This window comes from Chiloscyllium plagiosum, unplaced genomic scaffold (genome assembly GCF_037043375.1).
Source record: "Chiloscyllium plagiosum isolate Xiang-an unplaced genomic scaffold, Cpla_swu_hap1 HiC_scaffold_14, whole genome shotgun sequence".
Taxonomy (NCBI): Eukaryota; Metazoa; Chordata; class Chondrichthyes; order Orectolobiformes; family Hemiscylliidae; genus Chiloscyllium; species Chiloscyllium plagiosum.
In genome coordinates, this window is record NW_028270152.1 from 6699052 (window position 1) to 6769609 (window position 70558).

The following is a 70558-nucleotide window of genomic DNA, read 5'->3' on the forward strand; positions in this document are numbered from 1 at the left end:
GTGGTGTGTGGAGGTGATGTGTGGAGGTGGTGTGTGGAGGTGATGTGTGGGGGTGGTGTGTGGAGGCGGTGTGTGGAGGTGGTGTGTAGAGGCGGTTTGTGGAGGCGATGTGTGGAGGTGGTGTGTTGGGGTGGTGTGTGGAGGCGGTGTGTGGAGGTGCTGTGTGGAGGTGGTGTGTGGAGGTGATGTGTGGAGGTGCTGTGTGGAGGTGGTGTGTGGAGCTGCTGTGTGGAGGTACTGTGTGGAGGTGCTGTGTGGAGCTGGTGTGTGGAGGCAGTGTGTGCAGGTGCTGTGTGGATTTGGTGTGTAGAGCGGAGGCGGTTGTGGAGGCGGTGTGTGGAGGTGGTGGGTGGAGGTTCTGTGTGGAGGTTGTGTGTGGAGGTGGTGTGTGGAGGTTCTGTGTGGAGGTTGTGTGTGGAGGTGGTGTGTGGAGGTGGTGTGTGGAGGCAGTGTGTGGAGGCGCTGTGTGGAGGTGCTGTGTGGAGTTGGTATGTGGAGGTGCTGTGTGGAGGCGCTGTGTGGAGGTGGTGTGTGGAGGTGCTGTGTGGAGGCGCTGTGTGGAGGTGGTGTGTGGAGGTGCTGTGTGGAGTTGGTATGTGGAGGTGCTGTGTGGAGGCGCTGTGTGGAGGTGGTGTGTGGAGGTGCTGTGTGGAGTTGGTATGTGGAGGTGCTCTGTGGAGTTGCTGTGGGAGGTGCTGTATGGAGGCGCTTTGTGGAGGTGCTGTGTGTGGGGGTGGTGTGTGGGGGTGGTGTGTGGAGGTGGTATGTGGAGGTGCTGTGTGGAGGTGGTGTGTGGAGGTGGTGTGTGGAGGCGGTTTGTGGAGGCGGTGTGTGGAGGTGGTGTGTGGAGGCGGTTTGTGGAGGCGGTGTGTGGAGGTGGTGTGTGGAGGCGGTTTGTGGAGGCGGTGTGTGGAGGTGGTGTGTGGAGGTGGTGTGTGGAGGTGGTGTGTGGAGGTGGTGTGTGAGGTGGTGTGTGGAGGCGGTTTGTGGAGGCGGTGTGTGGAGGTGGTGTGTGGAGGTGGTGTGTGGGGGTGCTGTGTGGAGGTGCTGTGTGGAGGTGGCGTGTGGAGGTGCTGTGTGGAGGTGGTGTGTGGAGGTGGTGTGTGGAGGTGGTGTGTGGTGGTGGCGTGTGGAGGTGCTGTGTGGAGGTGGTGTGTGGAGGTGGTGTGTGGAGGCGGTGTGTGAGGCGGTTTGTGGAGGCGGTTTGTGGAGGCGGTGTGTGGAGGCGGTGTGTGGAGGTGGTGTGTGGGGGTGCTGTGTGGAGGTGCTGTGTGGAGGTGGCGTGTGGAGGTGCTGTGTGGAGGTGGTGTGTGGAGGTGGTGTGTGGAGGTGGTGTGTGGAGGCGGTGTGTGGAGGTGGTGTGTGGAGGTGGTGTGTGGAGGTGGTGTGTGGAAGTGCTGTCTGGAGGTGCTGTGTGGAGGTTGTGTGTGGAGGTGCTGTGTGGAGGTGGTGTGTGGGGGTGCTGTGTGGAGGTGCTGTGTGGAGGTGCTGTGTGGAGGTGCTGTGTGGAGGTGGTGTGTGGAGGTCGTGTGTGGAGGCGGTGTGTGGAGGTGGTGTGTGGAGGCGGTGTGTGGAGGTTGTGTGTGGAGGTGGTGTGTGGAAGTGCTGTCTGGAGGTGCTGTGTGGAGGTTGTGTGTGGAGGTGCTGTGTGGACGGGCTGTGTGGAGGTGCCGTGTGGAGGTGGTGTGTGGAGGTTCTGTGTGGAGGAGGTGTGTCGAGGTGGTGTGTGGAGGTGCTGTTTGGAGGTGGTGTGTAGAGGCGCTGTGTGGAAGTGCGGTGTAGAGGTGCTGTGTGGAGGTGGTGTATGGAGGTGGTGTGTGCAGGTGTAGCGTGGAGGTGGTGTGTGGAGGTAGTGTGGAGGTGCTGTCTGGACGTGGTGTCTAGAGGCGCTGCGTGGAGGCGGTGTGTAGAGGCGGTGTGTGCAGGTGCTGTATGGAGGTGGTGTCTGGAGGTGGTGTGTGGAGGTGCTGTGTGGAGGTGGTTTGTGGTGGTTGTGTGTATAGGCAGCGTGTGGAGGCTGTGTGTGGAGGTGCTGTGTGGAGGTGCTGTGTGGAGGCGGTGTGTGGAGGTGCTGTGTGGAGGTGCTGTGTGGTAGTCTTGTGTGGAGATGGTGTGTGGAGGTGTGTGTGGAGGAGGTGTGTGGAGGTGGTGTGTGGAGGTGTGTGTGGAGGAGGTGTGTGGAGGTGGTGTATGGAGGGGGTGTGTGGAGGTGCTGTCTGGAGGTGGTGTGTATAGGCAGCGTGTGGAGGCTGTGTGTGGAGGTGCTGAGTGGAGGTGGTGTGTGTAGGTGCTGTGTGGAGGTGCTGTGTGGAGGCGGTGTGTGGAGGTGCTGTGTGGAGGTGCTGTGTAGAGACGCTGTGTGGAGGTGGTGTGTGGAGGTGGTGTGTGGAGGTGATGTGTGGAGGTGCTGTGTGGAGGTGGTGTGTGGAGCTGCTGTGTGGAGGTGATGTGTGGGGGTGGTGTGTGGAGGTGGTGTGTGGAGGTGGTGTGTGGAGGTGGTGTGTGGAGGTGGTGTGTGGAGGTGGTGTGTGGAGGTGGTGGGTGGAGGTGGTGTGTGGAGATGGTGTGTGGAGGTTCTGTGTGGAGGTTGTGTGTGGAGGTGGTGTGTGGAGGTGGTGGGTGGAGGTGGTGTGTGGCGGTGTTGTGTCGAGGCGCTGTGTGGAGGTGTTGTGTCGAGGCGCTGTGTGGAGGTGGTGTGTGGAGGTGGTGTGTGGAGGTGGTATGTGGAGGTGCTGTGTGGAGATGGTGTGTGGAGGTTCTGTGTGGAGGTTGTGTGTGGAGGTGGTGTGTGGAGGTGGTGTGTGGAGGTGGTGTGTGGAGGCGGTGTGTGCAGGTGGTGTGTGGAGCTGATGTCTGGAGTTGGTATGTGGAGGTGCTCTGTGGAGTTGCTGTGGGAGGTGCTGTATGGAGGCGCTTTGTGGAGGTGCTGTGTGTGGGGGTGGTGTGTGGGGGTGGTGTGTGGAGGTGGTATGTGGAGGTGCTGTGTGGAGGTGGTGTGTGGAGGTGGTGTGTGGAGGTGGTGTGTAGAGGCGGTTTGTGGAGGCGGTGTGTGGAGGTGGTGTGTGGAGGCGGTTTGTGGAGGCGGTGTGTGGAGGTGGTGTGTGGAGGCGGTTTGTGGAGGCGGTGTGTGGAGGTGGTGTGTGGAGGTGGTGTGTGGAGGTGGTGTGTGAGGTGGTGTGTGGAGGCGGTTTGTGGAGGCGGTGTGTGGAGGTGGTGTGTGGAGGTGGTGTGTGGGGGTGCTGTGTGGAGGTGCTGTGTGGAGGTGGCGTGTGGAGGTGCTGTGTGGAGGTGGTGTGTGGAGGTAGTGTGTGGGGGTGCTGTGTGGAGGTGCTGAGTGGAGCTAGTGTGTGGAGGTGCTGTGTAGAGGTGGTGTGTGGAGGTGGTGTGTGGTGGTTGTGTGTGGAGGTGGTGTGTGGAGGAGGTGTGTGGAGGTGTTGTCTGGAGTGGTGTGTGGAGGTGCTGTGTGGAGGTGCTGTGTGGAGGTGCTGTGTGGAGGCCGTGTGTGGAGGTGCTGTGTGGAGGCGGTGTGTGGAGGTGGTGTGTGGAGGTGCTGTGTGGAGGTGGTGTGTGGGGGTGCTGTGTGGAGGTGCTGTGTGGAGGTGCTGTGTGGAGGTGGTGTGTGGAGGTCGTGTGTGGAGGTGCTGTGTGGAGGCGGTGTGTGGAGGTGGTGTGTGGAGGCGGTGTGTGGAGGTGGTGTGTGGAGGTGGTGTGTGGAAGTGCTGTCTGGAGGTGCTGTGTGGAGGTTGTGTGTGGAGGTGCTGTGTGGAGGGGCTGTGTGGAGGTGCCGTGTGGAGGTGGTGTGTGGAGGTTCTGTGTGGAGGAGGTGTTTCGAGGTGGTGTGTGGAGGTGCTGTTTGGAGGTGGTGTGTAGAGGTGGTGTGTGGAGGTAGTGTGGAGGTGCTGTCTGGACGTGGTGTGTGGAGGTGGTGTGTGGAGGTGGTGTGTGGAGGTGGTGTGTGGTGGTGGTGTGTGGAGGTGTGTGTGGAGGAGGTGTGTGGAGGTGGTGTATGGAGGGGGTGTGTGGAGGTGCTGTCTGGAGGTGGTGTGTATAGGCAGCGTGTGGAGGCTGTGTGTGGAGGTGCTGTGTGGAGGTGGTTTGTGTAGGTGCTGTGTGGAGGTGCTGTGTGGAGGCGGTGTGTGGAGGTGCTGTGTGGAGGTGCTGTATGGAGGTGGTGTGTGGAGGTGGTGTGTGGAGGTGCTGTGTGGAGGTACTGTGTGGAGGTGGTGTGTGGAGGTGGTGTGTGGAGGTGCTGTGTGAGGTGGTGTGTGGAGGCGGTTTGTGGAGGCGGTGTGTGGAGGTGGTGTGTGGAGGTGGTGTGTGGGGGTGCTGTGTGGAGGTGCTGTGTGGAGGTGGCGTGTGGAGGTGCTGTGTGGAGGTGGTGTGTGGAGGTAGTGTGTGGGGGTGCTGTGTGGAGGTGCTGAGTGGAGCTAGTGTGTGGAGGTGCTGTGTAGAGGTGCTGTGTGGAGGTGGTGTGTGGAGGTGTAGCGTGGAGGTGGTGTGTGGAGGTAGTGTGGAGGTGCTGTCTGGACGTGGTGTGTGGAGGTGGTGTGTGGAGGTGGTGTGTGGAGGTGGTGTGTGGAGTTGGTGTGTGGAGGTGGTGTGTGGAGGTGTGTGTGGAGGAGGTGTGTGGAGGTGGTGTATGGAGGGGGTGTGTGGAGGTGCTGTCTGGAGGTGGTGTGTATAGGCAGCGTGTGGAGGCTGTGTGTGGAGGTGCTGAGTGGAGGTGGTGTGTGTAGGTGCTGTGTGGAGGTGGTGTGTGGAGGCGGTGTGTGGAGGTGCTGTGTGGAGGTGCTGTGTGGAGGTGGTGTGTGGAGGTGCTGTGTGGAGGTACTGTGTGGAGGTGCTGTGTGGAGGTGGTGTGTGGAGGTGGTGTGTGGAGGTGCTGTGTGGAGGTACTGTGTGGAGGTGCTGTGTGGAGGTGGTGTGTGGAGGTGCTGTGTGGAGGTACTGTGTGGAGGTGCTGTGTGGAGGTGGTGTGTGGAGGCGGTGTGTGCAGGTGCTGTGTGGAGTTGGTATGTAGAGGTGCTATGTGGAGGTGGTTTGTGAAGGTGGTGTTTGGGGGTGCTATGTGGAGGTGGTATGTGGAGGTCCTGTGTGGAGATGGTGTGTGGAGGTTCTGTGTGGAGGTGGTGTGTGGAGGTGCTGAGTGGAGCTAGTGTGTGGAGGTGCTGTGTAGAGATGTTGTGTGGAGGTGCTGCGTGGAGGTGGTATGTGGAGGTGGTGTGTGGAGGAGGTGTGTGGAGGTGCTGTGTGGAGGTGGTGTGTGGAGGTGGTGTGTGGAGGTGGTGTGTGGAGGTGCCGTGTGGAGGTGGTGTGTGGAGGTGCTGTGTGGAGGTGGTGTGTGGAGGTGCTGTGTGGAGGCGGTGTGTGGAGGTGCTGTGTGGAGGTGGTGTGTGGAGGTGCTGTGTGGAGGTGGTGTGTGGTGGTTGTGTGTGGAGGTGCTGTCTGGAGTGGTGTGTGGGGGTGCTGTGTGGAGGTGGTGTGTGGAGCTGGTGTGTGGAGGTGGCGTGTGGAGGTGCTGTGTGGAGGTGATGTGTGGAGGTGGTGTGTGGAGGTGGTGTGTGGAGGTGCTGTGTGGAGGTGGTGTGTGGAGGTGCTGTGTGGAGGTGCTGTGTGGAGGTGGTGTGTGGAGGTGGTGTGTGGAGGTGCTGTGTGGAGGTGGTGTGTGGAGGTGGTGTGTGGGGGTGTTGTGTGGAGGTGCTGTGTGGAGGTGGCGTGTGGAGGTGCTGTGTGGAGGTGCTGTGAGGAGGCGGTGTGTGAAGGTGGTGTGTGGAGGTGCTGTGTGAAGGCGGTGTGTGGAGGTGGTGTGTGGAGGTGTTGTGTGAAGGCGGTGTGTGGAGGAGGTGTGTGGAGGTGCTGTGTGTAGGTGGTGTGTGGAGGTGGTGTGTGGAGGCGGTGTGTGGAGGTGCTGTGTGGAGGTGGTGTGTGGAGGTGGTGTGTGGAGGCGGTGTGTGGATGTGGTGTGTGGAGGTGGTGTGTGGAGGTGGTGTGTGGAGGTGGTGTGTGGAGGTGGTGTGTTGAGGCGCTGTGTGGAGGTGGTGTGTGGAGGTGCCGTGTGGAGGTGCTGTGTGGAGGTGGTGTGTGGAGGCGGTGTGTGGAGGTGCTGTGTAGAGGTGGTGTGTGGTGTTTGTGTGTCTGGGTGGTGTGTGGAGGTTGTGTGTGGAGGCTGTGTGTGGAGGTGCTGTGTGGAGGCGGGGTGTAGAGGTGGTGTTTGGATGTGTTCTGTGGAGGTGCTGTGTGGAGGAGGTGTGTGGAGGCAGTTTGTGGAGGAGGTGTGTGGAGGTGCTGTGTGGATGTGCGGTGTGTGGAGGCGGTGTGTGGAGGTGGTGTGTGGGCGTGGTGTGTGGAGGTGGTGTGTGGAGGTGGTGTGTGGGCGTGGTGTGTGGAGGTGGTGTGTGGATGTGCGGTGTGGAGATGGTGTGTGGGCGTGGTGTGTGGAGGTGGTGTGTGGAGGTGGTGTGTGGAGGTGGTGTGTGGAGGTGGTGTGTGGGCGTGTTGTGTGGAGGTGGTGTGTGGAGGTGGTGTGTGGAGGTGGTGTGTGGAGGTGGTGTGTGGAGGTGTTGTGTGGAGGCGTGTGTGGAGGTGGTGTGTGGAGGTGGTGTGTGGAGGTGGTGTGTGGAGGTGGTGTGTGGAGGCGGTGTGTGGAGGTGGTGTGTGGAGGTGGTATGTGGAGGTGCTGTGTGGAGGTGGTGTATGGAGGTTGTGTGTGGAGGTGGTGTGTGGAGGTGGTGTGTGGGGGTGGTGTGTGGAGGTTGTGTGTGGAGGTGCTGTGTGGAGGTGCTGTATGGAGGTTGTGTGTGGAGGTGGTGTGTGGAGGTGGTGTGTGGGGGTGGTGTGTGGAGTTGCTGTGTGGAGGTGGTGTGTGGAGGTGGTGTGTAGAGGCGGTGTGTGGATGTGTGGTGTGGTGGTTGTGTGTGGAGGTGCTGTGTGGAGGTGGTGTGTGGAGGTGGTGTGTGGAGTTGCTGTGTGGAGGTGGTATGTGGAGGTGGTGTGTGGAGGTGGTGTGTGGAGGTGGTGTGTTGAGGCGCTGTGTGGAGGTGTTGTGTGGTGGTTGTGTGTGGAGGTGCTGTGTGGAGGTGGTGTGTGGAGTTGCTGTGTGGAGGTGGTGTGTGGAGGTGTTGTGTAGAGGCGCTGTGTGGAGGTGTTGTGTGGTGGTTGTGTGTGGAGGTGCTGTGTGGAGGTGGTGTGTGGAGTTGCTGTGTGGAGGTGGTGTGTGGAGGTGGTGTGTAGAGGCGCTGTGTGGAGGTGGTGTGTGGAGGTGGTGTGTAGAGGTGCTGTGTGGAGGTGGTGTGTGGAGGCGGTGTGTGGAGGTGGTCTGTGGTGGTTGTGTGTGGAGGTGCTGTGTGGAAGCGCTGTGTGGAGGCAGTGTGTGGTGGTTGTGTGTGGAGGTGGTGTGTGGAGGTGGTCTGTGGAGGCGGTGTGTGGAAGTGCTGTGTGGAGGCGCTGTGTGGAGGTGGTGTGTGGTGGGTGTGTGGAGGGTGTGGAGGTGGTGTGTGGAGGCGGTGTGTGGAGGTGGTGTGTGGAGGTGGTGTGTGGAGGTGGTGTGTGGAGGTGGTGTTTGGGGTTGCTGTGTGGAGGTGGTGTGTGGAGGTGATGTGTGGAGGCGCTGGTTGGAGTTGCTGTGTGGAGGTGGTGTGTAGAGGCGCTGTGTGGAGGTGGTATGTGGAGGTGGTGTGTGGAGGTGGTGTGTGGAGGTGGTGTGTGGAGGTGGTGTGTGGAGGTGCTGTGTGGAGGTGGTGTGTGGAGGTGGTGTGTGGAGGTGGTATGTGGAGGTGGTATGTGGAGGTGGTGTGTGGAGGTGGTGTGTGGAGGTGGTGTGTGGAGGTGGTGTGTGGAGGTGCTGTGTAGAGATGCTGTGTGGCGGTGCTGTGTGGAGGTGGTATGTGGAGGTGGTATGTGGAGGTGGTGTGTGGAGGTGGTGTGTGGAGGTGGTGTGTGGAGGTGGTGTGTGGAGGTGCTGTGTAGAGATGCTGTGTGGCGGTGCTGTGTGGAGGTGGTATGTGGAGGTGCTGTGTGGCGGTGCTGTGTGGAGGTGGTGTGTGGAAGTGCTGTGACGAGGCGGTTTGTGGAGGTGCTGTGTGGAGGTGGTGTGTGGTGGTTGTGTGTGGAGGTGCTGCGTGGACGTGCTGTGTGGAGGTGGTGTGTGGAGGTGCTGTGTGGAGGTTCTGTCTGGAGGTGGTGTGTGGAGGCGGTGTGTGGGGGTGCTGTGTGCAGGTGCTGTGTGAAGGTGCTGTGTGGAGGTCGTGTGTGGAGGTGCAGTGTGAAGATGGTGTGTGGAGGCAATGTGTGGTGGGTGTGTGGAGGCGCTGTGTGGAGGCGGTGTGTGGAGGCGTTGTGTGAAGGTGCTGTGTGGAGGTCGTGTGTGGAGGTGCAGTGTGAAGATGGTGTGTGGAGGCAATGTGTGGTGGGTGTGTGGAGGCGGTGTGTGGAGGCGTTGTGTGGAGGCGCTGTGTGGAGGCGCTGTGTGGAGGCGCTGTGTGGAGGCGGTGCGTGGAGGCGGTGTGTGGAGGCGGTGTGTGGAGGTGGTGTGTGGAGGCGGTGTGTGGAGGTGGTGTGTGGAGGTGGTGTGTGGAGGTGGTGTGTGGAGGTGGTGTGTGGAGGTGGTGTGTGGAGGTGGTGTGATTTGAAATAAATCTGCTGGTCTGTAACCTGTTGGACAGTGTTGTTTGACTTCTGTTTTAAATATGCAATCTTTGATTTTTAAATAGTGACCCCCAATTCTAGATTCTCCCATAATAGGAAATGACCTCTCCACATCTAGTCTGCCATGACCCCTCAATATTTTATAAAGTTAAAAATCACACAACACCAGGTTATAGTCCAACAGGTTTTATTGGAAGCACTAGCTTTCAGAGCACTGCTCCTTCATCGGGTGGTTGAAGGAGCGTCGCTCCGAAAGCTAGTGCTTCCAATTAAACCAGCTGGACTATAACCTGGTGTTGTGTGATTTTTAACTTTGTACACCCCAGTCCAACACCGGCATCTCCAAATTAATATTTTATATGTTTCAAATTGAGTCAACTTTTACTATCCTAAACTCCAATAGATACAAACATTGCCTGTCCAACTTTGCCTAATAAGACAATCCACTAATTCCATATATTAGTCTACAAAACCTCCTCTGAATTGCCTCAAATGGATTTATATCCTTTCTTCAGTTTGGTGACCAATGGTCTTCACAGCACTCTAAATGTGATCTCACCAGTTTGCTGTATAACTGAAGCATAACCCTCCTAGATTTATATTAAATTCCTCTTGCACCATATGATAACATTCTGTCAGTTTTCTTAATTACTTGCTGTACCAACATTTTACAATTCAGGAACAGAGACATTCTGATCTTGCCTCTCTCGCTGTTTTGTCAACTATGTCCTATCATTATTGAACTTCTCAAACTAAAGCAATTTCTCCTTATTTATTCTCTCAAAACCCACATCATTTTCTACCAAATCTCCCCGGAATGCCATTGCCCCTTGGCTGCAGATTCTCCAAGCAGGGCACAGAGTCTCAGGATAAGGCGTAGGCCGTTTCAGACTGAGATGAGGAGGCATCTCTTCACTCAGAGTGTGGTGAATATGAGGAACTCTCTCTGGGAGTTGTGAGTGCTCACTCATGGACTATAATCAAAGTGATGTGGAGTTTATTGGGGAATCAAGGGATACAGAGAGCAGGTAGGAACAAGAAGTTGGGGTAGATGGCTAGCGATGACTGTATTGATGGGAGATGTTACATATTCAGTACTCTGCTGATTTGGTGTCTGATTTATCCAGAGTAATGCAGAAGGTGTAATTGTTCTACAAGGAGTTTATAATACAAGTACTTTAAAGTATCTCAGAACTCACTGGATTTCAATAATGAGCAGCATAAAGGAGCGCCAATGTTATGGACCAGACCAGAGCAGACCAGATCCCCTCAAAATATTCTAAGTAGGTTGGCTCGACCCTAACTTTTTCTTATTTTGAACATAGATGTGAGGTGCTGTGTTCCAGATGAGATGTGACTGGTCAAACCACTTGACATTAAGCCAAACACAATTTATTTAAACACTATCATTAAAATATAAACAAAAGAAAGAGGAATTTCGAATAATTTAACTCTTTTGGAAAACTTAACTGAATATTAGGTACAGCACCTATTACTGATCAACTCTTCCAAGAGAGTAACATCCCATAAACACAGCCCTTGGCACAAAGGCAAATACAGACATAGATTCTCACGTGCAATGCAGGAAGAAAAACATCGAGAGAAAATTCAGAGAGAGTAGCAGCCAGGAGACATTCACTGAAGCCCCCAACTCTGTTGAGACCCCAAAAGCTTCACTTAAAACTGAACCTAAAAGCTAAAAAACACTAGAAAGCTATTCTGTGAGAGCTGGCCTCACCCAAGGTACTTCCATTGGTTACTTTCTTCGAGAGAACACCTCTGCCTTACAACCTCTCTTCAAAAAACCCAGGACAAAATAATCTCTTCAAGTCAGGGAGGAAGATAGGGAGGAATTTCTTCAGAGTGTCAGGAGTCTCTAGAACTCCTAACCACAGAGAGCTGTGGAGGCAGCAGCCTTGTGGATAGTGAAGGCTGAGAGAGAGAGAGAGAAATTCTGGATCAGTTGGGGAATCGAGAGGAAAGGGCAGGGAAGTGGACGTGAGGAATCTCGGATCAGCCAGGATCCTATTGAGCAGGGGCCGAAAGGCCAAATGACCTACTCTTGTTCCAATTTCTCAGGGTCCGACAGACAGGAAAAAGGCACTATCTTAGTTTTGGATAGCTGTTGCAGATAGGACAGGGCAAGTGACTTTCTTCAGCCCAGTAACAGTTCTGTGAGAGCACACACAAGATCTCAGCTCAGAGCTTAAAATCTTCCTGAAATCTGTTCAGTTTCAAACAAAGACAATCAAACCTTGAACACTTAAGACAGAGCAGTCTTGAGGTGCAATCAGGTCTATTTAATCTCCTATTTCTTAAGTAATTAAACTTCCCTGCATGATAACAATTCTGTTATTGTTCTTGCATTTTAGCATTGAAGCCAAAATCACCATTTTCGCTCTTTAATTTTTTTTGAAAAAGTATTGCTTGATGGATATTAGTTTACTTAGTGTGGAAACAGGCCCTTTGGCCCAACAAGTCTATACCAACCCAGACCCATTCCTCTAACACTACAAGCAATTCACCTAACCTACACATTTTTGTGGAAGGAAACTGGAGCACACCCACACAGACAGAATGTGCAAACTCCACACAGTCAGTTGCCTGAGGTAGGAATTGAACCCAGGTCTCTGGCGCTGGGAGGCAGCAGTGCTAACCACTGTGCCACCGTGCCATAACATCAGGACAAATCCTGATCAGTAAACCAGTGAGACCTCCCTGCTCTTCATCCAAGCAGTGCAGTGGAAGGTTTCTGATTCACCTGAGAGAGGAGACTGGATCTCAGTTTATCCTCACTTCCAGAACTATCACCTCTGACACCTCCTTGGCAGGGCAAGTGTCAGCCTGGATTAAGGGGCTCCACTTTCTGAAATTGGACTAAATTCCGCAACCACAACCAGGTGCTTTAGACAAGAGAGAACTCACAAGTCATTCACAATATTTTGCTGTAGTGTCCAGTAACCCTAATATTTCATATTGTTTAATACCCACAGCCCCATTACAAGCTGGAGCCCAGCTCTGGGCTGTGGGGCAGGAGGAGGGAACGCGCCCTCTGGTGGCCTTCTTAAAAACGTATCTGCCGAATGTCTCCAGAACAAAGATTCCCTGCGGAAAATCTCCGTCCCCCCCAATCCCAAATGCCCCTGGTAAATAACAGAAATACTGACGGCGATAAATAAATAATTACGATGGAAATCCAGTCTTTTTCTTTAGACATAAATAAATTCGTCAGGATCCATAAATGTTGTTATGCCTTTGCTGAACATTTAGCAGTGTTACATAACGATTTACTTCGATGTGAATCATACATTGCACACTCAGAAGCGTTTATTGGTTTATCTGGTAAACTCCTAACCCACACCCGTTACAAAAATCCATCTTAGTGTTTTTCAAACCGATGGGGGCCCTCGCTCGGTCTCGGGAATATTGTGTCCAAATCTCGGGCAGTTTTGATGTTGATAAGAGCAGATGAGGGGGTCTCAAACATTTAAAATCTGCTCCAATATTATCCCAACTCTCCACTAAAAACAGAACGAACAGCTTTTGTTCCCAAACGATACAAGGTCCAATTGCAGGGAAGAAATAGGATTGTCCCCGAGTTGGTTCACAAATTATTTGATATTGTTGTCCACAGTTTTGATTAAAGATTAGAAACCTCACTTTGCAAACTGCAGCAATAATTTGAGTAACCCCATCTCCCTCCCCTCCTGGTTAAATGGATATTACTGGACGTTGACGCTAGACTGGCGGAGCAAACTCGATGGGCTGAATGGCCTCTCTTTTTTTCTCTCTCTCTCTCCCTGTACAGATGCGGCCTGGCCTCCTGAGTAAGTCCAGCAGCTCCTGGTCTTGTCACGAAGTGGCTTTCTGCCTTTCTGATACCGGGCCCCGGCTCTGACAGGGGTTTCAGCTGGATAAATAGATACATTTCGGCATAAAAATAGTTTGGATTGGAACGATGTTAGACCCAGTAATTAATCTATCTGTCAAGTTGAGAAGTCACACAACACCAGGTTATACAACAGGTTTGTTTGAAATCACAAGAATCTGACCTTGTCCATCCCAGTCCAACACCGGGATCTCCCTATCTTTACTTAGAAATCAATTTATTGATAAACGAATTTATGTTACAATTTGCGAAAATATATCTGCAATTTATTGATTATAAATTATATTGTAAATACCGTCCCGATTGAATGACTTCAGATTACAGATACATGCCGATCTACCTCACTGTTCATTCATGCATTAATGAGTTGGATTTCGTTCAGCACATTTGTACAGGTCATTGTTGGGGAGTTGTGAGTTTCAGCTCTCGGGAATATCAGGTCTGGTGAAATAGGTCCCGCACACAAACCTGGAGTTCATTACAATCCAGACATGCGCCACTCTGTTAATGACCGCTCTATAGAATGCCATAACTGTAATAAAAACTTAACTTGAATAATATTCCTTCCCACCCCCCCCCCCCCACTCCATTTTTCTTAAGTACAGGCAGTTCTGAGTTGTAAATGGGAGGGTTTATATGTCATTTGGCTTTTGTCGTGTTCAGGGAGAGAAGGAAATGTCCCAGTCAACTCAGAGCAGATCCCTGGGTGGCCTATATTGACAGATTGCGCCATAAATATAGGATGAATTATATACGTATTTTTACAGAATAACAAATATTGTTTCTTTTGTTCTACGACACACAGTCCGCCTGTTATCTGTCAGTACTTGAATCCAGTTGGCGCCACCTCCCGTCTCAGAGACTCTCTCCATCATTGAACAACAATGAGATAAATTAAATGATTTCTCTACGCACGGTTTGAACACACAACAGGGCCTGAAATGAACTAATTACCATCCACGATCAAAAATCCTCCCCCTCCAGCGATCTGGAAAATGAAGGCACCGACCGTAACTCCGCTAGATGGCGCCCGATGTCCGTAAATGATACCCAGCTTGGAGGACCTGGAATCAAACCCAATCATGTGGATAAGACCAGATAAGATCATTTCTCGTTTGCGACGAATTTACATGAGTACACAACACCTCAGATATAATTTAAATCAATAAGTTCTGTTGTCGTCTCCGCCGTTACCATGTCATTAAATGTCAGACACGCACATTGCAACAAAAACAGAAATTGCTGGCAAAACTCAGCAGGTCTGGCACCATCTGTGGGCAGAAAGCTGGGTTAATGTTTCGGGTCCAGGGACCCTTCTTCAGAACAATTCAATGCCTTCGTGCATTTATCTTAGTGATCACCTCCTGTTTGAGTGATCCGCCACCGCTTCCGTTACCAACTGGATTCAAACCAGACCCCCCGCCAACTTGTTGCTGGAATTGCAACCTCCTGACTGTAGCGCCTTCGCTGGCCAGAGGGTGTAATGACAGCGTGACATGTTTACATGGGCACAGCCTGTGAATGCCGACCGTTAAACGCCCAGAAACAAGCCCACCTTTCCAGCCACTCTTGTATACCCATCAACCATGTGCAGGGTTGGGGTGGAGGTGGGGATGGGAAATGGGGTTGCATTTTAAAAGTTCGGTTCATTTCGAGCAAAGCCTCTTCCACAATGGCGAGAATCAGAGTGTGTCATCTCCCTGATCATGACGAGACGTATGAATTCTTTCGGATAATGGACTTTAATATGGAATGGAGGAGGAGGGAATTGCAAGTTTCCTTATTGTCTCAGTTGCAAACGATACAATCTGAATTACGAGCCTGCGCTTATTAAATGTGTGTGTGTGTGTGTTATCACGCATTTGGGTTTTAATCATCAAAGCGTTTTCTTTTTGAAAGGAATCTCCTCCAAACACCAGCAGCAAGGTATAATGTACCTGAGCTTCCAAGAGTTTCACTTCATTGCGTGCACAGCAACAAAGAGCTGTCTGGGATCCCAGTTGGTTAAGAGCGGGTAAAACTCGGGATAATGTAGGAACATGTATGTCTGTGTGGAATCCGTCTCTCCTTCTGCCTTGGGATCCGAGTGAGGCAGTAACGAATATTCCTGGGAATGAATGGAGAGTGTTGAATGTATTTCGCGTTAAATATCCCTCTGATGTTAAACCTCCAACCCACAGATACCTGAACATTCCTGAAGGATACTTGCTCTGTCTTTGTAACTTCCCTGGGCTCGCTTTAAGCCGTTAACCAGGCAGGCTGGTCGGTGTGTGTTAGTGACGGTGAGTAACTCTACCTTTCCAACTGTCCCATGAAATCAACACAACTATTTATTTATCTGAATTTTGTCCGTTACAGCGAGTTGTGGGGAACGAAGGAGAGGGAGAATGGGACTTTGAAGAATAGTGTGTGTGTGGTTTTGTGTGTGTATGTGCGTACGTGCGTGCGTGTGTGTGTGGGGGGGGTGGGGGGGGTGGGGGGTGGTTGTGTGTGTGTGTGTCTGTATGTGGTTTGTGGTTGTGTGTATGTGTCTGTGTGTAGGGGACAGATTGTGTGTGTGTATGTATGTGTCTGTGTGTGGTTGTGTGTGTGTGTCTGTGTGTAGGGGGACAGGTTGTGTGTGTGTGTATGTATGTGTCTGTGTGTGGTTGTGTGTGTGTATCTGTGTGTAGGGGGACAGGTTGTGTGTGTATGTATGTATGTGTCTGTGTGTATGTGTGTGGTTGTATGTGTGTGTCTGTGTGGGGGGGAGCGGGTTATGTCTGTGTCTGTGTGTGTGTGTGTGTGTGGCGGGGTTTGGGGGAGAGGGGGTGGTATAAGGTGATATGGAGAGATTGTGAAGAGTCAAATAGAATTAACAAGCTTTATTGGTCAGAAGCTCCAGCCCTGGTTAAGAGAGACCGAGCGAGCCAATGTTGCTCACAAAAACACAACTTGGAAAATATAATGAAATGTTAAATGTTTGTCGAGAAAGACTGTAAAATTGGAACAAACCCTCGGGGATACCTATATGTGGAATTCTCTTCCTTCTTTTACTCCTTCAGTTCAGAGTCGATAATAATTAACGTGCTTTCGGATAAAGAATTGAAATCAGCTACAAACATCGGTCTGGGGTGTGGTGGGGGAACGCTATAAACATCTTCTAACCCACGGGAGTTTCACTCAATTTCACATCTTGATGCCTCGCTGGAGACAAAATAAAAGCACGTGAATGAATTCACTCCCTTATTTGAAAATCACCTTGGAATGTCAGATACATATTGTCTATTGTAATGGGTGAGGCTGGACTTTAATAAGAAGGTTCGGCTCAGCATCGTGTCCTGGTTTATTTTCTGCCGGGGTTTAATGTCAAGAGCTCTGGGGGAAGAATTGTTGGATTTACCTGTCAGTAATTGAACTGCGGACGCTGTCCCTGTTTAGTTGGTGCCTGAGATATTGAGATAATCGGGGGAGAGAAGGAGAGACGCAGGAAGCAAATTGAAAGGTTGATAATCTGTGAGAGGGAGATAAGGGCACATTTATCTCATATAAGATTGAAGGCAATCTAACTCTGTGTCTTCGCCGAATGATCAGCGGCGGCACACCAACACTGTGAGTCTCCGAGATAAGGATTCGCCTGTTTATTATGGTCTGTCCCCTATTGGGGGGAGGGGGAATAATAAAAGATTAGTTTTCTAGGAATGAAAAATTACTCTGTATTAATGAGAGCGGAGCTCACGTGGAAATGAGTTTATATATATATATATATATATATATATGCCTGTCTGGATACATATGGACTTGTGTATTTTATTAAAGTGAGTGCCCTCTGGATGCAGGCATTACGATTAGGGTGTTAATTTGTGTGTTGTTTTGATTTGTTTTCTCTAAAAAAAAACTAATTTATTTTCCCTGTCGCCTACCCCGGGCAGAGGGATATAGAGACGTAGCAAGAATGATATTGTATTGTCATTCCATGGAATTAAACTGAAGACAGGCTGGAGTTGGGGGAAGGGGATTTTAGTTATTTCCCATATCGATCAAACTCCGGTCGATTAAAGAAAAAAAAACAAAACTGGCTGTTTAGAAATCTATTCGATCAGATTAAATCACTAGCACGGGGCAATATTTCGTTCAAAGATGCTTACAGTATTTGCAATACTTGCTTTTTGTTGGCATATTTGTTGTTTGTAATGTTTATTAGGTTTGTAACATTTGGAGGAAATTAGTTGAGAATCTTTCAGCGTTAAATATCTGTAATAATTTGAAACTGCTTCCTTCCTTTCACTGAAACCAAAACGAAACGACTTTCAAAGTAAATCATCCTTTAAAGCACGCGGGGTAAAATTGGATCATAAACAGCAAAATATTAATTTATTCAAAATAATATATTTTCAAGTATATCAATTTAATCCCACCCTGAATGAATATTAACATCGCTGATTTCATAAAAAGATATCACTCGACAAGTGTGATGCGAGTTTTAAAACATTTAATTCAGTTAAATTGTTACCCATCAAGTTTGTAAATTATAACCATGTGAGATTTAAACTCTAGAATTACTGGAATCGCAATCCCTGTTGGTTCATTTCATTTCTTGTGAAAATTGCTACCGTCCTATATTAATCATGTGGAATTATCTGATGTTACCTCCGCCTCAGATTTTGAGATTAATTAAAGTCCTGTTGTACGGACTGTGGGCATATGACTGTGAATTGCTGATAACACCTTATCGTTCTAACATCAAGGAGCTTTCTCCAGAACCGTGGTGTTAAAGACAGGCAGGAATTATAGCATTACAAAGATGAGTTTTATTGGCAATTTCACTCCCTGATCTGTGATTAATATTTATTTTCTGATTCTGGTTCATTCTGATGTTAATGCCGTTTATATTTTTTTCAAATCCCATTTTACACCGGAGCTTTCTCTCTCCCTCCCCACCAACCCCCACAGACAGACAAACACCTCCCTTCAATGTGGGGCCCGCCCCCTCCCGTCTGAAATGTTTAATTTCGATTTATTTGAGGGAGATTCTGAGGGATATCTATTTAAACTTAACTCCGATATTGGTAGATTAATGAGCTGTGCAGAGCGGGCTCAGGTTGACTCGGCCAATATAATCTCGCTGCATTTTGTCGCCTCTAAATAAGACTCACGGAGCCGACTGCGTGCTTAGAACTTTGGGTGATTTTTTTTCAAATCTTAATGTCTGTTTAAACGAAACCAGATCTTGGCGGCACGAGCGTCGTTAACAGAGCATGATGTATAGGATATGATATACAAAGAAGGTGAGTATGTGTTTGATATACGGTGTTTTTATACATTTCTAATTCACTTGTTACCTTCTATGTTCTGTATAGATCATGTATTGCAAGTCGAGCATATGGAATTGTATTTGATGGCGATGTTTACAAAGCTTTTCATTATTCCGTATGTATTGTACAGATTTATATACCGTACATTCGGCATATGATTTAGAATAATGTGTATACATTGAATATGACCAGCCCTGTACCAGTCTGTGAGCACAGGATCCCGTGGGTTATATACAGAGCTGCGTACAAACCAACGACCTATATTTTGTCCTCCTAGAAGCTATTGAGTCTGTCTATGTATCTCTAACATATAGTTCAAATTATTTTGGTATCATTTTATTTTGAATAAATCAAGTCACGGTGGCTCAGTGGTTAGCACTGCTGCCTCACAGCGCCACAGACCCGGGTTCGATTCCAGCCTCGGGTGAGCTTTGCACATTCTCCCCGCATCTGTGTGGGTTTCCTCTGGGTGCTCCGGTTTCCTCCCACAGTCCAAGGATGTGCAGGTCAGGGCGAATTAGTCAGGGGTTAAAAAAAAATAGGCCTGGGTGGGTTACTCTTCGGAGGGTCGGTGTGGGCCGAAGGGCCTGTTTCCTCACTGTAGGGAATCAATCAAAAAGATAAAAAGGAAAGTCAAAAAGAATCAAATCAAAATATTCGGAACTGTACCTTAGAGAAACATGACATACTCAATGGGTTCTAGAGGGTCAGGATACCTGCATCAGTAAAGAATACAGAAGTAGTTGTTTATATTTTTTGGTGTCCATGCTGTATATACTAAATCATGTGTACCAGCAAGCTGCTATATCGATGTTTGTCGAGAGCTGTGTATTGGGCTCCAGACCAGGCTGTGTACCTGACTCTATGTGTGTTCCTGACCCTGTGTGTACTTGACCCTGGGTGTACCTGCTTCTGTGTATACTTGACCTTGTGTGTACCTGATTCTGCATATTCCTGACCCTGTGCATACCTTGACACTGTGAGTACCTGCTTCTGTGTATACCTGACCCTGTGTATACCTGACCCTGTGTGTACCTGACCCTGTGCATACCTTGACACTGTGAGTACCTGCTTCTGTGTATACCTGACCCTTTGTATACCTGACCCTGTGTATACCTGACCCTGTGTGTACCTGACCCCGTCTGTACCTGACCCTATGTGTACCTGACTCTGTGTGTACCTGACCCTGTGTATACCTGACCCTGTGAGTACCTGACCCTGGTGTACCTGACCCTGTGTGTACCTGATTCTGTACGAGGCTGTACAATGCGCTGTATACCTGGCTGTGTACGGATTCTGTTTATTTGCTATTTGTTTGCGATACACCCGGACGGGAGCTTGCTCGGTGGGTTGGCGGAGGGTTCCGCCGCTACTTTCCCCGTCGCGTTTCAATTCACCTGAAATTTGAAAAGAAGTCGAGTGTCTCAGAGTGGCAGAGAATGAACAAAAGCTGCAAACGGAGAGAGAGAGAGAGAGAGGATGAGCACGGCTTGCTCCCATTGCCATGGTGCACTGCCAATGGCAACAGGACAGGCCCCTGTTCAAACGCGCCTAGTTCCCGAGACTGTCCTTTTACATAAAATAATATCTTTGAATCAGGATCAGGAGAGACGGGAATGGGGGGATGGGAGAGGTGAATCTGGAATTATTGCCAGGTCCTGGTTTTCCCTGACGTCTTGGCAGCCCCCTGAGTTTGTGAGTGTATGTGTGTGTGTGTGTGTGTGTGTGTGTATTTTCAGGCGGTTCGCCTTTTCAACGCTAACACTCCATTCCTGGCTGACTGCGTGTTTGGGAGTTAATGGTCAGGGTCTATTCGCTTTGGACGGGACAGCTGCACATGGACTGGCCAAAGAACAAGGGAGGAGGCGAATGGGGGTCTCAGAACCATCCAGGCTGATAATTAGTGACAATACGTGGGTGGGGAATTGAAAAAAAAAGGAAAGCCAGTTACCGAAACCCCACGGAAAGCGATTAATTTGATTTTAAACAGAATGAACTGTGGTATAGAGTGATTAGCATTTCCAGAAAGTAAAAATACAACCAGCCTTTTCTGGGTATCGTCAAGAGGCAGTGGGACTAAGATGGACAACAAGCCGCATATTTATTTATATTTTGATATAATTGTAACAAAACTCAAATTGGCAATAATAAATTAGCGATAAATACAGCCAATTAGAGACCAGGAACATAAATTGTGACTCTCACCTCAGACAGACCCAACCCCAAATGAAACGAATTCAGTTATATAGTTGCAGTACACAGGGGGAAAACTAAGCAAACTAACTGAATGCGTCTTTCGGCGTGTTCGTGAATATTCGGTTTCTACCGCTTTGGTTATGAATAACTGGAAATAATACGGATTATTTGGAGAGACAGAACGCTCGATCAAACAGAGAAATGCAGCGTTCAACAGTTTTCTGTCCACTTTGTGTAGGGTCTTAGATTATTGTAGCCCACCAGAGTTGATGAATTTTTAAACAAACACAGAAATTGCTGGAGAGACTCAGCAGGTCTGGCAGTCTCGGCGGAGAGAGATACAGAGTTAACGTTTCGAATCCAGTGACCCTTCTTCAGAATTTTCCGCACTGCGCATTCAGTGTTTCCCTGCGGTATGGGAGGTTGTATGATCCGTTATAATTCCTAATGGTCCCTGGACGCGTTAATACCACCGTTATACACCTTTTTTTTAAAAAAACAAAATTCATTTCTCAAGATCTGGACCCACGGAGAGAATTGCAGTCCAGTCCGATTGGATAAAAATTAAAATGTAAATTCACAAGAGCAAAATGCCTGACCGAAATGATATATTTTAATAAGGGCTAATAATAAAAAAAGAGAGACTCTTATCAATCGCTTCCTCTGGTGCGAGGAGTAAAGGAGAGAGAGAAAGAGAACTATATGGAGATGTATTTTGTCATCTTCTTGGCTCTGGGATTGTAGCGTTCTGCACCTGCTCGGTAACTCCATCCCGCCGCCCAGTCCCGTGCCTCAGCTTTACACAGCTTTGCATTTTCAATCAACATTTCTTTTTTTTCTTTAGAGCGGCTGAAAATGAGGAATCTTTTGTTGCAATCTGACTCCGGATTTTTTTTAAAAAAAAACAATTGCAGTGCAATGTCAGATCACTGGCCACTGGCAAACCCTAAAACAAAAGACAAAAGAATAGAACAAGCAGGTTCCGTTTATTTTAAGTAATGAGATGTCGCTTGCTGCCCGCTGTCAGAATATGGATATCTTTGTAATAGCAACCAGTCCCTGATCCTTTTCATTCAGAGAAGGCGAGAGATTTAAACAGCTTAAAGGGACTGGGGTGGGGGGGGGGGGGGGGGGGGAGAGCGACCCGCGATCTGAACCGCCCCGCAGCCAAAATAAGCGCTATAACCTACCAATGCATCTCAAACTACAAACCTGGCTTTGTAATATTGAATATCGCTCTTAAAACCGTAAATATAACATTTAACCGGGGCGCTGCATGGCTGAGAGGCGCCTGTGTTATTAATTTGCCCCCTCTGTTAGCATCTCCCCCATACCCCACAAACCCCCACCCCAAACAGAGGTAAATTTAAGGAAATATATCAGTTCCATCTAAAAACGTAACCTCAGGTTAGATGTAGGTGAATTATTTAGGGTTTAGGGCGGCGGGAACTGAGATAACTCAATTCTCGATGATTTGGGAGAAACTCTGCTGAATTCGTCGAGACTGCATTATTTGTCATCGGAACTAGGACCTTGGAGGGAAAGCCCCTTCCTCCATCACTAACCCACACCTTCCCACAACCTCTCTCAGGTACCTCTCAGCCCCTGTCCTTTTTTAAACTGTCCTGTATTATTTCAAAGAGGAAGTGAAATCTAATAAAATTCCCAATTCTCCCTAGTCCAGTTTTTTTTGGGGAGTGGGGGGTGGGTTCACTGTAAAACGGGCGGGTGTACACAGGATACGCGAGTGAAAGGTCGAAGGGGCAGAATAAGAGAAAGCACCTTGAGGAAACAGTTTAAAATTGCAGCTAATAAGTTGCAGTGTGGCATCAGTTAAAAGGTGTTTATACGCCAGTGAGTGCACTGCAGTTCAGTCCAAGTCAGAGAGAGTGAGAGAGAGAGACATGTATGGGTATAAACATTCAGAAGGACTGCAGTTTGTTTTAAAATGTGTAATTATTTCATACACCACAAAACGTTTTTGGGGAACAATTTTTTTTTTTTGGTTTTCTTTGTTAAAACATTGGACTGGGTCAGCTTCCCTCTCACCCCCCCCCCCCCCCCCCCACCCTCTGCCTGACTTTCTACCCGTTAGCGGTTGCACCTTAATCCCGCCCGCTTCCCTCCTCCCAAATTACACAGTGTTGTGGTTTGTATATATCTAATTGATGGGCAGGTCCATGGAGTGATAAAGGACTCATCAAGCGGCTCACATTGGAGGGGACAGTACGGCCAGCACTCACCTCTGCATGAGAGCTTTACAAATTCACTAGAAGGAAGCGGGTAGGGAACGGGGGAATAGTTACGTTGTGAGATGCACTTATCCCGGGGTCTAACAAAAAAAACATAATATTAGTACAATCACAATTGTTATTCTTCCATACAAATAGTTAATCTATCTATGCCTCTCCGGGCCTTTTCATACTCATTAGGTTTCCCCAAAGTGTTATAATGATGTAGACTTTGTGTGTGTGACTGTGTACATACATCTGTGTTTGATGGTAAATATGTGTGACGGTTTGTGAATTCCTGTGAATATGTGATTGTGTGGGTCCGTGCCTGTAACTGGCTCACTCTGCGTGACTGTGTGCGTGGTTCTGTATGACTCTGTAACTGTGTTACTGTGTCTAACTGCGTGAAATTACTCCTGTGTAACCGTGAAAATAAATGCTTGGGTTACAGCTTGTTGAAAAGGAGACGAAAGTCAATTCCTTGTGTCCCTTCAGTGATATTTAGACCGTGTGTGACTGTGTTTAACACTGGATGTGTTGTATGTAACCATCTGTGTATCTCTGTGACTGTGTGTCATTTTGTGTAACTGTGTGTTTGCTGTGTTTAACTCTGTAACAGGGTTAATCTGTGCGCCACACACGAAGCTTGGAAGTTTATACTGTGGAGTTTGAGAAATATTAAAATAGCTTACTCAACAAATATGTTTTAAGTAGAACTAATATTCGACCCCAACACTAATCATGTCTGTGATACCCACTGCGTGTTTGTCAGGCATCCTACACTGTGTTGGTGGAGGGTTGTATGGATTATGCGTGTTGAAGATTTTGTACAGTGTAAGAGAGGGTGTGTGTGTCTGTATGTGTATGTGTATGTGAGTGTGTGTCTGTGTACGTGAGGTGTATGAGTGTGCCTGTGTATCTGTGAGAGAGATGTGTGTGTCTCTGTGAGTGTGCCTGAGTGTGTGTATGTGAGTGCGTGTCTGTGTGAGTTTGAGTGTGTCTGTGTGAAAGAGGGTGTGTGTGTCTGTGATTGTGTCTGTGTGAGAGAGGGTGTGTGTCTATGTGTGTGAGAGAGGGTGGGTGTGTCTGTGAGTGTGTCTGAGTGTGTTGAGAGGGTGCGTGTCTGTGTGTGAGAGGGTGTGTGTCCGTGAGTGTGCCTGAGTGTGTGTGAGAGGGTGCGTGTATATGTGTTTGTGAGAGAGGGTGTGTCTATGTGTGTGTTTCTATGTGAGTGTGTGTATGTGTGGGTCTGTGTGTGTGTCTATGTGTGTGTGTGTATGTGTGTGTCTGTGTGTGTCTATGTGTGTGTGTATGTGTGTGTATGTGTGTGTGTCTATGTGTGTGTGTGTGTATGTGTGTGTGTGTATGTGTGTGTGTCTGTGTCTGTGTGTCTGTGTGTGTGTGTCTATGTGTGTGTGTGTGTTTATTGCTGGGGATGAAGTCTGCTCACAGCGAGAGCAGGCTGCGTACTATGATGGGTATGAGACCCTGTGTAAATACTGAGGCTGTTAGATTCTGTTACAGAAGCGGGTACATGCGGGTTTCACCTGAATGTCTGTGTTGCAGTGTAACCCGGAAGAGCTGGTGTTGAGCAGAGCGGTACGTGTCTGAATTTTTGGTCCACCTGAGTCCGCCGCTCATTGGCCAGCGCTGGGGCCGGGATCATTAAACCCTCAAAGTCCAACAGCCAGCCCCCGGGAGGAGTGCCTGCATTCAGTGCGACTTCGCCTAGGACGGAGAGAGAGAGAGAGAGAGAGACATCGCCTGCATCAGCCCCCGCGCCTCACCGCCTAACAAGAAAGGTCAGTCACTCAATTCAAACCGTTTTATCACTCACACACTAGAGAAGGCTGACAATTTAAAATGCCACTGATCCGGAGGAGGGTGGCGAGATTTAAAACTCACCTTTCCTGCTAGCTCGCAGGTCCGGCTCTATAAGATACACGCTGGACCAAAGGTTAACATTTTACGGCGATAATAACGCTTAGGGTTAACTATCGCACAATTTACATCTTCGCTCGTAACCTGACTGACCAGAGAACGCTGCAGCGGCTGTAGCTTTCCCAAGTTAAATAGATTTTAATCTCTTAAATACCCGCGACCAGTAACAAAACCGATCAAGCTATTCTGAGTCTTTGAGAACCAAAATCTGAATGCACTGTGCATAAAACATTAATTTAAAACAACACAAACTGCACCAAACAAGTGTTAAGCCTTTTCTGTTTTCAAAGATAAAAAAAAATGATCCAGATTGATAATAACTTCAACAATTTAAATCACCGCGTCCGTATTCATATAAACCGCGTTTATTAATAAAAACGTATGGAAATGATTAATTCAGGATGGTATGAACAGCGAGGTTATTTTAGGGTTTATGGAGCGAGAGTGGGATCTGACATATCGGGCTGAAGTTTATTTCAAGTTTAAAACAAAAGTTAAGCTTACAAATATTTTATCGAAGTGTGGAACAAACTGGAACCTTATCTGTTCTTCAGGAGGTTTAATCTCTGTGTGTCTCTCTCTCTATGTGTGTGAGTGTCTCTCTCTCTCTCTCTCTCTGTGTCTCTGTGTGTGTGTCTCTGTGTGTGTGTGTGTCTCCCCCCTTTGCCACAGAATTCCCTCGATTTTCCGTTTCCTCTGAAGCGGCGGACAACGGAAAATCACAGCGAGATTAATCCGAGTTGATTTGTTCAATATTCCGTTCCCCCCTCCCCCGCCCCCAGATTAAAATTGCGTGTAAATTACTTTCAACACGTTTTTTTTTACCTTGGAAGGTTCGCGGCGTGGAATTGCAATTGACATGAATTTCGGGAAGGGTTAGGTGCCGGGTGAAGGGGTGGGGGGGGGGGGGGGGGAGATGGGGAGTGCAGTCCAGATACTTGGACCGGGTAATGCTGGATAATCCGCTTTAACGGTCCGTTCACTCCCGGGATGAAGGGACTGAAACATTTTGGTTACGGGTTAACCTAGGGCGGGGGGGATCAGTGCTAAGGAATAGTTAGACAGATTCCCTGGTGTGTTAACTGTAACACGGTTCTGGGGTTAGTTTTAAGAGGTCTGTGTGTGTCTTTGAAGAGGGAACAAAAGCCACCCCCTCCCACACACACACACACACACAGACATCCTAAAGGTGAAAGCGGGGTCATTTGGTATAAAACTGTACCTTTACATCCACCGGTGATCTACTTTTAAAATTCATTTCCAATGTTATCCTCAGTCCCTTTTCAAACAGCATTGTCTCCTTTAAAAATAAGTCCATCCAGCCTGTACACAATCGTCTCTGTTGAACATACTCTCAGCATTCCTAGCATTTTCTGATTTAGTTTTAGGTAAAATAAAATAGTTCGTTCCTTTTTTTCATTAATAAAACGGTGTAAATTCAGTCTCAGGGTAACTGGCAGGATTTAGTACGGAATGTGTGAGGGATCAGGCAAGGTAACACGCTCTCCAAAGCCGAGGTTTAAATGAATTTGCCCGAGTCTCGCTGCTGCACTCTGCCTTACATCTTTAGTTTTATTCTGATGTTTTAAGAAGCGACTTGAATGATCAGGATGCGCGGAGCCCTGCTCAGTGAAACGCTGAGCTTTTCCGAAATGAGCACATTTCGTACGCTCAGAAATCTCCCAAAATTCACGCCAAACATGAGCAATCAAAAACTGCTTTTGTCTCAGTCGGATCAAAGTAGATACAGGGAGTAACAGCGAACAGGGAGAGCCGGGGCAGTTGGATGAATTGTTAGTTTAATCTGAATGTTTTATGGCCCTGTCTGATATCCCAGTTATCCCTGTTTCCCCTCCACGTGGAGAACTGGGGGGGGGGGGGGGGGGGACGACACACGCGTAAGATTCCGTCTCCCGTCAGCTCTCAGTTAGGATTGTATGTGTCTTTGGTTTCTGCTTCTGGCCTTCTTTTTAGTATTGAGTGAAAAAGGGCCAGTCGGGAGATGCTGAAGGGAGTATGACACGGTAGAGCAGAGCAAGAGGCCAGCCGGCCCATCGAAACAGTGCTGGCCCTTTGAAAGGGATGATCAGTCAATCCCACTCTTTCCTTGTCCCCTCACGGCCTTCCTCCCAGTCAGAAATTGATCAAATTCTTTAATGTTATTGGACGATCTTGTTCAGAGTATTCCGGAGGCCCGCAGGTCGCTGCTTTAATTACTGTTTTTGTTGAACCAGTCCTCATGTTCCCGCTGCTTCTTTGACCGATCATCTTAGACCAGTCTCTCTCTCTCTCTGTGGACATTGACCCTCCAGTCAATGGGGATATTACCCTTTCTACCTTCCCTCTTCCTCCTACTTTCAAACACGCAGCTGGGCCCACTGATACATAGAGAGGGGGTTAGGGGGTAAACTCAGTTACCTTGTTCACAAACTGACCGCTTTCCCCAGGACCCCAGTTGAACTGATAACGCCTGGATGTGAATTTAAACTTTTTACATCGGAGTCTCTTGTTTCGACAATGGTGCGGGGCAGTTCACTACTAATTACACGTGGACACTAAATACACATCTCTCCCCCAAATAAGCACGAAATGATTGCGGATCTGATTAGGGCTCCAGCGAGTTTAGTGTTGGCGAAAGGAATTCCTGGATCATAGAGAGATCGTTGATGTTTCACACAGCAAACTGCCCGCTCGGGAAGGATGGAAGATCATTTTGAAATGGTACTCGGCTCACATCGGGGACGCAACTAAATTAGATGCGGGGGAACTGAAGAACAAAAAAACAGAAATTGCTGAGAGAAACTCAGCAGGTCTGGCAGCATCCGTGGAGAGAGAGAGAGAGAGGGAGAAACAGGACCTTTTGCGTCTGGTAACCATTCTCCAGTACTTTTGCTTCAGACTCCCAGTTTTTTAGATTTTTGATTTGTTCGGGAGATTGGGAAATGAATTTGCCGTTTAAAAAAAGACAGCGATTTCTCTCTCTCTCTCTCTCCCTCGCTCCGATTCCTGTCCGTTTCCCCACTTTAAACCATTTCAGAATCCAGGTTGTGGCCACTTCGTTCAGCGTCAGCGCAGGGAGTCGCAATCGAATTCAATCGTTGCTTTTCCGTGACTTTAAACCCACAAAACTGACTGCTCGAAATATCAGCTCGCTATCTCCAGAATTCTAATTCTGCCCACATTTTTATATCTACCGTGTTCAACACACGAGACGCGCGTAGAAATTATTCAGCAATACCGGGGGGGGGGGGGGTAAATTAGCAGGGAGAGAGTTTTTTTTAACAGGAGATGGAAACATTTTCACAGAGTGCTTTCTGAAGTCTTTCATGTCACTAGTAACGCATAACCGTGCGGCTGTTTTAAATGGAAACTGTGGACGAAGCACATTCACACAAGAGTAGACTGCAGACCCTGCTCCCAACTGACTCCCTGCACAATCCACACCCCCCCCCCCCCCCCCCCCCCTCGCAGTCGCTAAACCTTGACCCCCGGCAGGTTTGGGACAAAAATATAAGGCGAGATTCCGATGATAGTCTTTGCAATTCCTGCCTCGTTTTACTCGTTCCAATCCCCAGAGACTACCTTCCACCCCCCCCCACAAGAAAATTTTTATGTTTGAAGGGAAGGGGGAGATAGTGAGGATTGGGGGTTGGTGGGGGGGGTAGAGAAAATGTTCATTTCCTGGTTAAATTTTTGCAAGATAGATGACGTCAGACCGTCGGCGTCAGGGTGGCGGGATATGTGACTCTGTAGCTTGTATTAAACGGAGTCCCTCCCATTACCCAATTACACACTGCCTTAACCCCCAACCCCTGGCAAAACTAATGCAAAAAGACTAACAGGGCGAGAGAGAGAGAGACCCTGGAGGCATTTGGTGTCCCGACTCCGTCTGCAAGTGCGCACTTTATGTGGCTTTGTTGACAAAAGTTAATTCAATCGAACCTGTAAAAGTGGGTTACAATGACGCCCCTCCTCCCCACCCCCAGCCCGCTTCATGTTTAATCTGCCACTCTGCTACAGGGTACTTTAATAAAGTTACAAACAATTGCAGGTATTGAACAAACAAAACCTATTTAATTAATTCTTTAAACCCGTCTCTGTTTAAGGAAAAGATGTTGATAAACAGAATGACTTAGTTACCCGGTTTATCAAAACCACGCGGTTGGGTTTATGGTTTGGTTTATTTTCATGGTGGCAGTAGAAGAATTGTTTAATTTTGAAGTTGTAAACATACAGATTATTGTTTGTATATATATGTGTATGTGTGTGTGTGTGTGTCTCTCTCTCTCTTTCTCTCTGAGAGCCAATGAGGTCTTGAGCTGGCTTCCCTACAGTTCGCCCTCTCTCATTGGCTGCCTGTCGTTATTATTGACGGGTGTTTCACACTATGTTTACGGACCAGACTGGGCTCCTTGGCGCCAGTGTGAGGCATGGAATGGTTTCAGGAACACAAAACCCAGTGATGCTTTGCATTTTATCAGCCTTTCGCCCAGCGCCCCTTAATACATTCTGTCTCTCATTCTGTGTCTCCCTCTCCCTATAAACCGATTGCAGCAACACAAGATTATAGAGCGGGGGGACTATTTTGTTAGCAGTCCGGACTTGTTAAACTTTCCAAAACTTGTGTGAGTATTTATTAACATATCTTGTTCAAATTATGCATTTGTTTATCGGCCTGGCTCTCTCTCTCTCTGTTGTAGTTTAGCTGTTTGTGAACTAACTGCTCTCTCTCTCTCTCGGTTTGTCTTGCAGGTGCGAGTTACTCCGTGTTGAATCGTGAGGCAGCAAGTCCACTCGGCCCGTCCAAAGAGTTTCAGTTTTGCTTTAACTTTGAAAAAAAAAGTCCCATCTCCTCCTCCTTCCTTCCCTCCCTCACCTTCTCCCCCCCCCAAAAAAAGGAATAAGGAGAGAGAGAGTGTGACCCATTTTGGAAGAGGCTATGGAAGTGGCTGCAGAACAGTCTCGTTGGATGAGCCATCACGCCGTCCTGAACAGCCAACACCCGGAATCCCACCCGAACCTTTCTCACAACTACATGGAACCCAGTCAGCTGCTGCCCCCGGATGAGGTCGATGTGTTTTTTAACCATCTCGACAGCCAGGGTAGCCCGGTCTCTCCTTATTACAGCAACTCTCCGCACGCCCGAGCCACCGTCTCATACCGGCAAGCCCACGGTGAGAGACATTATCATTGAACACCTCCCTAACTAACAGCCCCCCTCCTCCTCCTCCTCCCCCCCTGACAAAGACGCGACCCGTGCCTTGATTTCCATCCGAAGTACCTAATTTCCTCGATACGTTTCACTGTTCTGAGCTGGTCATCGATAAAAGCAGGAGGAGGGGGCGAGTTTGTGTGTGTTTTTGTTAGTTGTAAATCCTCCCCGGGGTTTCGCAAAATTGTTAACAAGAGAAGGGGGGGGGGGGGGGGGCTGTGTGGGAGAGGAAGAGAGAGAGAGAACAGGCGAACAAAACCGTCTACTTCCCGGATATGAAATCAAAAAAAAAAGAGATATTAGATTTTCTCAGGTTGTGGAAAATAATCTTTCGGTTTGAAGGTGAGGGGGAAGGGGGTTGGGGACGGGTGGCTCTAGGTCAGCTCCTCTCTCTCTCTCTCTCTGCCTGTGTGGAGTTTAGAAGTTTTTGATTTGGGTGAGGATGTTGGCTGGGTGCGTTTATTGAGCGAAACAGAACACATCGACATTAACGCCGGGGAATGTCTCACAAATTGTTTGCAGCTCGCCTGACGGGTGGCCAGGTCTGCCGGCCTCACCTCCTGCACAGTCCCGGGCTGTCGTGGCTGGACAGCGGGAAGGCGCTGGTCGCGGCTCACCACCACCATCACCACAACGGCGCGGCTTGGACCGTCAGCCCGTTCAGCAAGGGAGCCCTGCACCCAGGCGGCCCGAGCGGCATCACCGTGTACCCGGGCAGCGGCTCCACACCGTCCCTGTCCCAGGCGGCAGCAGCAGCAGCGGCGGCAGCGGCGGCAGCAGCTCACTCCAGCCCCCATCACCTCTTCAGTTTCCCACCCACACCGCCCAAGGACGTATCGCCGGATCTGGGCGCTCACAGCTCGGTGTCTCCCTCCAGCTCGGCAGCGGCAGCAGCAGGTCGGCAAGATGATAAGGGATCCATTAAGTATCATGTGTCTATGGCTGAGGGTATGAAACTGGAATGTTCTAGAACTTCTATACCATCGCTTGGAGCGAGTGCAGCTTCCACTCACCACCCTCTCCCTACCTACCCTGCCTATGTTCACGGTGCCCACGATTACAGCGGCAATCTCTTCCATTCAAGCGGTCTGCTAGCCGGCGCCTCCTCTAATTTCACACCTAAATCCAGGAGCAAAACACGGTCATGTGCCGGTAAGCAAGTACCTTTTTAAGTGGGTGGCAAACATTAAAAAAAAATTCTATCTTAAAATAAACTTTGTTTAAATATCTTTCACCCATTGTCACGGGTTAATCTTCCAGCGTTTTTTAAAAAAATATACACATATTTAAAATTAAAATACTTTGAATTTAATAGATGAAATTTGACTATTTCAGCTTAAATATCCCACTCTATTTCTCTCCTTTTACTGGCGTACAGTTTATAATTAACCTACGCTATCAGAAACTTAACAGAACTGGAGTAGTTTAAAGAAGACCATATTACTGTTTAATTTTTAAAAATAATATTGACACAAAGTAGGTTTGTATAAACTAATCTTAAGAGAAAAAAGGCGATTCGGAACATTTTAATTGAATTTTTGCATCTCGTTTTCAGTGTGTGGAGGGGCGGGGATGGGGGCTCCTAAATTTCTAAAATTAAACCTTTAAAAATTCCTCAGTGAATATTAAGTCGTTTTTTTTCCAGTCCGAGTAATGACAGGCCTTAAATCATTAAAGAAATCGCCGTCTAGTTCGATTAAAAGTTTCACAACTTGGAAGGGACTGGGGGGTCATTATTAAGAACCGAGTGTTTGGACACGCCACCCCCCCCCCCCCCCCCCCTCCACCTCTCCCAGAAACCCCCTCCTTGTTAAATCAGACTCGGTTTCTGTTCCGTTTAGTGCTCACTGTCTGTCACTGATCCGTGTGAGCCCAGTCAGTTTCTCTTCCGTTGACTGTATCCCGGAGGGTCTCAAACGCCAAGTCACTTCAAGGGAATGATCGGACCGATTCCCAACCTGACCTGAACCCCCCCAAACAACACCCCCGCCCGCTCCCTCCAACATAAACTGTCCTGATCCTTAAAAGGCCGCTCATCCCTCAGACACAGATCTGGTTTCCAGTGTGCACTCTCTGAGCCATCACATTTCCAGCTCGTATAATTATTTTTTTAAAAATGTGAAACTGCTTTTGTTTCTGTTGGTGTGAAATGATAGTAATTGGATACATTTCTTAACACACAGGAGGGTCAGATGTGGGGAGGTGGGAGATATAATTTTGTGTGTGACCGATTGGTAAAGAGAAAGCAATTTCACTCACAAAAAAAAGTCACGAAAGGAATACTTTTTCGTCAGCTACTTTTATTCTTCAATGGCGGTAGATTCTGGTCTGGTTTCCACCCAGGCCTGTCTCAACCATATCGCTCCGTGTATTTCAATCAGATTTTTAAACAAGTTGATTTGGAACTTCCTCTTAGCTTTGCTGGGCTGCACAAAATCCATCGTCCCAAAAGCACGCTGCTCCGAGCGATACTGTAGTTGAAAACAAGATATGAAACAGTGGGAGTTACAGAACCTGAGATTTTTATACAAATATAAAACAACGAAGCACGGCTGCTGACAATCTGAAACAAGGATAGAAGTTGCTGCAGAGGCTGAGCGGGTCTGGCAGCATCTGTGGACAGACAGAATCAGGGTTAACGTTCTGTATCCAGTGAGCCACCTTCAGATCTCCAGAGTTGCTGAGTTTGTTTCTGAAATTAGTACAGATAGCATTGGACCTCAGTTTAAAAAAATAAGTCCCATTCCTGGCGAATTGAACTGAAAAAAAAATTGCTTTAAAAAATACAACTGTCTTCGACCTGGAAGTCAAGGATGTGTTTTCACTGCCAATAATTTGAAATTTGGGTTTGGCGATTCTGGAAGGGCAAATGATTGCAAGGGACAGCTCAAGCTACCGTGAATCTGTCACAACGGGGAGGGGGTGGGGGGTTATAATGGGAGTGGTTCCAGACAGTTGGAACCTACTGAAATATTCGGATCTCTGGCAGAGGCTCGATTCCACAGGGCACGCTCTGGGCCGGTGTGTGTGTGTGTGTGTGTGTCTCCACTGTCACGTTTACTGTCATCACGTCGGCTAAATCTTATGTAAATAAAGCGTAATATTTCCAGGGTATAACCTGTCCATTAGCGCCTCGCGTCCTCCGCCTTAAATACTGTATCAAGTTGCTCTTGGACAAACACAACTTCCCCTTAAAGCAAGGAGACTACATTGTGTGTTCATTTACAGTTCTCTTTTTTTTGGAGGGGGGGGGGGGGATGTGGAGGGAAATTTTAAAAATGCTAGTCATTCAGTTGATTGAGTAAACGTTGAGGATGTAGCCAGACGACAAATACGAGCGACAGAAATGGCGAGTGAACTTTTTTTTTTAACCAATCGCCTTGACAAATTCAGAGTTAGAAATCACATAACACCAGGTTATAGTCCAACAGGTTTAATTGGAAGCGCTAGCTTTCGGAGCGACGCTCCTTCATCAGGTGATAGGTGAAGGAGCGTCGCTCCGAAAGCTAGCGCTTCCAATTAAACCTGTTGGACTGTAACCTGGTGTTGTGTGATTTTTAACTTTGTCCACCCCAGTCCAACACCGGCATCTCCAAATCATGCCAAATTCAGTGCACCGTTGGCCTGGTTTGATTCTGGCTCTAGAGATAACAAATGCTGATTTCACGGGTTTAATCAGCCCGCCGTGTTGGTAGAAATCGGTTTAATCCCCTTCCCCACTTCCACCTGACGAAGGAGCAGCGCTCTGAAAGCGAGTGCTTCCAAATAAACCTGTTGGACTATAACCTGGTGATTTTTAACTTTGTCCAGTTCAGTCCAACACTGGCTCCTCCAAACCATGTCCACCTGCTCCTGATTGAATCTTCCACAATTAATATGTTTTCTGAACTAAAGGTGACAATTCATCATTTCACTTCGTGTGTTTTAGCCTGGCCTCCACACCCCACCCCCCCAACCCAAAAAGAATAAACAGAGTCACCAGTTTTTATTTTGTTTAGAGATCACAATTTAATTGCAAAAGAACAACATGGGAGCGTTAATAGGAGGAAGAATTTGGAAACAGCTGAAGGTGGAACACCAAAAACTTCTAATCTCCAGCTTAATTTGACAGTGTCTGCACCATGCGCCTTTGTCGGTTACATGGATTTCCTGTCCTATGGTTTGGACAGTAGGAAATTCTGAAATAAATGAGCATGATGTGACTGGGCGTGAGCTGATGAGATATTGATTCGTGCATTTGATTCCTGGCTCGCCAGTGATGTTTTGCTTTCCCATTTCTCCCTGATTTCAGAGGGACGAGAGTGTGTAAATTGTGGAGCTACCTCCACCCCACTGTGGAGGAGAGATGGAACGGGACATTACCTGTGTAATGCATGTGGCCTTTACCATAAGATGAACGGACAGAACAGGCCCCTCATTAAACCTAAAAGGAGATTGGTAAGTTTGGCAAGTGTATGACGCTGTGATGATAGCTTTGACCTTGTTTGTGATTCACTGTTCCAAATGGGTCCCTGAACAAGGTGTATGAGAATGGGCACTGGGATTCTGGGGATAGAGGGACTCCGGGTGTGTGTGTGGGTGTGGGTGTGGGTGTGTGTGTGAGAGTGTGTATTATAATTATAACAAAGCTCTTACCAGAAACCACCACAATGACCAAAACAGATTGCTAATGATTCTAACACACAATTCAACAAGCGCTGTTCCCATACAAAACTTTTAACAAGTCCCCAAACGAGGCGCGCTAAAACAAGACAGTGCATTTCAAAAGCACTTTTATTCTGATGGAAGTAACTCTGCGCGGTAGGCCACCTGCCTGCCCTACATTCACCCTAGCCGACCCAGAAATATTGCGAAGTCATTCGCTCCCTGCCCAGCAAATTTATGAATCAGTCCGGACCAATCAATTTTAAAATTGAAAGGGACGGTGAAGATGGGTAAATGTTGGGTCCCAGAGGAAAGAAAATGGACTGGTACAATCTCTATTTATCTCTCTAGCTGTTAAACTGGAATAAAACGGTGAGATCAAAACCAGGAGATGAAAAATAACGATTAAATTCATATTTTTCTGCATTCAATATTTATTTTCTTTCTAATTGCAGTCCTGTAATGAGACAGTAGCTGGACGTATCCATATTATGTGCTCTCAGTGAGTGAGTGAGTGAGTTGTGTGTGTGAATATATTTATTTTTTTAAAACAACTGTTTTCTTTGTGGTAATGGTCAATAATTTGCACTTTCGTTTGGGTGGTTTTAAATAGCCTTTATAAATACTGACAGCAAGTTCCGAACCGGATGTCTGTTTGTTAAAGATAAGGAACTAAGCTGGTTGTGTTCCGTGACCAGCGAGAGAGAGCGAGCGAGAGATCTTCAAATTGGTCCCGACCAGACTTGTTATAAATTCTGCTTAGAAAGTGTGGGGGGTGAAAAATCAAATCAGACACGTTTTTTTAAAAAAAAACCTCACCATCGCCATTGGGTTCATTTTAAGTGAAAGGAGTTAATATTCTGCAAAACAATGTATAAGGAAAATCGGCGTTGAGTTTCTCAATTGTTTTTAATTGTGACGGCCCGAAATCTCAGGCGGGTTTTTTTTTTAACACTGGCTGTATGTAACAGCCCAATGCAGGGAATTCAACTTAAAATAACATTTACACCAACCCCTCCTTGCCAGGTCCCCTTCCCCTTCGCCGTCAGCGCACGTCAATGGATTTGGGACAGGGGGTACTGAGGGAGAGAGGGGTTGGAAATTTTAGTTCCACTCAATAATATCTCTGCCTGGAATTTTTGAATAAGCACATTTATTCACAATACTGCACAGGTCTTGCAACGTTTCCCACGTACGCACATGTTTTATATATAAACAAATAATCCGGGGACATTATGAACTGGGGGGAAATTGCTGAGATGTTAAGACGGTTGGGCTGCAGGATAAAGGGGAGGATATGAAATTGGGGAGGGGGGGATTCTTGTCCTGCACTCTCCCCCTCCCCACCCCAACAGCGCCGTCGGTGCCGGGGATGGAGGGCGGGGACTGTGGTTAAGACTAAGTGTTCTGTGTTATTAGCAATGCAGAAATGGGGAAAGTTTTTTAGATTTAATGTTTTTTTTTCGCAGTTTTATAAACCTCCCCCCATTCTCTCCCCTTCCCCTCTTCACTCTTATGCTACTCCCCTTCCTTCAGAATGGGCAGTCCGAATGAAATCTCCCGGTTTTTTATTTCCCTGTAGTCGGCCGCTCGGAGAGCAGGGACATCCTGCGCTAACTGTCAGACCAGTACTACAACCCTATGGCGGCGGAACGCTAACGGGGACCCGGTGTGTAACGCCTGTGGCCTTTACTTCAAACTTCACAATGTGAGTAACCAGGTTACAAAAAGAAACAGCAGAAGTTCACGATCCCTCTACCTGTGTGTGTGTTTGTGTGCGTGTGTGAGCGTGTTTGTGTGCGTGTGTATGAGTGAGTGAGTGAGAGTATGTGTGTGTAAGTGTGTATTGTGAATGAGTGTGAGAGAGCGTGTGAGAGAATGTGTGTGCGTGTGTATGAGTGAGTGCGTGTGTGTGTGTATGTGAGTTAGTGTGTCTGAGCGTGTGTATGTGAGTTTGTGTGTCTGAGCGTGTTGTGTGTATGTGTAAGTGTGTATGTGAATATGTGTGTGTGAATGAGAGTGTGTGTGTGTGAGAATGTGTGTGTTGGGGCGGAGAATTGCTGATTGAATGAATCCACACCAAAGTGGAAATTTACAGGGAATCACAAGTTCTGAAGAAGGGTCCCTGGACCCTAAACATGAAGTCTGTTTTCTCCCCAAAGATGTTGCCAAATCTGTTGAAATTTTGTAGCAATTTTTGTTTTTATTTCAGATTTCCAGTGTCTGCGCCTCTTTTTTTAAAAAAAATATATTTTGGGAATTACAGGGTTCTGATTGTCGGCGTGCTTTTTTTATGGAGAGGGAACAGTACAGCTCCGATAAATATTGTATCATACTTTGGAATGTATTTCTGCTCCCTGTACTCTAATTGGCTTGGCCTAGTTCCGAGGTTTTGAAAATGCATCTTAAATTAAGCAGCAGTCTGATTTTAAGAGCGTTTCTTTAACGATAAATGAGTGCTCCTTAATAAATCATATGGTTATGCAGTTCAACTAATTCCAACCTTTGTGCGCCCCAAGTTACTTGGAAAGATAAAATTTTGGGTAGTTGCCCGTTGACACAGCTACCCTTTAGTCGATTAACTGCACAATGATATTTAACTCCACAATTACATTGACTGAATTGACTCAAAATTAAGAAACTGACCTGTGAAATCGACCAGCAGGAGTCAACGAACCAAAAATAAAAATAAAATTAACCTCTCTTTTCAACATAATAAATTTTCACTGAATGAGAAATCTGTTTTCATTCTATTCCCTGCCTAGCAACAGCCACCTTTGGGTGTAACATCAATAGTTGGTCATCACAGATTGGACCCAAAGTCAATTATCTATTTTCACCAGATTTGAAGGTCAATTTTTATTCTTTTCCCTCTTACAAATGTCAAGTTGAAAAGCCTTTTTTTTGTTGATTACTCTCAGCTAGTGTTTCAGATAACTGCTCAGATGAAAGAAACCAGGGCAGTTATCTGACAAGACGTCAGTAAATTGTTAGGCTTTACCATCCAAAACAATTACTTTTCCCAGTTTGTAAATCGGGCTGAAAAGGCAATTTTCTCTCGATTCTGCAACCCTTGTGTTTTTACTCCCACCTGTCCGCCCATTTATTTATTTTCATTGGACTTCAGAGGAAAATAACAAACCCTCCTGATTGGCCCTCTTCAAAAGTCATAGTTGCTTTGTTAGTTTTATTGTTTAGAGTGCCCTCCTGCCTTCAGCATTCAGTGAATCCCGGGCCCGAGGCAGTCCTACACAAGTGCCATTGTTGAGGAGATTATAGGAACATGAACAAACCATTCAGTCCATCAGGCCTGGTCTGCCATTTAATATGATCATGGCTAATCAAGCACTTTCCCCCGCACCACCACATAACCCTTTGTATCAACCTCTACTTTAAATTTGTTCCAATACTGAGCCTCCTTCTGGGGTAAAGACTTCTAGAGATTCACTACCCTTAGAATAAAAGTAATTCTCTACATCTCTGTCCTAATCAGCCTGCCCCTAATTTTAAAGTTGTGCCACTCCGGTTCTAGACCCCCAAACCGTGTGAAACATCTTCCCTGCATTTACCTTGTCTAATCCCTTTGTCCAATCCTGAAGAAGGGCTCATGCCCGAAATGTCGATTCTCCTGTTCCTTGGATGCTGCCTGACCTGCTGCGCTTTTCCAGCAACACATTTTCAGCTCTGATCTCCAGCATCTGCAGTCCTCACTTTCTCCTCTAATCCCTTTGAGTATTTTGAGGATTTCAATGGGATCACCTCCCATTCTTTGAAACTCAAGACAGGCCCAGTTTGGTGCTTCATAGACAGTTCCATCATCCCAGGTACAAATCTGGGGAATCTGTGTTGGATGCCCTCTATGGCAATAATATCCCTCCTGAGATAAAGAGAGCGAAACAACACAGAGTGCAGTGCGATCTCACCTTCTCCTATACAACTGAGGCAAAACATCACTAACGCCAGGGGCTGTAATATAATGGGTACTACTGTCTGAAGCCCATGAAGTAATAGTCAGACTGCCGCTTTCCACTTGATTGTGAATTTGAGATGTGACCCGAGGTGGTCAGTGTGGGAGTTTGATGGGTTCACACCTTTCCTTCATGGTAGACGCTCATTGGCAAACCGAAAGGACATTGTTGGGGGATTAATGTTCTTATTGATTCAAGTCCTGGTTTTAACAATGCAGCTGCTATGACCCTTAACAAGGAGTTGGGAGGTGGGGGATTTGGGCATTCGAGAATTGGAGAAGGTGGGAGTAGTGAATTATAATTAAAGAAATTGACACGTCCCAATGTAGCTGAAGGTTAGGTTTACAACATGACTGTCGGTGAATTTAGGTCAGGAAGATTCGCTTAACAACAATGAAAAACACTTCGTGTTTTGTATGCTCTCGTCTGTGGGCCTTCAGCTTTCTCTGTGATACAATAGGGTACTAGGGAGGATAAATCGGAAACCTCGAGCTGCTTTTTATCAACAGCTCAGTCACTCTCTGTACAACTCACCTCATCCCAACAGGTGGAAATAGGATTCATTTCTGGAATTCCTTGGTTCAGAACTTAACCTCTTTAACAAAGTAATAAAAACAGAAAATGTGGAAAGACTCAGGTCTGGCAGCTTCTCATGGAGAGAGAAACAGGGTTAATGTTTCAGGTCCCTTGATCATTTCTGATCATTTAACAAAACTGAAAGAACTTGGAAACAACAGTTTTGAAGCCAGTGGAAGGGGGGAGGCAGATATTTGGTCTCTTGTTCAGATATCTCATTTATTTCAGTGTCAAGTTTTATCTGATTTTTATTCAAAATCATTGGATTAATTAATTGTTTTAAAGGCACAAGCTGATTTTGTTAATGTACTGCATTTATATTTTACGTTTGTTAATGAAAAGAATGATGTTGAAAGCGCAGGGGTTGATGCTCCTTCTTTAAGACAGAATGTTTTGGGTTTAAGTCTCAATTGAGACAATTGAATACAAAATCCCATATCCAACAGTGTAACACTGATGGTGAACCACAATCTTGGAGAGTCATTGCTAAGGTGGAGACACAATGTTGGAGGGTCAGTACTGCGTGAGTGCCACACTGTCTGAAGGTCAATATTGAGGGAGGGCTGCACCGTCAGAGAATCAGTGCTGAGGGAGTGCCACACTGTCGGAGGGTCAGTAATGAGGGAGTGCTGCACTGTCAGAGAGTCAGTACTGAGGAGGTGCTGCACTGTCGGAGGGTCAGCTTTCTTTATTTGTTCACAGAATTTGAGTATTGCTGGCTAGCCTTGTGTTTTTTACCTGTCAAACATTGCCATGGAGAAACTGTTGGTGAATCAACCTCTTCAACTGCAGCGAACCTTGTGATACCCTCTCTACTGTTAGGGAGGGAATTCTGGAATTTTGACCCAGCGACAATGAAGTGATGGCAATATTTTTCCAAGTCCGGATGGGGAGTGTCTTGGAGGGGGACTTGCGGGGGTGGTGTTCCCATGTATCCGCTTCCCTGGTCCTCGTAGATGGAAGAGGTCGTGGCTATGGAAGGTGGTGTCTGAGAATCTTTGGTAAGTTTCTGCAGTGCATCTTGTAGATGGTACACACTGCTGCTACTGAGTGTCGGTGGGGGAGGGAGGGGATGTTTGTGGATGTGGTGCCAATCAAGCGGCTGCTTTGTCCTGGATGTTGTCAATCTTCTTGAGTGTTGTTGGAGCTGCCCCCCATCCAGGGCAAGTGGGGAGTATTCCATCACACTCCTGATGTGTGCCTCGTAGATGGTGGACAGGCTTCAGAGAGTCAGTAGATGAGACAATTGCTCCAGATTTCCTTGTTTCTGACCTACTGCTTTTGCTATATAATTGATATGGCTGATTGACTTCAGTTTCTAAGCAATAGTAACCTCGATTCAGTTCCGTTTCTTGACAATAATAATCCTCAGGAAGTTGACAGTGTCGGATTCAGCAATGGTGATGATGTTGAATGTCACGGGGTGCGGGTTAGAATCTCCTCTGTTGATGTTGTCATTATCAGGCAATTTGTCGCACAGATTGTATTTAGCACTGATAACCCCAAACCTGAATATTGTCCCGGTCTTTCTGTATATGAACAAGGATTGTGAGAGAGTGCTGCTCTGATGCAGGGTCAATGCTGAGGGTGTGCTGCACTGTCATAGGGTCAGTACTGAGGGAGTACCGGCACTGTCGGAGAGTCAGTGCTGAGGGAGTGCTGCACTGTCGGAGAGTCAGTGCTGAGGGAGTGCCACACTGTCGGAGAGTCAGTGCTGAGGGAGTGCCACACTGTCGGAGAGTCAGTGCTGAGGGAGTGCTGCACTGTCGGAGAGTCAGTGCTGAGGGAGTGCTGCACTGTCGGAGAGTCAGTGCTGAGAGAGTGCTGCACTGTCAGAGGGTCACTGCTGAGGGAGTGCCACACTGTCGGAGAGTCAGTGCTGAGGGAGTGCCGCACTGTCGGAGAGTCAGTGCTGAGGGAGTGCTGCACTGTCGGAGAGTCAGTGCTGAGGGAGTGCTGCACTGTCGGAGAGTCAGTGCTGAGAGAGTGCTGCACTGTCAGAGGGTCACTACTGAGGGAGTGCTGCACTTTGGGAGGGTTAGTGCTGAGGAGGTGCTGCACTGCCGAAGGGTCAGTGCTGAGTGAGCACCACACTGTTGGGGGTCAATACTGAGGGAGTACCGCACTGTTGGGGGGGTCAGTACTGAGGGAGCGCTGCACTGTTGGGGGTCAGTGCTGAGGGAGTGCCGCACTGTCGGAGGGTCAGTGCTGAGGGAGTGCTGCACTGTCAGAGGGTCAGTGCTGAGGGAGTGCCACACTGTTGGAGGGTCAGTGCTGAGGGAGTGCCACACTGTTGGTGGGTCAGTACTGAGACAGTGCAACTCTGATGGTAATGCTGTCTTTTGATTGAGTTTTTAAGCTAGGGCTCTGTTCCTTGTAGGTCTTATAGATTCTGGGCTTTTTGTAAAGAAGAGCAGTGCATTTTTTCAGTTGCTGCATGAGTAAAGTAGCACTGTGTTACTGGATTTGTAATCAAGAATCTTGAACTATGTTTTGGAATTGAGTTCACGTTCCATGCAGCAACTGGGGAGTTTAACTTTGCCTGAAATCCGAAATTAAACGGCCTGTATTAGTAATGGAGACACAGAGTCCCCAGATTGTCTTGAAAACCCAGTTGATTCACTGATGACCTTTAGGGAAGGAAGTCTGTTGTTCTTACCTGGTCTGGTCTACATAAAACTCCAGACCCACAGCAATGTGGACCATTCTTAACTGCTCCCTGTAATTCTCATCCAAAGCACTATAATATGTTCAAGGAAACAGCTGACTGCCATCTTCAAGAGGATAGATGGGGGATGGGCAACAAATTTTGGTCTCGCCAATGACCCCAAAACTCTATGATTGAGTAAATAAAACAAAAAACAGGCTTGTGCAGACCCTAAAGCAAACACAGAAAAAATGCTGGGGAAACCTTAGCCGGTCAGGCAGCACCTGTGGAGAGAGAAACAGTACTATTGTTGCAAGTCCAATACGATTTCACCAGAACTTAACCGTGACTGTCCTGTGGAGACACTGAGGTCTGCAGGTGCTGGAGATCAGAGTTGAGAGTGTGTTTCTGGAAAAGCACAGCAGGTCAGGCAGCATCCGAGGAGCAGGGGAATCGACGTTTTGGTCCGGAGCCCTTCATCGTGACTGTCCTGTGGGTGAGCTAATTCTGCTTACCTGGCCTCGCACAGTCCATCGATGCACAATGTACAGCACCGTTTCACTGAGCTGAATACATGTTGCTTTTCCAAAGTGGGGAGCTCGTTTCACGCTGCTCTGAAACGTGACTGGAGCAGGGCTGTATTTTCCAAAGGTGAGGCTCACAGGAATTTGGGTAAAGAGATGCACTCACTAACACATGTAAGAAGAGCTGGCACATGCTGAATGGGCCGAATATCCCCCAGGTGTCTCCCTTTCTCCATGTTCTTTCATGGGGATGGACGTCACCAGCAAGGATTTGTTGTCTGTCCTTAATTGCCCTTGGACTGAATGGCTGCTCCACATTTCAGAGGGCAGTTAAGAGACGTAGTTTGGGCCTGGAGTCACATGTAGACCAAACCAAATATGAACAGTAGATTTCCTTCCCTGAAGGACAATATTTAACCAGATGGGTTTTTAGAAACAATACTTTATGCCAGTTCTAACAGTAGCATTTCTGAGCATTCAATTATAGGTCATTTAATGAATTGAATTCATATTTTACCTGCTCCCATGATGGAATTTGATCCAATGCACCCAGAAAGTTTGCTTGGCTTTCTGACCATTTACCCGACTTGGAAATATATCGCCGTTCCTTCAGTGTCGCTGGGTCAGAATCCTGGGATTCCCTCCCTAAGGGCATTGTGGGTCTCACCTCCAGCACATGGGCTGCAGCAGGTCAAGAAGGCAGCTCACCCCCACCTTCTCAAGGGGCAACTAGGGATGGGCAATAAATGCTGGGCCCAGCCAGCAACACCCACATCCCATGAATAAATAAAACAAAAACCAGTGACAACACTAGTCAGCCCCCTCTCCCTCCAGCTGTCAGTGCAGCTATTGCCAGAGATGCTTTGGAGGAGATCTGCATTGTTGGATAGCAAGATAGAGTCCAACTGCCCCACTCTAGGGATAAATAACACAACAGAGCACCTTCATGTCTGATCTTGGGTTTGTGACACTTCTGACGTTAGGGAGTTGGTGGGGCACGGTGGCTCAGGGGTTAGCACCGCTGCTTCACCACACCAGGTTTGATTCCAGCCTCAGATAACTGTCTGTGTGGAGTTTGCACATTCTCCCTGTGTCTGTGCAGGTTTAGTCCGGGTGCTCTGGTTTTCTCCCATAGTCCAAAGATGTGCGGGTTAGGATGGATTGACCAGGGGAAATACAGGGATGGTGAAGGGTGATGTCTGGACAGGACGTTCTTTACAGGGTTGGTGTGGACTCAGTGGGCTGAATGGCCTTCTTCCACACTGTAGGGATTCTGTGATAGGAAAGTGGGAGAAGGGAGTGATTAATTGCAAGTGTTGTTAGTTTTGAGACACGTGTTGAGGAGTTGTGGTTCTGGAGGAGTACCAGTTCTGTGGTTGAGGAGTACCAGTTTGAAGGTGATTAGAGCTCCATTCAGATTACCAGATTGTTGATTATCAGGAACAGTACTAAAGTTTTAAGTTGGAACAAATGGTTATTCTGGAGGTGACTGGAGACAAAATAGGCTAACACCTAATGTATTCCTGAATCTACCATCTCACTGGTGCCTTTGCTTTAATTTAAATACCAATACCATTAATATCGGAACTTGCATTTTCCTAGCACCTTGAGCACAGTTAAACATCCCAAGGGACTCAGCTGAAGAAAGAATAAGGACAAGAGAAGGCTGTGCTGTCAGTGTATACAGAGTCGGTTCATCATCACATCGTAGCCTGCTGGTCACAGTGGTCAGCCTGTATCAGTCAGAGTCAGTGACTGGTCAGTCAGGTAGATAGGATAGTGAAGAAGGCATTTGGTATGCTTTCCTTTACTGGTCAGAGTATTGAGAACAGGAATCGGGAGGTCATGTTGCAGCTGTACAGGACATTGGTTAGGCCACTGTTAGAATATTGCATGCAATTCTGGTCTCCTTCCTATCGGAAAGATCTTGTGAAACTTGAAAGGGTTCAGAAAAGATTTACAAGGACGTTGCCAGGGTTGGAGGATTTGAGCTAAAAGGAGAGGCTGAACAGGCTGGGGCTGTTTTCCCTGGAGCGTCGGAGGCTGAGGGGTGACCTTATAGAGGTTTATAAAATCATGAGGGGCATGGATAGAATAAATAGGCAAAATCCTTTCCCTGGGGTGGGGGAGTCCAGAACTAGAGGGCATAGGTTTAGGGTGAGATGTGAAAGATATAAAAGAGACCTAAGGGGCAATTCTTTCACGCAGAGGGTGGTACGTGTATGGAATGAGCTGCCAGAGGATGTGGTGGAGGCTGGTACAATTGCAACATTTAAGAGGCACTTGGATGGGTATGTGAATAGGAAGGGTTTGGAGGGATATGGGCTGGGTGCTGCCAGGTGGGACCAGATTGGGTTGGGGTATATCTGGTCGGCATGGATGGGTTGGACCGAAGGGTCTGTTTACGTGCTGTACATCTCTATGACTCTATACCCTTGGGTGAATGAGCTGGAAACAATCGCACAGAATTCCCACTGAACTGCTGATTGATTTTCAGTCATCATTTGGGCATTGGGTGAACATGAGATTCTGTAATATGCAGAAGGAGAACTGTGTCAACACATGAGGGAGGACAGGACAGAAGGAAGTGTGTTTAGAGGAACGAGAGGAGACTTTATTGAAAAATCCAAGATTCTTAGGGGACTTGAAGGGGATTTGTGGAGAGATTGTTTCGCCTTGTGGGAGAGTCTAGCACCAGGGCATAATTGCAGAATAAGGATCGCACATTGAAGACAAAGATGAGGAGAAATTTCTTCTCTTAGAGGGTAGTAAGTCTGTGGAATTCTTAATCACAGAGGTCTATTGAGGCTGTGTGGTTAAGTATAATTAGTGAGATTACTTAGATAGTTAGACTTTTAATCAGTAAGGGAATTGAGAGAAAAGGCAGGAGAGTGGCATTGAAGATTATCAAATCAGCCATGAACTCAGTGAATGGCAGAGCAGACCTGATGGGCTGATCGGGTGACTTCTCCTCTTCCTTGAAATGTTTAATACCAGGCAGCGTGCATTTAAAGTGAGAGGGGGGAAGTTCAAAGGAGAGGTGAGGGGCAAGTTTTTACACAGAGAGTGGTTAGTGCCTGGTATGTGCTGGTGGTGGTGGTGGAGCCAGATATAAAAGGGGCGAATAAAGGCTTTTAGATAAGCCAGTGAATATGCAAGGGATGGAGGGGTATGGACCAGGGACAGGCAGAGGAATTTGTTAAATTTGGTGTCATGTTTAGCATAACATCATGGGCTGACGGGCCTGTTCCTGTGCCGTACTGGCCTATGTTCTACACCTTATGGAGTTGGAATTGGAGGTCAAGGAGACATCATTCTATATCATTATTTTTAATGGCATCAGAGGCTGTTGATACTCATTGTCTAAGTCCACTTGCGTTGCGCTTTACTGGGCAGCTGATGACAGTGTGATCTTTCCATGGGGTGAGTTAGCACTTTGGAGAGGGAATCAGAGGAATGGGACCATCTAAAAAGGCCGAGGAACCCTGTGCAAACTGTAGGAACATATCGAGGCTATTAATCCCCTGATCCACTTTCAATGAGATCAAGGTTTATCTGTGGCCTAACTCTATATGCCTGTCTTGGTGGCCTATCGTTTTTAATACCTTTGCTTAACAAACAAATGGTTAATTTCAGATCTAAAGTTAACAATTGTTCTAATATCAGCTTCCATTGTGGTAGACGTTCCAAACCTCAGTCACCATTTGTTTGTCGAAGTGCTTCCTGAATGGGCTGGTCTTAATTGTCAGACTATGCCTCTGGAATCCCCAACTGATGGAAATAGTTTATCTTCTTCTACCGTGCCTTTTCCGGTTAATATCTTGAAGACTTTGATCTGATCACCCTTAACCTTCTAAATCCTAGAGAAATGGACCTATTCTCTCCTTATAACTCAACCCCCTGAAGTCCAGGTTTCATCTTGCAAACCCATTGCTTACACCCAATTAACCAGCAGCTGAAAGCCCTGCTATGAAAATTGGACAGTGACTCATTGAAATAGATTGAAGTTTTGAGTTGATCCGTACGTTCACTCCATGTACCTTGGTGCTGTCACCCATCATAACATATCTATCTCAGTTCTTTAATTTTTAACTGGCTCTCCAGCCTCAGAAGCTTTCTGGGGGAAGCAAGGTCCTGATTTCCAAACCCTTTTGGGTAAAGGAGTTTTTCCTGACACTAGGAGAAAGTGAGGGCTGCAGATGCTGGAGATCAGAGCTGAAAAATGTGTTGCTGGAAAAGCGCAGCAGGTCAGGCAGCATCCAAGGAGCAGGAGAATCGACGTTTCGGGCATAAGCCCGAATCCTGAAGAAGGGCTTATGCCCGAAACGTCGATTCTCCTGCTCCTTTGATGCTGCCTGACCTGCTGCGCTTTTCCAGCAACACATTTTTCAGCTTTTTCCTGACACTTCCAACCAAATGACCTGCCTCAAATTTTAAGGACTCTTTGGTGAGGGTGGGGGTGTAGAGATGATGGCCCAGTGGTATTATCACGACTAATCCAGTGACCCTTGCTAATGACTTTGGGACCTGGGTTCAAATCCTACAATGGCAGATGGTGGAATTTGAGTTAAATAAAAATCTTAATGTTAAGAGTCTAATGATGACCACAAAGCAACTTAGGGGTGGGGGAGGTGAGAAAAAGCCCATCTGGTTCACTAATTTCCTTGAGGGAAGGAAATCTACTATCCTTACCTGGTCTGGTCTACCTGTACATCCACAGCAATGTGGATCATTTTTAACTGCCCAATCGGCAATAAATGTTGGCCTGGCCAGTGACCTCCATGGCCTATGAATAAAAATAAATGCTTCACCTGATTCATTCAACACCATGGGCACCTCAATAAATCTTCTGTACTTAAACGTCAAACTCAGACAGGGTTTGACAGCGTAAACAAAGAGAAACTGTCTCCATTAGTCCAAGGATTAAAAGCCAGAGTACACTGTTTTAAGATGATTGCTGAAATATGACATAGAAAATGTTTTCCTTGGAACAAGCAGTTGGGTGTGGAGTGTGCTTTGTGAGTGTGCGGTGAAGTTTCAAGTGAAGCTTTCAAGAGGGAATTGAATCATTTCAGGGCAATTTAGAGTGGGTGAAGCTGTTCTATCAGCAAGCTAGCAGGAACTCAGTGGGCCAAGTGGCTTTGACTGGTGCTGCGCCATTCTAGAATTCTGTGAATATAGGGACAAATCTAGTCTCTGGATGCCTTTCTTTATAATATTAACCCTTTTAGGCCAGGTCCATCAATGGCCTAGTGGTATTATAGTTGTCTGTTAATCTAGAGACCCAGGTAATGTTCTGGGGACCCAAGTTCAAATCCTCCTCTGGCAGATGGTGGAATTGAATTCAAAGGGGGGGGAGAAAACTCTGGAATTAAGAATCTAATGATGACCATGAATCCATTGTTGGGAAAAAAAAACATCTGGTTCAGGGAAGGAAACTGCCTTCTTTACCTGGTCTGGCCTACATATAACTCCAGACCTACAGCACTGTGGTTGACTCTTAACTGCCCTCTGGGCAATAAATGCTAGCCCAGCCAGGGGCACTGTCATCCCGAGAATTCATTTTAAAAAGTGCCATTTGGTGAAGTCAATAGATGTGAAGCTGGAAAAGCACAGCAGGTCAGAGAGCATCTGAGGAGCAGGAAAGTCAACATTATGGCCTGAATGAAGGGGTTCAGCCTGAAACATTGACTCTCATGCCTCTCGGGTACTGTCTGACCTGCCGTGTTTTTCCAGCTTCACACCTATTGACTCTGACTTCCAGCATCTGCCGTCCACACTCTGCCACTGGGGGAAGTTGGTTGACATGATTTCTTTTGTCGTGATCTCAGGTGAACCGGCCCCTAACGATGAAGAAGGAAGGCATTCAGACCCGGAACAGGAAGATGTCAAGCAAGTCGAAGAAAAGCAAGAGGATGTCGGATGGTTTCGAGGAGCTCTCCAAGTGCATGCAAGACAAGACCTCATCGTTCAGCTTGGCGAGCCACATGCAGCACATGGGCCACCTGCCCCCTTTCAGCCATGCGGGTCACGTATTGCCCACACCGACCCCCATTCACCCATCATCCAGCCTCTCGTTCGCACACCCTCACCCCTCCAGCATGGTGACTGCCATGGGCTAGAAGGAACGGCCACTCCCTCAGAGGAAGAAGACACAGAGAGTGAGAAAGACAAGAGAGAAGTGAGAAAAACAAACAGTTACACAAGGTTTTTGCCTTTTATCTTGTTTTTCCTTAAGAAAAGAGCGAAGGGAAATCACGGACAGTGTGTTGTTTGGAAACACTGGGGGGTTTGGGGAGTTGCGGGAGAACAGGCCTCCAGTGATTGCCTGGTCATCTTTGCAAGACTTTTGGGTGGGAGTCAAATTAAAAATTATATACAGTTACTGTGCCCTTCTTCATAAATGTACCAAGAAACTGTACAGCATTGGCATCACCTCTTCAGAATAACTTGAGAGGCACAAAGAGGGAGGATTGCATCAGTAAAGTATCAAGGATTTTTATCCATCTTATTGATGTGAATATTGTAAATCAGAGAATTCGGGATAAATTGACTGGTAAAACCTAATAGCTGATGCTGGATTCTTTTCATTTTAAAAACACAAAAAAAAATTCTCAAAAAATAAGCAAAGCCACTTAACTTTGAAATATAGTTCTTTCTGTTTGTCTTGCTTTAATTATTTCATGTTGTGCAGATATTTTTGTTTTGAGGGGAAGGTTAGCGTCGATTCTGTGATGAGATGCATGCTTAGAGTATGCTTCCTGGGCCAGGGTCATGAAGTTAACTGTACCGTCTGGGCGTAGATTCTGGATGTTGTCCATGTTGGTCCCCACCCTCACTCATCTGATTGTGTTGAGTTAACTGGTGAAAGGTGGGTCATGTCAGGGAAGACCCCTTCAGGGAGAATGGGCATACTAGAGGTATCATGATGTGGTGAAACAGTGTGAGGTGAAGCAGGGACAGAACCCATTGTGATGGCAGACTTGTTTGTTTGTTTGTTTGTTTATTTGTGGGATTGGGTGAACAATGTCAGTTTGAGGTGGGTGGGGGATCATCGTTGGGGGGTGGGTCAGAGTTCCTGGAAGACACTGGGAATCATCTGAGCAAGATGAGAGGAAGGATGAGGCGTGCGGGGAGTGGGCAAGACAGTGAGAGCCTGCATTCATTAACAAATTAGTCTGTTATCTTCCAAGTCAGTTCTCAGACACACACCAAATCTATGAATAAAGAAGACCTTTCAGTGTAGATAATTAATTGTGTACATTATTATTAATATTTCACAAGCTGGCAGATAAACTCACACGAGATCTTCAGCATGTCTGCCATCTTCATCTTAATTTAAAGTGACAGATCACTGCTCCCACTTTAGACCTAAAAAGGTCATTGTACTTTAACAATAAATTAAGCCCAATATTAGAGAACACATTGGGGAGCATGCAAACTCGTCGTAACACTAGTTACTGTATCCTGGAGCTTATTGCCAAACAGCCCTGAGAACATGTCAACAAATTTAACAACAAAGAAATGCATTTATGTGGCACCTTTAATGTAGCAAAATATTTCTAAATATGACAAATAAGGCAAAATTTGACATGGAGCTGGATTTTGCGAAACTTTTGGGGAGGTGACCAGCAATTTGGTAAAAATTATAGGTTTTAAAGAGAGTCCTAAAGAGGAAAGAATTTGAGAAGGAGCAGTTTGGGAATATCACACATGCGTTTCATAGTGGGGCCAAGGTGGGAGATGTTTTAAAGGTTGCTTTGAGATACACAGTTGTTTTATGGTGGTCATTTAGATTTGAGTTAGCATTCTCAACTTCAGAATTAGTGTGCCATTTAAACAAAGCTGATTCCTTCCAACAGTGTAACCTCAGAGTTGAAAAATAGCAATGATGATGCAGAAGAATTCTTACCATTATTTTATAACTCCCTCAAAATTAAACTTCCCTTCCTCCTTCTTCTCGTACTCCAGACATGTCCACTGAGAAAGCTTGACACACGTGATGAAGGAAATTCTCACTGTGCAATGTTGAACTAGATACAGGGTGAAGAAAAGAGAACAGTGTCCTATTCAACATTTTTTCCCTGTGCTCTTTGTCTGTGCTGTGAAAATTTATAACTTGTAGAAAAGGGATGGATATATATGACCTTGCAATTGAGAACTGATGACTATATAGTGTCATTGAGTTACATTATGCTGTATAAGACAGGAAGGATGTTGAGGAATGGGATCATATCAGCACAATTCACTCAGTAAAAATTCACAGTACCTGGAATCTATGAGCCCCTTTCTCCTAATGCACCCTGAAATATTTTCTGCTCTGCATATGCCATCAAAATAGCTTTGGAAATAAAATGTGCTGTCCATTATCACATAACAACAGTGACTGTACAGTAGTTCTTTGAATGTGAAGTTTTGCCTTGAGAATTTGCAAAGGCATGTTATAAATGCAAGTTGCTTCTTTATTCCATTCCACTAATAAACATCTCAAAACGCACATCAGCAGCATTTTAAAACAAAGAGTGCAGCAAAAAAGACACATCTACAGATTGGGTTTACCTTAGTTCAGCATTCTTTCAAAGTAGGGGTAAAGGGAGACAGCAAAGTGTACCTTCAACTGGTAGTCACATCGTTTTCCTTTTCAACTTCATATTGGGTTGATAAAAATATTTTCTGAATATTTCTCAAGGACTGAACAGCCATATTAAAAAAACTGCTTTAAATGTTTATATGATGGTTTGCTAGTGGCACTCGGCATATATAGCTGCACTTTGTATAGGTTATATGTAATATCGGAGAGGGTGGGAGAGAAGGAAGGCAATTACTGTCATGTGTGAGATACAAGTTAAAAAACAATCCTTTTTCTCTTTTATTGAATAAATTGACACCCGGTGTGTGTTCTTTTTCAAATATGGTACAGCGAATAATAATTTGAAAGGAAGCTGATTTTTTAAAATCTGGGAATGTCAAGGGGAGAGTTACTGACAAAAATATTTTTAAAAAATAAAAAGCAAAAAAAATCAGAATAAGAGGACAAGGTGCAATATATTGTCACTCACTGCAGTATAGCCTTTTCCGCAGTGAAGATTTTTAAATTATTTTGTATCTATCACTATAAACATATGTTGTTTTCTTGCAGTATTTACATTTTTCTCCTTGTTTTATTTTTTGTCGGTAGATTAAGTTATTGGTTAAATATGTACAACATGTTTATATAATTATCTGTATAAATGTGTATCTTATCATCATTATTCCCCATGAACATTGCTAAAGGTAATAATAATAAAAAAAATTTAAAACCAGTTGTTTTTGCAAACAACTTTGTTTTTAGCTGACGATTTTTAACTTCTGTCTGGCGTACTTACAAATATTGGACTGTATGAATTGTTAGCAGGAGTTGACTGTACTCTCGAATCCATATTCCTGCCTATCCCTGATAACCTTTCATCCCTTGGTTTATCAAGGATCTATCAACCCCTGCCTTAAAATATTTAAGGACTCTGTTTCCTTTATCTTTTGAGAACTCATGAGAGGAAAATTGAATTACCTCATCTCGGTCTTAAGCTGGTAACCTCTGTTTTTTAAGCAGTAGCCCCTGGTTGTAGACTCTCCCTAAGACAGGAAGCAACTTCTCCATGTCCATCCTGTCAAGACCCCTTAGGACCTTATGTATTTCAAGCAATTCACCGATTGTTGTTCCCAACTCCAGCACATAGAGTTGAACAATTTTGCAAAAGAATGGCAGAGGTCAATTATGTTTCATTTTTGAGTGACTCCAGACCCCAGTTGTGTAGATCATCCCAGTAACTATTGGAATCAGGGCCAAGAATGACTGTACAAGTCCTTTTCTGAACACTTCCACTTGGAATATGTTGCTGTGTTGTGACTATTCCACTCAAAATGCATAGGAGGCGCTGGTGAGGCCCAGTAGTGTCAGAGAGATGGAAACGAGGACTCTCTGCAATCATACTAATGTGTGGGTCAGAAACTCAACGAGGTTCTGCACTTGTGAGTCACTTTGGACTGTTTTATACCCAACACTCTGTGTGGACGTAGGTTTTTGCTAAAAATTGGAACAATTTTCCATTCTGGGTTTCAATATCAAACATTTTTCAACATCAGCCATTCTTTCTTGGGTCCAGCATGAAGGTGAAGATCTGTTTTTGACTGCTTCAACCACATGATCAGTGACAGCTCCACACTGCACAGATACGATAGTTATATTTCACACTGTCCTTCTGCTCTTGCAGAACACTATCAGATGCCTCAACAGCTTCTTCAAATATGGGACTGGGAGCACACCAAACCTATTTGAAATCACACTAATAAAGAGAGAATCTTAACCTGCCCTGAGGCAGGATTGAAAAACCCCTTCCAGAAATCATCCAAACTTTCCAAATTTGAACCTTGAATAAAATGAAGCCTTTTTGTCAAGTTGATCAAGGATTCCCATGGAAGCAGATCTTGAGGTTCTCCTAGTGACCTGGCCAACATTCATTCCTCAGTCAAGTTCCTTAGAGCAGTGTTATGCCTGACTGGAGTACTACATTGGAAATCAAGTGCCCCTCGTCCCAGAGTCATCACAAAAGTTAAAAAAATTTAATAAAAGTCTGCTCAATTTACTCGCCTCTCTTAAATTCAAGTTGATAAAAAGCAATTTTCTGTACTTAACAAGAATGACTATTTGTTTCAAATTAATTAGTCCTAACTACAGATAAATGAATTCAAATTGACAATATAAAACTCTAGCCCCTTACAAAGCTCCTTTATGCATACAGACTGACAGACAAAAAACAAAATCTAATCAGGGCTTAGATCTGTTCTGAATTTGGAAAGTTCCAAAACCATCCCTTCAAATATACTTCCACGAATCTTCTTGCATTCCAATTCATTGGCTTTTTGATCTCTCCCTCACAAGCTATAGCCCTTCCCCACCCACACTCACTGTTTTAAAATCTTTCTCTTTCTCTGTTCTCTCTGCCTGATACTGGGAAATTCCAGCAAGTCAGCTCAATGGCCCCTGCCCACCCACTTCACTGAAATTATCTTTTTATTTGCTGTTCATCGATATCTCCCTTTTTTCCAGCTGCTTTTCACTTCCTTGCAGCAGGCACTGGGTTATAACTTATAAAAGTCTCTTAGTTACTGGTTAAAAGCTGTAGTTTACTACAACTGGGTTAGGAGCTTTTGTCAGTCTCTTGGTGTTTGTTATAACTAGAAAGAGAGAGAGAGAGAGAGAGACACCACCTCCCCAATCTAGAGGTCTGACAGCCTCTGGCCATACCATTTACACTCACAAACTGCTCAGCTCCCTAGGAGCCAATCACACAGTTGTTGTCAGGTAGAAGGCCTTTCTTGTCAAAACTGGACACCAATCAGCTAATTGTTGCTGGCTGCATCACATAACGCTGATGCCAGCCTGTCTGCAACACTGCTTGAAGAAGCATCAGTGTAAACACCCATTTCCAATATCTGCTTCTAGAAACATAGAAAATAGTTGCAGGAGTGGGCTATTTGGCCCTTCAAGCCTGCACCATCACTCAATATGGTCATGGCAAAGCATGCAATATCAATATCCCGTCCCCGCTTTCTCTCCTTGATCTCTTTAGCCACAAGCCTCTGGAATGTATCTAATGAACTGGCTCCAACAGCTTCCTGGGGGAGAGAATTCCACTGGTTCCCAACTCTTCCTCATCTCAGTCTTGAATGGCTTACCACTTATTCTTAGAGGGTGAAAGTACACCAATCCCCTCCACAGTGCCTGCTTTTACAACAGTCCCTTTCCTATTTCAGTCCAGTATCAAAAATACAGAAAAATAAAAAAAATTACAGAGTTTACAACAGGCTTTTACTCCCTTCAGTGTGGATGATTGAGGATAAGCTGATTGAGGTGTTTACACTGCCACAAGTGATTCTATGTGGTAGATAGAGAGAAATACTGTCCTCTGATGGGAATACCAAGAGGAAAGGGACATAATTTAGAGAGGAAATCAGGAAGCATTTCTTCAGACAAAGCAGAGCGGAAATCCCTCCTTCAAAAAGCTGCGGGAGGAAATGGAAACGTTATGAATGAGACTTTTGTGAGGTAAAGAAATGAAGCGTTTTGGAGCAAAGGTGGGCTTACAAAGCATGGGTGCAAAATGTCAGAACAGGTTTGAAGGGCTGAATGGCCTCCACCTTCACCTTGCTGAGTCATGTGACTAGCTGCCTGCCAGTCCCTCTGGGTGTATGTAAGTGTAAGGGGGTCACTGTCTGGGGTATGCTCTATGAGGGCCTAATGGTCCCAGATGGAGAGAACAGAGAAAGAGAAAGATTTTAAAACAGTGAGTGCGGGTAGGGTAAGAGTATAGCTTGCAAGGGAGAGATCACAGTGCCGATGATTCAGAATGCAAGAAGATCTGTGGAATTATATTTGAAGGGATGATTTTGGAACGTTATAAATCCAGAACAGATCTAAGTCCCACCTGTTGCAGCCTCACTAATTCTGCTGTCTCCCTCCCGTCACAACTGGGACATCATTGAGATGTTTTGCTTCTGTGATTTCTGCGGTGTTGTTTCACATTTGTTTTGAAAGGTCAAGCATAAATTAGACACATTGATAACTCAGTTAGATTTGTGTCCTGCCAGATGTCAAATTTGGTGACTTTTGTATTTCTTTTCCTACTTCTGAGCTGAGATGAGGAACATGAATGTGTATTTTTTTAACATTTTGGTTCTTTCTCACTGGTCTGTGCTGACTTGAAAAGTTTACATGCTTTTAATAAAAGGGGAACTGACTGGGCTATTGAGAGAAAATTGCAGCAAGAACCACTTCTATTACAAAGACATTCCAGGAAAAGTTACTCAAATATTTCAAATCATGAAATAGATCTGAATGCACTTTCATTGCTATAGTGCCTTCTTGTGACATCACAGGAGGTTTCAGTACACTTTACAGATGGTGAAAGTTGTTTGAAATGTGAGGGTAAAGTCACAATAGTCCTACCAGACCATAGGGCTGCTGTCTCATTGGAGAGAGATGGTGGGGTGGTTCAACATAAGAACATCAGAACTGGGAGCAGGAGTAGGCCATCCGGCCCCATCCAGCCTGCCCCCACCGTTCAATAAGATCATGACTGATCTTTTCATGGCCTCAGCTCCACCATAACCCTTATTTCCTTTACTGTTCAAAAATCTAACTTTGCCTTAAAAATATTCAACGATGAAACCTCAACTGCTTCACTGGGCAGGGAATTCCACAGATTCACAATCCTCTGGGTGAAGGAGTTCCTCCTCAACTCAGTCCGAAATCTGCTCCCCCCTTATTCTGAGGCTATGACCCCTACGTTCTAGTTTCACCTGCCAGTGGGAACAACCTCCCTGCTTCTATATCATCCAATCCCTTCATAATTTTATTTGTTTCTATAGGATTCCCCATCATTCTTCTAAATTCCAATGAGTATAGTCCCAGTCTACTCAATCTCTTCTCCATACATAAACCCTGTCCACTCCGGAAACAACCGAGTGAACCTCCTCTGCAGCCCCTCCCTCCAGCGCCAGTACATCCTTTCTCAAGTAAGGAGACCCAAGGGCACAGGGCGATGTTGAGAAGGAGAGCCCTTCATGGTAACCTCAGCTGGTGTGGGAATTGAACCCACACTAGCTGCATCGACCTGCATTGCAAACTGGCCATCCAACCAACTTAACTAACTGAGCCCCTATTGAAGAGCACTCGTCGTTGTAATGCAGAAAAGTGATGATAGTCCTGGCTGTTACTGCCTCTAATGTACTCATTCAGTGTGAGGATCTGCCCTATCCGTGTGCAGCAATTCCTTCTGAAACCATCTGTCAGTGTGTCAATATGCCAATCACACCGATTGGCAAACACCAAACCTGGGGCGGTGGGTGGGGGTCAACTGTGCAGCTCGGAGGATGCATTGGTCCTGAGAAATGGCAGGTGGTGCTTCTCATTCTGAGGGGAGCCTTGCACTGTTGGAGGTTCCACATTTTGGATGAGATGTTGAAGTGAGACCTCTCTATCTACCGACACAGGTAGGTGTCACTCAAATAGGGTCAGGGGTTTTCCTGAGTACCTGGGACTGAGATGTATCTTTGAACCAATGTTAATAAAAATGATCCTATCTGGTCATTCATCACATTGCAGTTTGTGGAATCTTGCTGCGTATTTGCATTTCCTTACATCCCAGCAGTGACTGTGCCCAAATGGTGTTTCACTGGCTGCATAATGTTTTGGGCTGTCCTGAATTCGTGAAGGTTGCTGTAAAAATGCACGCTCCTTCTTTACTTTCTGTGCTCCTAACCCATCCCAAACAAATCACATTTTAAAACATTTCCCTGGTCCTGCAGGTCAGACCTCCAGCCTTGATGGCCTCTGTTGTGATCTTCCCCTCCTACAGACTGCAAAGACCGTTACAGAATCGAAATTAGATTAGATTACTTACAGTGTGGAAACAGGCCCTTCGGCCCAACAAGTCCACACCGCCCCGCCGAAGCGCAACCCACCCATACCCCTACATTTACCCCTTACCTAACACTACGGGCAATTTAGCATGGCCAATTCACCTGACCTGCACATCTTTGGACTGTGGGAGGAAACCGGAGCACCCGGAGGAAACCCACGCAGACACGGGGAGAACGTGCAAACTCCACACAGTCAGTCGCCTGAGACGGGAATTGAACCCAGGTCTCTGGCGCTGTGAGGCAGCAGTGCTAACCACTGTGCCACCGTGCCGCCCACAAATGAAATGAAGTTCCCCTTTGCTGTTTAGCCAGCCGCATGTTCACAAACGAACCCCTGACTGGCTGTGATTTTGTGCTGTAGCAACTGGAAGTGGCTATTAGCAGGAAATACTGAAGGTGTTGACCTGACCTCCACCCAGCTCCTGAGAAAGATGACATACTAACTCCTTCAGAGTAGTTAGAATGTAATGAGTCACAAAAACTCTTTTAAGTGTCCCCATCGCCCATCGAAAGTTTGATTATGTCGATAGATGTAAAGTATGTGTGGTTTGCAGTGTGGTAATGCGGATGCTGAAAGAGTGGCAGTTATCTAGTCTGAATACGTAGCTCATGCAAACCAATCAAGCTGAAAGACTCTACGAACACATTGCAGTATGATTGTTTCCTATGTAAGTGTTATAAATAGCAACGGATCACAAGCACAGATAATATTTCCTGAATATGGCCAGCAATGGTTTTACAATAAGCACAATTGATGCTCACAGATAAAGTTGTATTTCCTCTGCTTGAGTCATTTCGTATGGCCACTTTGTTATGCATTTAGCAGACGGAGTGGAGTGTGATTTGTTTCTGAACTGAATTACAACCACGTGGGCACGAGAGGAGGCCATTTTGCCCTTCGAGCTAGCACCCATCCTACATCTAATGTTTCTATTGCCCTTCGAGCTAGCACCCATCCTACATCCAATGTTTCTGTACTTCCTCACCATCAGTCTCAACCACTCCCAGGGCAGGGACAGCACTGAGTTAGATAGAGAGTAAAGCTCCCTCTTCACTGTCCCCCATCAACCACTCCCAGGGACAGGGACAGCACTGAGTTAGATAGAGAGTAAAGCTCCCTCTACACTGTCCCCATAAACCACTCCCAGGGACAGGGACAGCAATGAGTTAGATAGAGAGTAAAGCTCCCTCTACACTGTCCCCATAAACCACTCCCAGGGACAGGGACAGCAATGAGTTAGATAGAGAGTAAAGCTCCCTTTACACTGTCCCCATTAACCACTCCCAGGGCAGGGACAGCACAGGGTTCAGTACGGAATAAAGCTCCCTGTACACTGTCCACCATCAAAGACTAACAGGACAGAGACAGGACAGGGTTAGATATAGGGTAAAGCTCCCTTTACACTGTCCCTCATTAAAACCTTACAGAAGAGGGACAGCACAGGGTTAGATACAGAGTAAAGCTCCATCTATACTGTCCCTGCATCGAACACTCACAGGACAGGGACAGCATGGGGTTGATACATAGTAAAGCTCCCTCTACACTGTCCCCCATTAAACACTCCCAGGACAGGGACAGCACGGGGTTAGAGACAGAGTAAAGCTCCCTCTACACTGTCCCCCATTAAACACTCCCAGGACAGGGACAGCACGGGGTTAGAGACAGAGTAAAGCTCCCTCTACACTGTCCCCCATTAAACCCTCTCAGGACAGGGACAGCACGGGGTTAGATACATAGTAAAGAACCCTCTACACTGTCCCCCATTAAACACTCCCAGGACAGGGACAGCATGGGGTTAGAGACAGAGTAAAGCTCCCTCTTCACTGTCCCCCATCAAACACTCCCAGGACAGGGACAGTACAGGGTTAGAGACAGAATTAACCTCCCTCTCTCCCATCAAACTGCTGATGTTACAGGATTTGTACCATTTCCTGCTTCCTTTTCTGTGTTATTATTCTTTTTCTCTTGCATTTGAAACAGTCACCAAGTAAGGGAATAAATTGACTCATTGTGTTAAAAAATAGCATCCCTCCTCTTTGTTCCTTTACACTTTCAGTGACAATGGCCCTTGTTCCATTGTGTGACTCTACACAGCCTCTTAGCAGCAATAATGTGACTGAAAACAAAATATAAGTTTGCAGGCCTGAGTTAAGTGTGTCTCTCATTATCCTGGATCAGTATGTCAGTGACAAATTAAAATTGGTGAGCTGTCATTCAGTGGGCCAGTAATTCTAGAGCTCTTTACCTGCCAGTGTCAGCCAAAGCAATGTCTTGTCGCAGCCCAATTAACTGGGAGAGCAGCCAGATCGAGATGTTAATCCATCCACCAACCCCTTATCTCCTATTCAGGAACCTAATGCCAAATTATGGGAACAAAAAAGACAGGGCTTTTATCAAATGTGTGCTCTTTCCCCACCCCAAGAAAATTACTCCATGTCCCTGCAGGGTCAGTGATCCTTTGTTGGGTTTCGTCTGCTGTTTCAATGGGTTAGATTGTCAGTAATACACCGGGTTGCTGTCATTTGTTGCTCCCTGGCACCCAAAGTAAATGAGTATGTGTCAGGTTGGAAATAAAAATTGTCATCGCAATTTGTATCTTAGTTGCCTTAATCGTGAAGTTATGATATCTTTGCTATTTTCACAGCTTGAATGACAAAGTTTTGTTTGGCAACTGAAAAGTTCTTTTGATCTCATTCATAGAGTCATAGAATCCTACAGCACGGAGACAGGCCGTTTAGCCCAAACTGGTCCATGCCGACCAAAATGTCCATCCACACTGACCACATCTCCCTGCACTGGCCTGCATCCTTCTAAACCTTTCCTATTCATGTATTTGTACTATTGTCTTTCAAATATTGTTAATGTACCTGCCTCAACCATTTCCACTAGCAGCTCATTCCATATGCGTACCACCCTCTGTGTAAAAAACATTGCCCCTCAGGTTCCCTTTTATTCTTTCCCCTCTGACCTTAACCTGATGCCCTCTAGTCCTCAATTCTCCAACGCTGGGAAAAAGACTGAGTGCGTTCACTCCATCCATGTCTCTCATGATCTTATACAGATACCCCCCCCCCTCAGTCTCCTAAAGAAGGCCAAAAGCCTTCTTCACTGCCCTGTCTACCTGTGGCTCCACTTTCAGTGAACCATGCACCTGGACTCCAAGGTCTCTCAGTTTCACTACACTCCTTAAGGCCCTGTCATTCACAATGAAACTCCTACCTTGGTTTGAATTTCCTAAATGCAAGACCTCACACTTATGTATTAAAGTCCGTTTGCCATTTCTTGGCCCACTTCCCCCGCTGATCAAAGTCCAGCTGCAGTTTCTGATAACCTTCCTCACTGTCCACAATACCACCTATTTTAGTGTCATCTGCAAACTTACTTATCATGTTTTGTACGTTCTCATCCAAATCGTTGATATGGATAACAAACAGCAATGGGATTAGCACTGACCCCTGAGGTATACCACTAGTCACAGGCCTCGAACAAACATCTTTCCACTATTACCTTCTGCTTCCTGCCATCAAGAAAATTGTGTATCCAATTTGTCAGCTCCCCTGGATTCCAGGCGATCTGACCTTCCAGCACAGCCTACCATGTAGATCCTTATCAAAAGTCTTACTGAAATCTATATAGACTACGTTTACTGCCTGGCCCTTATCAATCTTCCTGGTCACCACTAAAATATGGAAAATTGGATAAGGAAAAAGAGCACAAATGTGCTCATGTGGTGTACAATTTGGTGTGAAAATATCTTAGACACAAGAACATCAAGATAACCATCTTTGATTCAGTCAAAAAATATTGAAACTCATTGGTGAAGGTATTTTGAGAAAATTCTACACACTGAGCCTTTGTAAATCTTTTGGAAAAGGAATATCTCCATTTATCTCTCTGAAGGTGCCACATTTGAAAACTGAGTTTTACATTGACAACAGCTATTAGAGCAGCAGAAACGTTTAACAACTTTCAGTTTTTTGTCTTACAACAGCAATATTTGCAGCAACAAATGCTAAACAACAACATTAATAAACTAAGAATGCCACAAGAGAACAACATGAGCAGACAGGACAACCAGCATCCTAACAATATTTTTCCAAAACAAGAAACTAATCAATGACTTCAAACTCCTGCAGGTTACAGCTTACAACTTGCTAACAGCTCTTGATCAGTATTTCAGTTCAAGAACAAATGGGACACTGGCAGGATCATGCTTCAATAGCTGACACCAACTCCCAGAAAGTCTGTAGATAGTGTCATTAATGACCTGTATACACTTTCTGAACCATGCAGCTGTGGAAAATCATATTTCAGTTCATTTGTGACCAAGCTGTTTATGGTCTTTTGGATAACTCATTTGTTGAACATTTGTTTGACAAACATTATGGAACAAAAGTTCCATTGAACGCTGAGCATTCCACAGAGCACATTGATTACTTAATGCACAATAAAGCATCTGACCAGAGAAGACAGAGCTCTCATCTGAACAGAATACCATATGTGACCATATCAACATGAAATTCTAACCCTTCTAAGGCTACAGTATTGTGTAATAGGTGTGGTTCTAAAATGCCTACATTAGTGAAGACAAAAGATGTGCACAGTCCAAAGATGTGCAGGTCAGGTGGATTGGCCATGCTAAATTGCCCGTAGTGTTAGGTATGGGGTAAATGTAGGGGTATGGGTGGGTTGCGCTTCGGCGGGTCGGTGTGGACTTGGTGGGCCGAAGGGCCTGTTTCCACACTGTAATGTAATGTAATCTAAAAAAAAAACCATCCATGCTTGCACCAACAATGTAGCGAAAGAGGTCACTCCTCAAAGATCTGCAACAGTCTGAAGAAAGTACCAGGCAACAAATTAAAGCATTCCCAGCCGAAAACAAACATTCAAACCTTGGAACACAACCTTGAAGAGCAACTTCATACTGGAAAGGAATAAACTGCTTCACATGAAGAACAGTACAGACAACTTCATTTCCTCCCAGGCCAATCAACAACAGTGTGGGCACTGAGCCGAAGACATGTAATCACCTCACAATTCTCAAAGCCTCCTACAGTTACATCACCCTGACTTCACTCAGCTACATTGACTGATTTAATAGAAGGAGCAGAGAACAAACAAAATCACCAACTTTAGCTCAATGTTGAGTCCTAGACTTTCCTGATATTTCATAGAGTCCCTATAGTGGAAGAAGGACATGCAGCCCATTGAGTCCACACCAACTCTTTGAAGAGCATCTCAGACCCCAACCTAAGCCTGTAACTCTGCATTTCCTATAACTAATGGCCCACCTAACCTGCACATCCCTGGGCATTATGGCCAATCCACCTTAACCTGCACATCTTTGGATTGTGGGAGGAAACTGGAGAACCCAGAGGAAACCCACACAGACACGAGGAGAATATGCAAATTCTACACAGACAGTTGCCTGAGGGTGGAATTGAAATGAGGTCCATGACGCTGGGAGGCAGCAGTGCTAAACCACTGAGCTACCGTGTTGCTCAATATAACTATCATACCAGATGAATTAGGTCAAAAGATTTGATCAGTCAAAAGTTCTTGATATGTTAGTGAATCAAAAGGTATGGGGAAAGGGCAGGAAAGTGGACATGAGGAATGTTGGATCAGCCATGATCCTATGAAATGGCAGACCAGGCTTGAGGGGTTGAATGTGGATTAGTGGTGCTGGAAGAGCGCAGCAGTTCAGGTAGCATCCAAGGAGCAGCGAAATCGACGTTTCGGGCAAAAGCCCTTCAGGAATAAAGGCAGAGAGCCTGAAGCGTGGAGAGGTAAGCTAGAGGAGGGTGGGGGTGGGGAGAAAGTAGCATAGAGTACAATTGGTGAGTGGGGGAGGGGATGAAGGTGATAGGTCAGGGAGGAGGGTGGAGTGGATAGGTGGAAAAGGAGCTAGGCAGGTCGGACAAGTCTGGACAAGTTATGGGGACAGTGCTGAGCTGGAAGTTTGGAACTAGGGTGAGGTGGGGGAAGGAGAAATGAGGAAACTGAGGGTCTGAATGGCCTACTCCAGTTCCTTTTTCTGATGGTCTGATGGTCTTCAGATGATGAAACTGTAAGAAATAGGAACAGGAGAATGCCATTTGGTCTCTCAAGTCTACTCTGCCATTCAATAAGAATATAGACGATCAAACATTCCTCATGTCCTCTTCCCTCCCTTTTACCTCCACCCCTTGCCCTGACTGATTTAAAAATCTGTCTGCCTCTGCCTTGAATATTCTTAACAGCCCAACTTCGACAGCCCTCTGCAGTAAAGAATTGCACAGATTCACTCCCCTCAGAGAGGAGGAATTCCTCCTCATCTCTGTCTTCAATGTGTCACCCCTTACTCTGAGATGATGCCCCTCTGGCCCTGGACTCTCCCAAACAGGGAAACAACCTCTCCACATCCCCCCTCTCCCACCCACCGTCTAAGAATCTTGTATGTTTTAATCAGGTCAAAAAAAAATCTCTTGGTTAATTTCGGAACAGTATTTCGAGCCAATGAGGTACTTCAGTGGAGAGTTGTGCGTTAGGAAACACGTCCCATCAAGATCCGAGAAACAGCGATGTTACAGTGAACAGATAATCTATTTTGTTTTGTGTTGTTGGCTGAGGGACAAATGCCAGTGAGCTTTATCCTGGACAACATGTTCCCTCTAAGAGAACCCCTGAGATGAACAGTCACACAATTCAACTGCAGCCTTGTATCTCTCAGCCAACCCTCTCTCATCTGTTGTAATGCAGTACCACACGCTGCATAAAGCATGCCCTGGGTCTTGCGGGATAGCACGTGTTTATTGAGTTGAATCAAAGACCTTTTGTAATAAGATACAGAGTATTTCACATGAACACCTCCTTCAAAATGTCTTGGCCACTGTGTGAATGTTGAACAGAATTGCTATTCAATAAGGACGGCTCTTACATTTTAATTAATAAAGCAATTAACAAACTGCATTGAGAATATTCTCATCCCTTTCTCAGAGAATATGGGAGGTTGAGGAATATTAGTTCTTTTGTAATTCAAGTTCAGATTCTCTTCCTACCCCTTCCCCACCCGAATCTTTTCCAATACACTGCTTGAATTACCATCCTTCATTTGTCAACCTGGGGTGTGAGGGTCAGCAAGCTTTTCCACTGCAAGAGGCATCGGGCCAATTCCCCATCATGTAGTAATGCACCTTTTGTTAGCAGGGATGGGGGGGGTCTTGGTGTCTTTTTTGTGTCTTTTCCGGATATCAAAATATGCACGAGAATCAACAAAAACAGCCTGCATTTGTATAGTTGTTTTCTGGGACACTGAAGTCAGTAGACCACCTTGCTCTTTTTTCATAGAATCCCTACAGTGTGGAAACAGGCCATTTGGTCCAGCAAACCCACACCGACCCTCCAAAGAGTATCCTACCCTGACTCATTCCCTTACCCTACTACCCTCCATTTCTCATGACTAATGCACAAAGCCTACACGTCCCTGAACACTATGGGCAATTTCCCATGGCCAATTCACCTAACCTGAACATCTTTGGATTGTGGGTGGAATCTGGAGCACCTGGAGGAAACCCACACAGACATGGGGAGAATGTGCAAACTGCACACAGACAGTCACCCAAGGTGGGAATCAAACCCGTGTCCCTGGTGCTGTGAGGCAGCAGTGCTAACTATTGGGCCACCGTGCTACCCTTATCAGGGACTGACCCACCATCTTCAGTTCCCTGACTCCATAAGGTAACTCTACGGTCTGGCTGCCCCTCCCCATCTTTGGAAACCTCTGTCATCTCTACAATCCTTCAGGATTGCTGTGCTCCTTACAACTCTGGTTTCTTGAACACCTTGGTCTTAATCACTTCGCCGTTGCTGGCCATGCCTTCAGCTGCCTGAGGACCCAGGTTCTGGAATTCCCACTGTAAAACTCTCCGCCTCTCTGCCTTGTTTTCCTCCTCCAGACTCTACCTCTGTGGCCATGTGTTTTGGTCACCTGTCCTAATGTATCATTTTAGACACATAGGTCTTAGGAGGCTCAAACCTGCTCCTTCACTCAATAAAACGATGGCAAAACTGGTTGTGGTCTCAGCCCTGCCTTGCTGACTGACCCTCTAACCCTCGAGGTACTTGCCAATCAAAACCCAATGCTCTCAGTCCTGAATAAATCCCAAGATGCAATTCTTCTCATCCATCTCACAAGGCAAACCTCTTAACCTTAAACTATACCACCAGCCACATGGGAAACAACTTCCTGATAGCCATCTTGTCCAGAATGTTTCAATGAGATCATTATTATGTCACACGAGAACATAAGAGGAGGCCATTCAGCCCCTCAAGTGAGATCATGGCTAATATCATCTCGGCCTCAACTCCACTCTCCTGCCCGTTCTCCGTCATCCTTCACCTGTTACTGATTAAAAATCTGTCTATCACCTCCTTAAATTTACTCAAAGGCCCAGCATCCACCACACTCTGGGAGAGTGAATGCCACAGATTCATGACCCTTTGAGAGCAGGGATTTCTCATCACTTCTGTTTTAAATCTGCCACCCCTTATCCTAAAACTATAACCCCTCATTTAGATTACTTACAGTGTGGAAACAGGCTCTTCGGCCCAACAAGTCCACACCGCCCCGCCGAAGCGTAACCCACCCATACCCCTACATTTACCCCTTACCTAACACTACGGGCAATTTAGCATGGCCAATTCACCTGCCCTGCACGTCTTTGGACTGTGGGAGGAAACCCACGCAGACACGGGGAGAACGTGCAAACTCCACACAGTCAGTCGCCTGAGGCGGGAATTGAACCCGGGAACTCTGGCGCTGCGAGGCAGCAGTGCTAACCACTGTACCACCGTGCCGCCCACTGTACCACCGTGCCGCCCACATGAGGAACCATTCTCTTTACATCAACTGTGTCAATCCCCTTAAGCATCTTATAGACCTCAATTAGATCTCCCCTCATTCTTCTAAGCCCAAGCGAGTATTGGCCTAAACTCTCCTTATCTGACAAACCCCTCGTCCCTGGAACTGATCTCATGAACCATTGCTTAGTTTTGCGGCTTTCTGTCAAATCTTTCCTGATTCACATCACTTGCAACATCTCGTCACGTCAAAGCCATTGTGTAAATACCCAATTATTGCTGTTTTACAAAGTTAGGGAATAACATAAGAAGCGAATTGTAGGTGAGTCCCAGTGAAAGCAGCTTGTTTGTCCAGTATTTATAACCCCTTGAGCCTGCAGCCCCTCACTGCCTGCCTCAAGCTCTCAGTGATCCTGATAAATTAAAGCAGGCAATGGGACCGATACTCACATGCATCAGTGAGTCTCAGGAGGTTGACAGAGTGAGTCTGGATGTCCCCAATTAAGTTTCCCATGTTACACCAATTGACTAATGAGATTAGTGCACGTTCATAAACTGTGATCAAACAGGATGTAATGACTACATGGGAGTGAATACATGGCACTAATGTAATTGAGGCAGTCAGATGATTTCAAAATGCATGAGAGGGTGAATCAAGAGATTCACATCCATCATCTCGATACTGACATCTGATTAATGCCTTGGAATGCATTTTTATTTCCTAATTCTCTCTGTGCTGACAGACTTGTTTCATATCTAATATCTCTAATTTGGCAGGTAGTATATTTTTGCCTTGCCTTGTCAAGCACAAACATTTATCTCAACATCTCCCTGGTCATTACCTGATCATCTATTTTAGAATCATCATAGGTGGGCGGCACGGTGGCACAGTGGTTAGCACTGTTGCCTCACAGCGCCAGAGACCCGGGTTCAATTCCCGCCTCAGGCGACTGACTGTGTGGAGTTTGCAAATTCTCCCCGTGTCTGCGTGGGTTTCCTCCGGGTGCCCAGGTTTCCTCCCACAGTCCAAAAATGTGCAGGTCAGGTGAATTGGCCATGGTCAATTGCCCGTAGTGTTAGGTGCAGGGGTAAATGTAGGGGAATGGGTCTGGGTGGGTTGCGCTTCGGCGGGTCGGTGTGGACTTGTTGGGCCGAAGGGCCTGTTTCCACACTGTAAGTAATCTAATCCCTACACTGTGGAAACAGGCCCTTTGGTCCAAACAAGTCGACACCAATCCTCCAAAGAGTAAACCTCCCAGACCCTACCCTATTTTTACCCCTGACTAATGCACCTAATCTACACAACCCTAAACACTCTGTGCAATTTAGCATGGCCAATTCACCTGACCTGCACATCTTTTGGACTGTGGGAGGAAACTGGAGCACCCGGAGGAAACCCACACAGACACGGGGAGAATGTGCAAACTCCACACAGACAGTCACTCGAGGCTGGTCCTTGGTGTTGTAAGGTAGCAGTGCTAACCACTGAGCCTCTATGTTGTCCTCCAACAGTGCAACACACAGTTATCCCTTCTGTAGTGAAAAAAAGAATCAGCTCAAACCTGCTCAGACCTTTCCCACACTCAGAAACTCTCCCTTCTGTGATCATTCTTGTGAATCTCCGTCCTTGCATTTTTGACAGTGTCTCTATCCATTCTATGATACCAGAACTGCTCACAGTGCTCTGGGTATGGTCTAACTGAGAAAGTAATTCTCCAATCTGTCTTGTCTCCTTTTCAGAAACTGTGGCTCAGTGGTCAGCACTGCTGCCTCACAGCACCACGGTCCCTGGTTCGATTCCGGCCTTGGGTGACTGTCTGTGTGGAGTTTGAACATTTTCCCCGTGTCTGTGTGGGTTTCCTCCAGGTGCTCCAGTTTCCTCCCACAGTCCAAAAGATGTGCAGGTCAGGTGAATTGGCCATGTCAAATTGCCCACAGTGTTAGGTGCATTAGTCAGAGGGAAATGGATCTGGGTGGGTTACTCTTCGGAGGGTTGGTGTGGACTTGGGACGAAGGGTCTGTTTCCACAATGTAGGGGATTTTAAAAAAAATGCTGGAGATCACAGTGGGTCAGGCAGTGTCCATGAAGACAGAGCAAGCTAACGTTTCAACTCTTCAACAGAGCTTGGTCTCCTTTTCAAATAGAATAGTCAACATGGTTCCCCCTACCCTTACTAAAGCCAAAAACTATTTCATGTTTAACATATGGAAGCACTTGTTGAAAGAGTTGCAAGTTTTATTTTATGAAACTGATTATCCATTTTTGTCTGGTCTTGGTCTTCCTGCACTTGCTCTCCTCTCCCAAGAAAGGCTGCCAGTTCCCTCTGTACCTAGAACAATCTCTCTCTGTTCGCAATTCAGCCTTTCATCTTACCTCAGGGACACCTGAAATGTCTTTTATAACCACCTCCCCCCAAGTGTCTGTCTGCTCACCCATGATTAAGAAGTTTAAAATAGTTTCACTAGTTTTTTGAATTCTAATCCTCTATAAATAACAAATAACAGTACAGCACAAGAACAGGCCCTTCGGCCCCCTTTATAAACTAAAACATTCCTATTCATGTATCTGTCAACATGCCTCTTAAAAGTTGTGATTGAATCTGCCTCTACCACCTCCTCTGGCAGCGCATTTCATGCATTTACCATCTTCTGTGTAAAAAAACCTCAACTCTCACATCTCCTTTAAACCTTCCCCCTTTCACTTTAAACCTATATCCCTGAGTAATGCCTCCCTGGAATAAAGACTCTGGTTATCCATTCTACCCATACCTCTCATAATTTTGTGAACCTCTATCAGGTTGCTCCTCATCCTTTCAGTTCAAGTGAAACTAAGCTCAAACCAAGTTTGTGCAATCTTTCCTCGCCGCTAATACCCTCCAAACCATTCAACATCCTGGTCAACCGTTCTGTACCTTTGTCCAAAGTCTCCACATCCTTCTGGTAGTGTGGCGACCAGAACTGTGCACAGTATTTCAAGTGTGGCAAAACTAAAGTTCTGTACAGTTGTAATTCCTCGCCAATTTTTATACTCTATGCGTTGACCGATGAAGGCAAGCATGCCATCTGCCTTATTGACCAACTTATCCACTTGCGTTACCACTTTCAGAGAACTGTGGACCTGTACACCTAGATCCCTCTGTACGTTAATGCGACCAAGGGCCTTGCCATTTACTGTATACTTCCTCCCTGCATTAGACCATCCAAAAAACATTTCTTTGTCTAGATTAAATTCCATCTGCCATTTCTCAGCCCAAGTCATGGAATGCCCTGCCAGTAGCAGTGGTGGACTCTCCCTCTTTATGGGCATTTAAGCGGGCATTGGATAGGCATATGGAGGATAGTGGGTTAGTATAGGTTAGGTGGGCTTGGATCGGCGCAACATCGAGGGCCAAAGGGCCTGTACTGCGCTGTATTCTTCTATGTTAAGTCTCCAGCCTATCTATACCCTGCCCAAGTCTCCAGCCTATCTATACCCTGCCCAGGTGTCCAGCCTATCTATACCCTGCCCAAGTCTCCAGCCTATCTATACCCTGCCCAAGTCTCCAGCCTATCTATACCCTGCCCAAGTCTCCAGCCTATCTATATCCTGCCCAAGTCTCCAGCCTATCTATTATCCTCTAGTAATCCTCCTCACTACCTGCAGCTTTCCCAATCTTTGCGTCACCCACAAACTTACTAATGAGGTCACCTACATTCTCCTCCAAACCATTTTCACAAGCATTTTATATTTACAAATTCTGAATATATAAATTATATATGTATATAATTATGCATATATAAATTATATGGATTAAACATTCTATATATATATAAATAATATGTGTATATAATTCTGTATATATAAATTTTTTTTTTTTGATTTTTTTTAGATTACTTACAGTGTGAAAACAGGCCCTTCGGCCCAACAAGTCCACACCGACCCGCCGAAGCGCAACCCACCCATACCCCTACATTTACCCCTTACCTAACACTACGGGCAATTTAGCATGGCCAATTCACCTGACCTGCACATCTTTGGACTGTGGGAGGAAACCGGAGCACCCGGAGGAAACCCATGCAGACACGGGGAGAACGTGCAAACTCCACACAGTCAGTCGCCTGAGGCGGGAACTGAACCCGGGTCTCTGGCGCTGTGAGGCAGCAGTGCTAACCACTGTGCCACCGTGCCACCCACACATGGAATAGATGGCAGAGGATGGCTTCGATCCATTGACCTCTGGATTATGGGCCCAGCACGCTCCCGCTGCACCACTCTGCTATGTTACAATTATGAAGAGAAAATGAGGTCTGCAGATGCTGGAGATCAGAGATGGAAATGTGTTGCTGGAGAAGGGCTAATGCCCGAAACGTCGATTCTCCTGTTCCCTAGATGCTGCCTGACTTGCTGCGCTTCTCCAGCAACACATTTCCATCTATGTTACAATTATGTATATATAAATTATATATCGATAAAATTCTGGTCCTAGGGAGTGCTGCTGAACAAAGACACCTTGGAGTGCAGGTTCATAGCTTCTTGAAAGTGAAGGCGCATGTAGATAGAATAGAAGACGGTGTTTGGTATGTTCTCCTTTATTGGTCAGAGTATTGAGTACAGGAGTTGGGAGGTCATGTTGCGGCTGTACAGGACATTGGTTAGGTCACTGTTGGAATATTGTGTGCAATTCTGGTCTCCTTCCTATCGGAAAGATGTTGTGAAACTTGAAAGGATTCAGAAAAGGATTCACAAGGATGTTTCCAGGGTTGGAGGATCTGAGCTACAGGGAGAGGCTGAACAGTCTTTATTCCAGGGAGGCATTACTCCAGGTTTTCCCTGGAACGTCGAAGGCTGAGGGGTGACCTTATAGAGGTTTACAAAATTATGAGGGGCATGGATAGGGTAAATAGGCAAAGTCTTTTCCCTGGGGTTGGGGAGTCCAGAACTGGAGGGGTATAGGTTTAGAGTGAGAGGGGAAAGATATTAAAGAGACCTAAGGGGCAACTTTTTCACACAGAATGTGGTACGTATATGGAATGAGCTGCCAGAGGATGTGGTGGAGGCTGGTACAATTGCAACATTTAAGAGGCTTTTGGATGGGTATATGAATAGGAAGGGTTTGGAGGGATATGGGCCGGGTGCTGGCAGGTGGGACTAGATTGGGTTGGGATATCTGGTTGGCATGGACAAGTTGGACTGAAGGGTCTGTTTCATGTTGTACATCTCTATGACTCTACATAAATTATATATATATATATTAAAATTCTGCATATATAAATTATATATATATATTAAAATTCTGTATATATAAATTGTATATGTGCATAATTCTGCATATATAAATTATATAAAAATTCTGTGTATATAAATTATATATATATTAAATTTCTGTATATATAAATTATATGCACATAATTCTGTATATATAAAATATATATTTATATAAATTCTTAAGATGGAGGTGGCAAAGTAGCAATGTTTGGGCCATTGAACCCAGGACTCATCTAGTCCTGTCTG

The 70558-nt window shown here is 46.3% G+C and overlaps 2 protein-coding genes across 5 annotated transcripts; one reads left to right on the forward strand and one right to left on the reverse strand.

Annotated features, from left to right (window-relative positions):
* Positions 1-17973: 17973 nt before the first annotated feature.
* LOC148147706 (uncharacterized) lies at positions 17974-23919 on the reverse strand. 2 transcript variants are annotated; one of them, XM_087994057.1, is made up of 4 exons: positions 23801-23919; positions 22266-22354; positions 19106-19223; positions 17974-18424 (listed from the first exon to the last, which is right to left on the reverse strand). In XM_087994057.1, the coding sequence occupies exons 1-4, from the start codon at positions 23917-23919 to the stop codon at positions 18355-18357; spliced, it is 396 nt and encodes a 131-aa protein (XP_087850183.1). In that variant the 3' UTR covers positions 17974-18354. The 2 variants fall into 2 exon arrangements, with proteins under 2 accessions (XP_087850183.1, XP_087850184.1); XM_087994058.1 differs by lacking the exons at positions 17974-18424; positions 19106-19223 and adding an exon at positions 19909-20968.
* Positions 23917-51067, forward strand: gata2b (GATA binding protein 2b). 3 transcript variants are annotated; one of them, XM_043707580.2, is made up of 6 exons: positions 23917-24055; positions 28947-29368; positions 29929-30558; positions 33698-33843; positions 35633-35758; positions 47597-51067. In XM_043707580.2, exons 2-6 carry the CDS (start codon positions 29134-29136, stop codon positions 47885-47887), a joined length of 1428 nt encoding a protein of 475 aa, XP_043563515.1. In that variant the 5' UTR covers positions 23917-24055; positions 28947-29133; the 3' UTR covers positions 47888-51067. The 3 variants fall into 3 exon arrangements, with proteins under 3 accessions (XP_043563515.1, XP_043563514.1, XP_043563516.1); XM_043707579.2 differs by lacking the exon at positions 23917-24055 and adding an exon at positions 28645-28819; XM_043707581.2 differs by lacking the exon at positions 23917-24055 and adding an exon at positions 28645-28819 and having other exon boundaries at positions 29929-30303.
* Positions 51068-70558: the final 19491 nt, after the last annotated feature.

Excerpts from the sequence above, each read along its gene's own strand:
- gata2b (XM_043707580.2), top strand. The coding sequence starts at position 29,134 with ATGGAAGTGGCTGCAGAACAGTCTCGTTGGATGAGCCATCACGCCGTC. Across the intron at positions 30,559-33,697 it reads CAAAACACGGTCATGTGCCG|AGGGACGAGAGTGTGTAAAT; the intron begins GTAAGCAAGTAC and ends CCCTGATTTCAG. Across the intron at positions 33,844-35,632 it reads TTAAACCTAAAAGGAGATTG|TCGGCCGCTCGGAGAGCAGG; the intron begins GTAAGTTTGGCA and ends ATTTCCCTGTAG.
- LOC148147706 (XM_087994057.1), bottom strand. The coding sequence starts at position 23,919 with ATGATCCCGGCCCCAGCGCTGGCCAATGAGCGGCGGACTCAGGTGGAC. Across the intron at positions 22,355-23,800 it reads ACTGCAACACAGACATTCAG|ACCCCGGGATAAGTGCATCT; the intron begins GTGAAACCCGCA and ends TTTTTTTGTTAG. Across the intron at positions 18,425-19,105 it reads CAGAATCCGTACACAGCCAG|TGAGGAAACAGGCCCTTCGG; the intron begins GTATACAGCGCA and ends GATTCCCTACAG.